Source organism: Danio aesculapii, chromosome 1 (genome assembly GCF_903798145.1).
Source record: "Danio aesculapii chromosome 1, fDanAes4.1, whole genome shotgun sequence".
Lineage (NCBI taxonomy): Eukaryota > Metazoa > Chordata > Actinopteri > Cypriniformes > Danionidae > Danio > Danio aesculapii.
Genome location: NC_079435.1, coordinates 25,324,079 through 25,396,167, shown reverse-complemented (window position 1 = coordinate 25,396,167; position 72,089 = coordinate 25,324,079). Strand labels below are relative to the sequence as shown.

Here is a 72,089-nt window from a genome sequence, read left to right as displayed (position 1 = left end):
ACAAGCATGTTTGTGTCCCCCAGGATGCATCGCCCTGTGTTTAGTGTAAACTATATAACTAAGTGTTATACCATTTAGGTTAGGTTACGTAAGTGCTTTGGGGAGGCTGTAAATATATTTTATTATGTAATATGATAAATAAATTATTTTTTAAATATGGTGGATGTCCAGTTTATCATATAACCACCATACTTCATTCAAATCACGACCCTTGTCTCAAAATATTTGATAATTTTAGTGATTCCTGCAGTGGAGTTTTGTGCCTAATTCAAACCTTATTTGCCTTTAGTCTTAAATGTCCATTGTACACTATATAAAAAATGTATCAGTTTAATGAATTTGTCATAGATGGCGATAGTGTCAAAAGTTACATTGTACCATTTTAATTAAAATACAATAGATTAACAGACTATGTTGAAGAATATAATATTATTGAGGAGATTTATTCTGAAAACTACATAATCTGTTCTAAATTCAACACTGAACAGGTGCGCTGCACCCTCAATCCACACAAGAGCCCAAACCCCACTGATCATCCTGACATCTTTTAACGGTACAGTGTAGAGTCTTGGTGAATCTTTGTGGTCTGCTATCTGCTCTGTGGTCTGGGAATAATGGGTGGGTTTTGGTGTGGGTGTGTGCGTGTGCGTGTGTGTGTGTGTGTGTGTGTGTGTGTGTGTGTGTGTGTGTGTGTGTGTGTGCGTGTGTGTGTGTGTGTGTGTGTGTGTGTGTGTGTGTGGTGAGGGATTTCTATTGCACAGATTGCTCTTTATGCTACTGTTTATTATGGTCAGGACAAAGTCTTGCCTTGTGCAGTGCACAAGAGCTGCCATATGTCAACATCTTGCTGGTGGTTCTCGGACTTCCAAACAACAGATAGGGTGCAATGAACCTGTCATGTAAACTTTGGACAACGCATTTAGCAGAACTGTAATTATTTACAAAGGCCTGTGCATGAGATTTTCCCCCTTTTTTCTTGGTTGCACACTGAGGGTATTCAAATTAATTATTCTGGTTCATTGAATTTGTTTTGCACCTTCTGTGGTTTAACAGCTTGATGAAGAGTTGTGATTCATCTTTCCAAAGGACATGTTGGCATGGTGTGTGCGTACGTGTGTGTTTGTTCGTGAGAGGTTGTTATTGGGGGGGATATTTGTGAGCACTCCTACAATGCCCCACCTGTGCCTCAGCCATACCCCCTCAGACCACCCACTTAGGGGAGAGACAGGGCAGTAGGGAAGGCCTATAACCTCTCTGGGTGGGCATTAAGAACTTGAACTCAAATAGAATATTTCAGTCAACTAAGAGTTGTAAAGAGAGCTGTAATCAAGAACCTGCACGTGTAAAGGTTTTGAATTGCACAATAGAACGTGCTATACATGAGAATAATGGTAACGTGTAAGTGCTTCTAAACAAAAGTTACATTGAAATTGATCCAGTTTGCAAGGGTAAAACGCCACCTAGTTGTGGACCTTCAAAACAAACTTGCTAAAATTGTACCTTCTAGACTTTCACTTGCAAACAAAAGGGCAGAGAGGGGATTAACTGTGGTAAGAAGGACGGGCTCTTTAAATGGGAGAGTTAAGCTGCTGGTCAATGGTGATTAGAGTGCTGTTTGTTTCTGGATGTTAAGAGGTCATCCAATGGAAACATTGGTCCTAGATCAGCTTCCATCTGATTTTGTTGGCTGTAATTGGAGCGATAAGGCTTGCTGTGTACTTGAGGAAGAGGAGAACAGGCAGGGTGATGAGCAGGATGGCCAAGGGGAAGAACCCCTCCACGGTGGTCTGAAGACATGATGAACTCCCACAACCACAGAGCACTGACTGCTAGTGACCCTGATCACTCTAGCACTGACATGGAACCTATGCTCTTGCACTTTGTGCCTCGAACTTTCTCTGTTTATATGCCATCTATCCTTATAATAAGAATAATTTATGCTTGCCATTGCAATGCCTTGGTTTTAAAGAAACGGTTCATCCAAAAACTAAAACTAAAAGTGATATGCAACTTAGTCCAGGGGTCCGTTCTTCATACCTCACTTAAGACATCTGAGATGATTTATCTTTTGGTTCTTCAACCTAGTTTTTGAATCATGTTGAAATATTTGGATGAATTTATCTGAGATTACTGCATGTGCTTATTTAATCTGAAGAACAGCTCTATATCGATCCTTGAAATCATCATCAGCAATGCATTGATTGGCTGGCGGTAGGACAATAGCATGATGACATCATCTATTTAAAATTCAGCAGCTATCTGGGCAAAATGAATACACAAACATTACTCGGTTGTGTCAAGAATATTTTATTTAATAGTTTGTTTTTAATTTGACCTGTAGTGCATACCTTAGAATAAACGTTCTGTCATCATTTAATTTAATTTAATGTACTTATTCTCAACTTTATTTCTGGAACCAAAATGTTAAGGGTGGGAGAGGAAAAAAAATCAATGCATCACGATTCTTTCTCTAATGATTCTGAATTGATTCTCAAACGTTCAGAATCCATTCTGTATTTAAATTAGCTTGTGATAAAAAGATAAAGATAGAAACGCATACTGACAGATTTGTTTCATTTGGAGAGATGGGTAATTACAGGCGAGATGTGGCACTTCCATTGTCGGACAACTTCCGCAAAATAAAAATCAAAAAGCAGCACTATGCTACTCATCTGCTGTGCCACCAGCTTAATAATCACTGGAAGCCGAACTGGGTTGGTTGGAAATGAAAGTGAACTAGGCCTACTGACGATGATGATGATGATGAAAAGCCTTTAAATGTCTCATACACTTTTACATGCAGTAAAACTGCATTGTTGTTATATATTTTTACTACTTTAAAATTATGTTTTAAAGCTTGTTTTATGCTTAATATACTAAATTAGTATTATTTACGGTCATCCTGGCAGAGACAAAATAGGGTTATTAGAAATGAGTTATTAAAAACTAATGTGTTTAAAATGTGTTAATCTTCCCTCTTGTGTGGTCCTGTACTGAATCAGAAGGTGAACTTCTATTTATTAATTTATTTTCTTTTTGGCTTAGTCCCTTTATTAATCAGGGGTCACCACAGCGGGATGAACCGCCAACTTATGCAGCATATGTTTTACACAGCGGATGCCCTTCCAGCTGCAACCCAACACTGGGAAATACCCATACACTCTTTCATTCATACACATACACTGGGGCCAATTTAGCTTATTCAATTCAGCTGTAGCACATGTGTTTGGTCTGTGGGGGAAGCTGGAGCACCCGGAGGAAACCCACGCCAACACGGGGAGAACATGCAAACTCCACACAGAAATACCAACTGACCCAGCCGAGGCTCGAACCAGTGACCTTCTTGCTGTAAGTCGATCGTGCTATCCACTGAGCCACTGGGACGTTGTAACTTTTATTTAGAGTATTGTATTAAAATCTTTGTTTGAGAAACAGACACGTTTAACTTTTTTAGTTAGGATTCATAATATCTATGATTTAGTGTATATACAGCATTGGAAACATGATCAAAATGACTCAACTACAGAGAAAAATGTATGAACAATAATATAAAATATAGTCTTAAGTGTATAAATAATTCAAAATAATCATTCAAAATGTGAAGAAATATTAGTACTGTATGTCTATTTTCACCCTTTCATTTGAAGCACACATCAATAGCAGAACCTGGTCTTGCTTCTTTCATCTTGATAATACTGTAAGCCTCTCTTAATCTCTGTTCGTCCCCACACAGTACTGCAATTCTTGTTCACTCGCTTGTCACTTCACAAATTGGTTATTCTATTTCTCTAATGTTTAGTTAACCACATAATTTCAGTTGATTCCGAATTCTGCTGCCCATATTATAAGATGGACTCTGTCCCAACAACTCCAACAGCTTCATTGGCTTCCCACCAAAATTCACACTGAATTTAAGATTCTTCTGCTCACATTAAACTCTCCATAACCTCCTCCTCATTACCTCTCAATTTTCATTCAACCCTTTAATCGTCTGTAACCCTTGATTCTTCTTAACTGAGTGTCCTCCATACACCCATTGCTCCTTTTCCCACCATGGGTCATAGAGCTGCACCTCAACTTTTGAACTTCCTCCCAGGTAACCTACATGATTTAGATTCATTTTCTCAATTTTATATATTAAATATTATATATTAATATTATCTTACAAGAATACTGCCTTATAATTTTGTTGTCATTTTGTAATTTTACTTTTTTTATGTTTTATTGATAGTTATTTATGGTTATTTTTCTATTGCTCCTTATGTACACTGTGAGCTTTTAAAGGTGCCTCAAATAAATGTATTGTTGTTGTTGTTGTTGTTATTATACCATGCTAGTAGAACAGTTTTTGGACTTTGACCAATTTATCTTGCTGTGGCTATAAAGTAGGTCGCACACCAGAAGCGCTAAGCGCCACACAGCGCCATACATTTCAGAATTCTAAACATAGGTTTCTATCAGGGTACACACACCAGCGCCGAAGGTCGACGGCTGTCCGCGGTGCCCAGCCACAACTCAGGACACTGTTCATTTCTCTGCTGCGTCATCTGATTAGTTTCATGTTAGATATCATGCGAATGTCTGCGTCTGGTGTATGACAGGGTTTGTCAGATAATTATAAACTTTACCACCAGGGGATAGATTAATGCCAATAACTGGAAGGAGTATAAAAGGATAATGTCTTCTATATTAGATTTTTTTTGTGTTGCTGCATTGCATTTTAAAAAAAAGGTAATTTATTCTGGTTAGGATAACATTAAATAGTGCTAACAAGTGACCTCAAGATGTTGAAAATAGTAACAGTTTGCATATGTGCCTCCCACTTGTTAAGGGTCCAAAAGTAATTGGACAATTGGCTTCTATGCTGTTCCATGGCCAGGTGTGTGTCATTCCCTCATTGCAATGAGCAGATAAAAGGTCCAGATTTCCTTTGAAGTATACTATTTGCATTTGGAATCTGTTGCTGTCAACTCTCAAGATGAAATCCAAAGAGCTGTCACTATCAGTCAAGCAAGCTATCATTAGGCTAAAAAACAAAACAAACTCATCAGAGAGATAGCAAAAACAGGCATGGCTAGGGCCAGACAGAATCTGCGGACATTTTTTGCTATTTTTGTGGAGAATATTGTGAAAAATCTGTGGATTTATGCAGAATGACTGGGAGTATCGTAACTAAAAACTTAATATATGGGAAAAAAACATTTTTAACTTTTATTGAGCGTTTACAGAGCAAATCCAACTAGATCCACTTATTTGTTAAACAAAGCAAGTCTCTTGTATAATAAATATATATACACTTTTACACAAGTAAATAAATAGACTCAATGATGGGCTAAAAATCAGTGGAATCAGTGGATTTCTGTGCGCGCAGATTCTGTGTGGGCCAAAACAACTGTTTGGAACATTCTTAAAAAGAAAGAACACACCAGTGATCTCAGCAACACCAAAAAGACCCGGAAGACGACTGAAACAACTGTAGTGGACAACAAAAGAATTCTTTCCCTGATGTCGAAAACACCCTTCACAACAGTTGAACAGATCAAGAACACCCTCCGGGATGTAGGTGTATGTGTATCAAAGGCAACAATCAAGAGAAGACTACACCAGAGTGAATACAGAGGGTTCACCACAAGATGTAAACCATTGGTGAGCCTCAAAAACAAGAAGGCCAGATTAGAGTTCTAAAAAAGCCTTCACAGTGCTGGAACAACATCCTATGGACAGATGAGATCAAGATCAACTTGAACCAGAGTGATGGGAAGAGAAGAGTATTGAGAAGAAAAAAACTGCTCATGATTAGAAGCAGTGAAGCATGGTGGTATTAGTGACATGGCGTGGGCATGTATGGCTGTCAATGGAACTGGTTCTCTTGTATTTATTGATGATTTGACTGCTGACAAAAGCAGCAGGAGCAATCTGAAGTGTTATATTAAACCAAATGCTTCAGAACTCATTGGACGGCACTTCACAGTGCAGATAGAGAATGATACTGCAAAAGCAACCAAAGAGGTTTTGAAGGGAAAGAAGTGGAATGTTGGGCAATGGCCAAGTCAATCACCTGACCTGAATTCGATTAAGCATATATTTAACTTGCTGAAGACAAAACTGAAGGGAAAATGCTCCAAGAACAAGCAGGAATTGAATACAATTGCAGTAGAAGCCTGGCAGAGCATCACCAGGAATGAAACCCAGCGTCTGGTGATGTCTATGCATTCCTTCAGACTTCAGGCTGTAATTGACTGCAAAGGATTTGCAACAAAGTATTAAAAAGTGAAAGTTTGTTTTATGAATATTATTCTGTCCAATTACTTTTGGACCCTTAACAAGTGGGAGGCACAAATGCAAACTGTTCTAATTCCTACTGCGTTCACCTGATTTGGATGTAAATACCCTCAAATTAAAGCTGACAGTCTGCAGTTAAAGCACATTTGTTTCATTTCAGATCCATTGTGTTGGTGTATAGAGCCAAAAATGCTAGAATTGTGTCGATGTCCAAATATTTATGAACCTAACTGTATATGAATTAAAACCTTCACTAATTAGTCCCTTAGTCCAGCATAAACTAATATGTTGTAAAGGTTCTAAGATGAATACACTGTAAAATAACAATGTTTTTATTATTAACATTAACAAAGATCAATACATGATACATATTTATGGCTTCCTGTTAGTTTTTGTTCCTGTTTAGTTTGTTTCATTTTTTTTTCAGGATTCTTTGTTAAATTGAAAGTATTAGAGACCAGCAGATATTTATTTTGTAACAATGTAAGAAATAATCATATTTAATCAAATCTTAGCTTGTTTACAAGATTCTTTAAAAAAATCTTTGAAATCCTACTGATTTCAAGTAGCTATGGATAGTCTTTTCCAACACTTTTATCATCCTTTTTAGTCATTTATGAGCCTGACAGCCTCAGAGAAACTATATAGCACACAATTTTTGTTGTGGCACAAATATGAATTGGAAAATTAAACAAATTACTATTCGTGTTTAAATAAACAAGTGCATATGCGTGTGGACACACAGGACTGAGAGGAACAAAACGCCCATTCACCAAATGTATATAGCAAAATGAACCCCCACCTAATAAGACAATCAAACACTGCTACTGACCCTTGGCATGCTCAGGTTGGTTGGTTTGCACCCAGGCCACCAGCTTCCCCCTCACTCTTTACCCACAGTCGGTCTGTGCCTTGACTGATGGATTGTATTGTTTGGCCTTCCCTAACTATAATTGGTTGTGTTGTATAGATTAACGCTCGAGATATACTCAGCAGATCCCAAACATGCCACGAATGGCCCCTGGGTCAATAACACTTCTATCAGTCTAGGGGCCTCTAAATGGTAAACAGGGTCAACTTCAGCTCCAACAGAGGTCCGTTCTTCAACTCCAGTCCTCCAGGACCAAACATACAGAGCCGATGGAACAAATGACGCTTTTTCCCCCTTCTCTTTTCACTGAACTGATAAATATTTAGTAAGCCCTAAGATGATGTGACAGACTGGTAGTCCAAACAGTTTGCTAAACAATTGTCGAGACATGAACTGTATACTGTTCAGCTTCGTTGTGGCAAGTGTTGAAAATAATATGCCTAAACAGAGGGGCATTTGTATTCTCTTATCGCTAAAAGACCAGCGGATTTACTCGAAATTATACATATAAAGTCATACAAATGCAATCTGAATTATAACAATGCTTCAGGTTGAACATGCAACCTAGGCGGCCAGGACATTCCAGTGCAATGTGAGGTCTTTGAGCAGAAATCCATATATGGAATGTGCGGGAAGACCTCACCTGCCAGGGTGTGACTTTGAAGTCCACTGCAATTAGCATCGTCTTTTTTAGAGCTGCAATGCGACGATAATTCAGGTCTGTGCAGACCTTCCAATACATTCCATTCATAAAAAAAGAGAAAAAGAAAGATTAAAAGAAGCTAAATCAGCTAGGTGTGATGTAACCACTTATGAGCTCACAAAAACAGTTCACTCAGAGTTCGACTGGCCTGTCTGCAACCTAACATAAAAGAAAAAAACAACATCATTTCATGTGACAGTCGCACAGTCTCATGTTAACAAAGATTACAAGCTACACTGCTACAAATAACCCTTGCTGGCTTTACTGTTCCTAAACATTAAAAACCAGCGTGTTAAACTATTTTCCGCAATGAAACTCAAGTCAAATGATCTATATCTACATCTTATCTCCGCCTGTATCCTTCATCAGAGTTCTATGGCACGTAATTTAAAGAGTTAATACTCGGAAAGCTCAAGAGTGTTTGGACATGACTCGTGGGCTGCAACCGCAACAGTACACTCTCCAATTGACCATACAAATATTTGGAGTCTGCAAAGTGCTCATATTTGGCAGGCGAGTCTTCCTCAAAGCGGTGTGGAAACCGCAGGTTGAGAGCGATAGAAAAAGGGCCCTCCCAAAGGAAAGACAAGTGTTGAAAGGTCTTTGAGAGTTCCTCTGTGCACAGCAGTGATTGATGATCGATCGACTGCTTTGTTGCTGTCTCAAAACAGGCCGTGCGAACTGGCAGATTTGCTGAGAGAACTCTACGAACTTGGTGGGCCAAATGCATCCGATTGTAATGTCTCAGCTCATTAAACGTTTAATAAAAAACACCTTGTGGGCTTGTTGCTTGGCACATGGAACGATGGAGCTGGCCATGGTTTGCGAAAATTAAAGGGGCAAATGCAAATGCTACGTTGATTCGACGATTGATTACAACCACTGGAAGGATGTGTGATATGATGCACACACACAAACCCAAATTGTAAGATGAATACCTTCTGGATTTGATATTTATGCCTCATTAGCTGATTTTCAGTATTTCCTATTCAGTCCACGCACTACAGTGAAAAATTCCCATATGTGGCACATAACACTCAATAAGTGACGACAGCTCTGAATAATGCAGTATGTTTCTTTTCTCGTTCCCATTTCACATACTGTTCTCCCGATGTATTAGGACTGGAACCATGCACTGATGTAATCAATTACATTGACTACATATTTTGCGATTTGCAAGGAATGCGATATTTACATTCATTACAAATAATGGTAGCCTCAGCTCCTGGCCATGCTTATAATCAAAGGTTTGCTCATTTTTTTAAACAGACTAAATAAAATTGTGCTACACTATAAAATGTATATTGCATACCACAGCCAACAACGTAAACATTTTTAAGGGAAACATCTGAGATGAATGTCCAGACAAAAGCGTAACAGTGTATTCACACAGCACAAGAAAACAGGCCATATTTTGAGCTTAATTTGGTTGGTTGTATTCATAAATCATTCTGTTTTTTGATGAGTTGCCATGCATTCAAGTTGTCAGATTTGTGGTTGAAACAAACTCAAACAATAGAAAAATAATAGTACATAATGTATTTATAAAATAATTGCATAGGCTAATTCTGAAAACGTAGCCCTATATATATATTTTTTTTTCTGGAGATCAGGAATTATGTAGCCAGAAGTACGTATGGCTGCATATCGTCTTTAAAATGAACACTACGTGGTGGTGTGACACCATTCCTTTTCACGCTTACCAGCTGACCACTTACCTCCGTATGGACGGTTTTCCCGCTGTTACCAGTTTGTCCTGTAGCTCACCATGTACGTCCGTGGAAGACGGAGTTTGAGTCCGGTGAAGAACAGAAACAGAAGCCAAAAAAGTAAAATAAACAAGTAAATAACAGGGTAAGAAAATCCTCGTGGTAAAAACGCAGTAAAAATCAGACGAGGGCTTTTCTTTTTCTAGATTGCTTTTTAAAACTGTCGATGGGGTTTAGGGAATTGGGTGGGCGGGTCAATCTGTGCTTTTTAAAACACTTTTAATTGAGTTTAGGGAAGGAGGAGGGTGGGTCAGTTGATCAGTCAGTCAATCAGTCAGACAAACAATCAGTCGACCGTGGCCTCTGGTGGATTTAAGCAAGAAGAGCAGGCGCAAATGGCACTCGCAATAGAAATGTGATATCTCAAAAAGCGCGTACACAGCGGGCTCTGGTGGATTCGCGAAAACAAAAACTGCAAAAAAAAAAAGCGTAGCTCCTGGGATGTATTTGGCGCTCTCCAGAAATGTATATAGAAGTACGTTTTCAGAATGAGCCTGGGTTGAAAATATCTGATGGATGTGCTTTAGAGAGTGGGTGATTCATTTTTTACAATAATATTTTAAGTAATTGTTCTTTTATTGATGTGGGAGCGGACATTATTATGTCTCACACTTTCCAAGGAAAAAAAAATGGAGAGTCCAACAGGAGTCATTGCATGTTAAAGCCTATTAGAATGCATTTAGACTGAAACAATTCAACTCCTGAAAGCGAAAAGATATTTGCATATGACTTTTAAAAAATTATATATGATAAAGATAGGTATCACACAAGCAAGAGCGGATATTTCTGAACTCAGCATGTAAACGTTATTGAACATGTGAGCAACAATTCAACAAGACGTTAATAATGAGTTGAATTTTAGACTCTTTTTCAGAAAATGGTTTAAAAACAAGCTGAAGCAAAACCTTTGTGCATCCCAGAGCAACGTTGCATTGTTTTGTTCTCGAATTAGTCTGTTTTTGATTTAGACTTTGAGATAATAATTCAGTGATCCTATTATAAAGACAGTCTTTGTTTTTTAAGTGAAACAGGCTCACTGACAAGGAATCACTGAGTGAATGACTCAAAGAATCAATTAATGACAGGAACTTACTGCCACATAATGCTGGTTTCAGTGACATTTATCTATCCATGAAAGAATAAAGGAATCAAACCAAGAAATGTCTGGGTTGAAGCAAAAATTTGATGAAAAGAATCTGTATTTATAGATTTGTTAAGCTGAGTTAAATTTATCCATGTTTAATTTCTGCTTCAAGAGACCAGCGGCAAACCAGCGGCAATGACAGAACACTGCTCTGTTTGAGAAGCACAGACCTACTGTCAAGTCACAAAATGGACAACCAATGCAGCAAAGCTCTTTATCTGAGTCTATATACATCTTAAGTCAATAAAGGGTACTTTGTGTCTTTGGTGGTCCACTGGTGCTATCAGCATCTGGAATGCAGCAAACGCAGTGCGGACCACAACCAGCTCAAGCCTCGGCCCTGTGTCTTTGCAATTAGCTTAAGATAAACCTGGGGTTTTGCACTGATTTATACTTTGTTCTTTTGGGGTATTTAGAGAATAGGCTTTCCAGCACAAAAGCAGCAGGACCTACAGTCTGTTTATGGTTATTGGCACTGGGTAATTTATTGCCAACCTGAAGTGGTCCCAAGACAGTCGAAGGGAGTGATGTTTGTTCAGAGACTGGGTGTATTTGGGCTTTTAATCATTTTATTTATTTATTTTTGTTGTCATTATTAGAGAGAGAGATTCTGTGTTTAAGACATTTAATTTATGTACATATTTATTCATACGAGGGGCTTTAAATCATTTTAATGCACACATTGCAAGATACTCTCTGCCTGATATTTAAAGGAAGCTAAATATCTCAGTGTTTGAAGACCCATTTGACAATGCATTGTTTGTAAGACAATTATTTTAAAATTTTTGAGAATCTTAAACATTTTCAAAAAATAATTATTTAAAATCATCACAATGTATAATGTTTAAATATTTTAATTCTATTGCGTTCTATTCATTTATCATATGCAGCGGTTTTAAAGTTTGGATACCCTAAAATCTTTCCTCGGTCACCCAGAACTTAATATAAATGACAATTTATTTAAAATATATATTAATTATAAACCATATAATAATAATTCATTCATAATGTAAAATAAAATAATTTTAAAAGGAGATTGTGTCTACAGCAAACTAAATAAATAGTAAAATAAATTAAAATAAATAAAGTAGTATTTAAATACATCAGGAAATTGAGAAAAATGTGTTGTTAAATTATGAAGAAAAGTTATAAAATCTCATTAAAGGGCTGACAAAAAGGCTTGTAATTATTAAGGCATGTGTATTACGCTGTAATAAGTTGTAGTAAGTAAGAAGGACAGAAGTCATCATTTGCCTGCTGAGGCTCAGCAGAACAGACTGTCCCATGGCTATCTCTGGCTCCATGACACAGCTGAGGAATGAGAGAAGACGTGTGGTTGTTAGACAGGGTGATGACCCCACTGTTTGCGAGGGTGAAGGCCCTGCTGGGAAAAGTCTGAGGCCCTGGTCCCACTAGCGCAATCACATTGGCTCAAGCCACCACTCGCTGGGTGGACCTGGAGAAACACCCTGACACCCGCGTCACCCGGGAGCTAATGAGAACCTTCAGGCGGACCTCACTAACACCCATATGCATAATAGAAATAACAGACACATAAACGGCAAGCACTATAAGTGTCAGCAACTTTTCAGAAGACTCAAGAAAACACTCCAGACCAAATGAAGGAAGGCAACATGGGAGGGCACAAAAGAAATTCAGTGTGAATGCTGTGGCCTGCACTGTCTATACAACCAAATCTCCACTATGAACTGTATCAGCACATACAAACCGGCCGCAGTTTGTTTCATTCAGGGTGGCAGTATAAATAAAAAATACTGTGCTGCTGTTGTTGTATGGTTTCTGTTGGACTTACCTTCTGCTTTAGGGAGAAAAAAAGATATAAGAAAAACATATGGACATAGAAAGCTGAGCTTACTAGTGGAATGAGTCATTCCTTGTAATAAGATGCAAGTCAAAGGGAAGTTTTCACTTTGGTTTTCGATATAAAAGAATAGCTGGAGGGCTAAGCTGGGAAATATTATTCTGCGAATGAGACCTCACAGTCTTCCCTGAGACAATAAAACATGGTGCAGTTGCAAACGTATGACCTTTTGAACTGAGATGAAAGTGAGAGCTCAGCACGGAGCACACTGGACCAATCTACCGCCTGCCTACTGAGTATCTGAGCCTCTCCACACTATCTGATCTGGGCACCCGCTCTTACTGGAAAAAAACACAGACTGAGTCAACATTGTTTCCATGTCACATTTCAGATTCCCACACACATTGTATATCAGAACTCTACAATACTTAAAGGGTTAGTTCACCCAAAATGTATTGTTCCATCATTTTCTCATTATATTGATATAAACCTGTAAGATCTTCTGTATGCAAATAAGGATATATTTAATTCCACCCATAGAGAGTCTAGGTAATCAGCAATTGGATGATGAAACTTTCATTAGGTCCTACTTCAGAATAGAGTTTAACTTAAAATAGGAAACTACCAGGCAATAGGAACTACCAATGAAGTGTGTTAATTGGACAAAATACATGTCATATGATACAGCAGTGCCTGCCATTTTAAAATGTTTTAATTCACTGCACAAACTCACTCAATTAATATGGAAAACTGCAATAAATAGATTTTCATGTCAAATGAGCACTACTGTATGTCCTTAATCTTCAATTGGTGAAGCTGTAACACTTAAAGGTTAAGGTACACTCATTAGACTTACATGAGGAAGAGGAAACAATGTTTGTGGCTTGTTTATTCAACTATGTCAAGTTTGTGTATCCAGATTTTCATTCTAAGGCACCTTTATATGACATCGATGTGAGCCAGTTTGAATTACATCCCACATAGCAAAATATCTCTGGCCCAGCTCTGGCCCACACAATCAGCTTTTGCTTGGCCCACATGCCGCAGTGAATTACGGCACATGACTTGACCATATCTGGCTTCCAGACAAGGGCCAAACACGGACCATATCTGGGCCAAGTCTCAGCCGAGTTAGTAACCCATAACTGAGCCTAAAATGGGCCAGATATGTTGGTGTGTCACGACTGCAATGAAATTGATAAACCCATAAATCATTGCACTTTAGGCTTGCTATGAGTGAGCTTTTTTCTCAAAGTGACCTGATTGGTAGAATTTTTTTCTTTATCTTAAAATAATAAAAATGTATTTTAAATGTGGGTGAGGACAGGCCAAACTTACATGGCCCACATATCAAGTATTAACATCTGGGCCAAATACTACATTTTACTTTTGGCCCGAGTATTGTTTGCCACCTTAAAGACGGTGCCACCTCTGCCAAATCAGGGCCAAGTTTGGCCCACATGCTGTATGCCAGTGCCGGATAAATGCCTACTGTGCCAGATTTATGCCAAATCTGGGCCAGAATTCTTTGCTACCTGGGATTGATATTGGCGGTGCAAATTCATCCAGGAAACAATTTAGTTTACTCAATTCACCTATAGCGCATGGCATGTCTTTGGACTTGTGGGGGAAAGCGGAGCACCTGGAGGAAACCCACGTGAACACAGGGAGAACATGCAAACTCACACACAGAAATGCTAACTGACCCAGCCAGGACTCAAACCAGCGACCTTCTTGCTGTGAGGCGACAGCGCAACCCACTGCACCATCGTGCTGTCACCATCCTGATGACTACTTACGTTAATTGAATCCCTAAATCTACCTGATACAAAAGCCCCTAATACCTGTAGTAACTTTCACTCTGTGTAGTTACAGGAACTCAGTTATAGAAAGTAGCCACCATGGCAGTCCCTTGGGAACTAAACTTTTTCTTTGATCCATTTTCCTGGTTGCATTTGCACCATGAATTATTAAGGGCCACCACCAATTCTCAATTCACCAAGAACTAATTTCCCCCTGGACTGTTGCCGCGGTTACATTTTACACTGTCACTAGGAAATCTGATGTAATGCAAGCTGGGTAAGGCACTGTCCATGATGGACAGATCATTGAAGGCTGGTCTATGTGGTAATACTACATTTAGTAGGAAATGCAAATTCACAAATCCATGCCTGTCATTCATTGACCTCAAATAGCAACTTTATATGGCTGCTTAGCCTATTGTTAACCTGGAAAAATGTGCACTGTTTAAGTGTCTGTGTGAAGTGTGAACAGTAGAGCGTTCACTGCATGACAGATGGAGGCGCCAGTGCAATCACTTGCTCTTGAAGTGGTCCTTCTCTGTAATTTTTGGCCCTACATATTATAGTAATGTCTTTACATCACAAACATTGACAAAAGACAAAACATTGTGATTTTATAAAATGATGAAAGCAAACAGCACAGCACTGAAATCTTTGTGAAATTGAAAAATACAGAGAGGGGGAAAAAATTAAATTACAGACAAAATAAAGCCATGCAGAGCAAAAAAAAAGTTTCAAATTAACCAATTGTAATGGAAAACAAATATTGTCAGATTATGTTATCTGTAAGTAATGTGCAAGTGCATCCAGTACAATAGTGATTCCAAGGCATCTCTTTAGGCTAAACAAAGAGACCATGTGTTCATCATACATCATTAAAATGTTAATACAGGTTCTCCTTAACGCATAGGTTCTCCCTAACGCATTCTGAATCTTTACTTCTACTGAGACATGCTTGATATTTTATTTGGCTTTATTAATCAAAATTGGATTAGTGAACTAATGGCTTAAAATGAACAACTACTAAATAAATGATTAACAGGAAAAGTCAAGGGCAGTCCTATGGCTGACAGTGACATCTAGCACTGCATTCATGTATTCACCCCATCAGGGGACATAGGGATGCAACGAATATAGATTTTGCTTGTGCGATTGTAGTCTGAGGAATAATCACGGTTTTGCGGTTATCATGATTATTATGCATTCATTAGTTTCAACTAGTTTAGAAAATCACATGAAAACTCCTTATATTTTAGAGTGTTATTTATTGCTGCTCAATAACCAAATAATACAGCACAAAATAATAATAAAAAACAAGCAATAGTTCATTTCTCTTTGTTTTTGGCATTAAAATGTAAGTAATTTTAAACTAAAAATAAATGACAAAACAATGTCATTTTTATACGTCAAATTTTATACGTCTAATTTTCATCTAAGTATCATATTAGCTAAGTACTTCCCTTTTAAAGAGAACAAATGTAGTCAAGGGATTTTTCCTCTCTTTGGAGTAGAAATGTGTATATTCCATACAAAGAATTAAGCAGATCTGTCAGTTCTTGTCACGTGATACGTGGTGCGCTCGCAGCATTCTTTCAATGTCTTTTGTGCTGCTCGCAGACTGCGTGCACGTCTCTGCCAATATGCATGCACCTCCATTGGAAATACTGAACTTGCGCCTCAGCCATAGTTAAAATCAGCCTTTAATCTTGTGTGCAAAGGCATTCGCCTCAGTGTACAAGCTCAAAATTTTTAACTTGCACACAGCTGGCAAAACTTTGTTTAGATGCAGCAGTTTTGTTCCATGGAGAACCGCGGTGTTTAGAAGCTTTTACGATTAATAAACCGTGACGAATTAAAGTGTGGTTAATAGTGAAATCGGTTTTCTGATCCCTAGTGGACATTAGTGTCAGTGTTACATTGTCTGTTGTACTAGATTAGGCCCTGCTCTGAAGCTGATTAAAGTTGAGAAGCTGAAAATGAAGAAGCTGATTAAGTTCCCCTAAATGGCGTTCCAATAACTAAAATTATTCCCACTTGTTTTGGTGTGAAAAAGATTTGATAGCCATTAAACTATCGAAAAGAAGTAAATTCAAAGCCACACTGGTTAATTCTTGCCTAGAAGTTTTCTTTCCAAGAATTACTGGATTTGCAGAACACAAAACTCCACTGAATTACAGAACAAAATATTTTTTTTGAGAAGTGTTTCAACAAATATGGAAAAATTTGTGGTCATTGTGGTCTTAACATAGACAACAGATATTTTACAGAATTTCTTGTTCCGTAAAAGAAAGAGAGAATAAAAAAGACCGTTTGACTTTTCTCAGATCTAAAGAGCTGTGGTGTGGACTCCCACATTGATTGTGTGCCACTTGCTCATTTGTCACAAGCACACAGTGGTAGATTATGGTCAGCACTGGTGGAGTGTCCTGCCAATCTGGGTTTCATAAAACAGTAGAAGTCTGATAGAGATTTGAGTAGGCCGAGTCTGAACAGATGGGCCAAGCGTGGGGCACTGGTGGGATCATGTTGAAGGACCACCATCAATGCTGCTGCACACAGCACAACATGCACATGGCCCATTCCTCCCTTTCAACTTATTTACTGTAAAGCCCGAGATGCAAAATCAGAACGAAGCCCCTACTGCAATTTGGACTGACATATGGGAGGCAAATCTACGGGTCTACTTTGGGTAGTGCCGTTGGCCCCTACTGGAACCGTTTACAAATAATTAGCCTTGGGACAGGGGGGAAAAAGAAAGAGAAAAAGAAAATCCATCTGTGTGCTAACCCTATGCTAACCTTTCAGGATGGGAAGCTTTGTGTGATCAGAATGAAATTTGGGAAGCCGAGCATAAAATGGACATAAATGATGTGGTTTATTTGACATCATCCAATCCGCTAGACCTCATAGTAAGCAGTGCAGGTTCCTTTCGGTCTGCGGACGAATCAGAAAGAGATGGTCATGGATGATGAAAGGCATGTGTGAGTTTGCGTGTGATGGGGTGGTAGTGGTGTCTGGAGTGTGTGTGTGGTAAATGAATGCCTCTATGATGAAAAACCAGGACTGCGCACAGGTCAGGGAACAGCTTTTGGGTCAAGCTTTGGTGGAGTCTCTAGAGAGGCCTGGTTTTGCCATAACGATGGCTAATCTGTGTTCATGATAGAACTGTGTTCTCTGTAAGGAACCGAATCCAACACCACCACACTGATCTGTTTCCTTCCCTAGAGCAACGTCTACCGTTTTGCTCCTAAAAGCAGTATCACTCTTTGGCTTTAACATGAAAGAGGGGTACACTGAGGAATCAAGTGTCATGTTAACAGTTATTGAGCTAATCCCGCATCCTAACTTTCTTTTTAACGGACAGTCTGTCGGTAGCTATTACGGCTTAGACAGCGTTCTCGTGGACTTTAGTTACTCAATGATGAGGCTTTCTGTAGATGGTCTCTCAGAAAGAAATAAAGATTAAAGGAGTATTTGGGGTTCAATACATCTGAAGCTTAATCCACAGCATTCATGTTATTGCAGACCATTTAAAACAATTTCAACCCATTGTGAAGTTACACTGAGAAACACTTTGGCCACTTTATTTAGGCTCATTTGTAAAGTTTTTAGAGCAGTAATCGCATTTAAATATGGGAATGAATTACCACCGCAGTACTTTGGAGTCTTACAAGTTTGGTCTCCACTTTTTTTGACCAAAGATATATTACAGCAACTCATCATGATCAGCTATTTTAGCTAAAGGACTGTGGACAGATGTCTTGTTTTGTTTATGCAGAGCACGCTTTGTCCACTTTTTATTAGCAGCGATTATTAACTTCATAAACTGGATCGTTTAAGTTCAACGATGCTTAATAAAAAGTAGACAGATGCGGGTTGTAATATTTTGGTATGTGGTGTATTTTTAAAAATTATGTGTTTGGGTCTAGATTTAATATAAGCTGTGTTATGTGTTTGTTTGTTAGTTTTTATTTTCAAGCAAGATCTGGTAATACTTTTCTTGCACTGCACAAACAGAACATGATACACATTTGTCATTAACAATCAGATGTTTAGTTTCATCCATTATCATTCATTCATTCATTTTCTTTTCAGCTTAGTCCCTTTATTAATCCGGGGTCGCCACAGCGGAATGAACCGCCAACTTATCCAGCACATGTTTTATGCAGCGGATGCCCTTCCAGCTGCAACCCATCTTTGGGAAACATCCACACACACACTCACTCACACTCATTCACTACGGACAATTTAGCCTTCCAAATTCACCTGTACCGCATGTCTTTGGACTGTGGGGGAAACCGAAGCACCCGGAGGAAACCCACGCGAATGCAGGGAGAACATGCAAACTCCACACAGAAATACCAACTGACTTAGCCGAGGCTCAAACCAGCGACCTTCTTGCTGTGGAGCGACAGCATTACCTACTGCGCCACTTCATCGCCCTACATTATCATTATTATTATTATTATTATTATTATTATTATTATTATTGTAAATGTGTTTGTTACTACTTGCATTCAGATTCTTTGTTAAATGTCATTGTTATTCTCATGACTTACTGGACTGAGTGTGCACAAATCAAGAATAATAACTAAAAGCTGAATGGATAACAAATATAGCTGCAGTGTGTAAAACAGACCTTTTGGTAGATAAAAGTTTGAAGCTTATTTTCTAAAAACACTGACAGTAATTCTTCTCTTAAAATTTGTATTATTTGAGCTGTAAAGTTGCTTAAGCCATTTTTTTCACCATTTTGGGGTTTACATTATCATGATGACATTCCCTAGATGTTTTCCTTTGCTTGGGTACTCGTGCTGTTGTTTTTACATCCCTGATTGACTTTATTTCAACTGCAGAACACAAAGGAATATATTTTAAAGAATATTTCACCTGTATTTGTAGAAAGTCAATTTTGTCAACAACACTGGGTTAATGCTGACCCTAATTATACCGTATGGGATAATTTTAGCAAGCATTTGGGGGTTTATATTGTACAAAACTGGATATTGTTTGGAATGTTACACAGAAATATAAAGTGGTTTCTTTTTTCTTTTTTTTTTTTGGACAATGCAGAATCAGAACTTATTTGTTGCAATAAACAAAATTACGCCATTACGCTTTCATTGTAACTGATCTTAACTTTAATTGCACCTTGAATACAGAAACAGAAAAAAGCAAACAAATTAAAGAGAAACAAAGAACACACCTGACGCATAAAGCCTCAGAAAAAAGGAGATGCATAGATGCTAAGGTGAAAGATAAAAAGGTAGGGTAGGGGGTTGTGACTAAGCTCAGGAAAAAGCTGAGCAATACGAACAGAGGCAGGTAGTCACACTGAAGCAGAGTAAAAGACGGGAATGAAGGAAACTTCGTGTGGTCCAATGGCAAAGGCCAATGATTTAGAGGTTGTTGATCCCGGGCAGGCGGCCCAGTGGCTCGGCGCAACCAATGACTCACTCACTCACTCTCTCTCTCACACTCACTGGGAGCTGGCGCTCTGTCTAAGTCACCGCACTTAAAACATCCTTATGTGTTTAGAGTCATTGAAGTGGAAACCAGGGCCTGCACCCATTGCTGGAAAGAGCTACTGAATCCCTCTCTCTCCCGTTCTTTCTCTCCAGAATGTTCATAAACAGATGGCCGGACCTCATTAGCCATGTCACAACTACTGAGAACATCATGAACACATTCCATTCTCTCTGAATATGAAAGCCTGTACATGAAATCTTAGACAATTAGCAAAAAAAAACTAGGTTAATGTTAGTGTTTTCAAATGGTTTACCAACTATGATGATCCCCTTGTGAGAGACTGTAAAATAAAAAGGCAGCTATATTTTTTTATGCACAAAGACTCATTCATACCCTGTGAGAACAAGGTACCGTATTATATGAAAACAACATTTTGAAAAAAAATATCATATATATATAATATATAATCTATCTATCTATCTATCTATCTATCTATCTATCTATCTATCTATCTATCTATCTATCTATCTATCTATCTATCTATCTATCTATCTATCTATCTATCTATCTATCTATCTATCTATCTATCTATCTATCCATGTTTGTACAGTATGTTATACACACATCATGTGTTAACAAAAATTGGCATGATGGGACAGCATTAATGGACAAACCAGCAGACTGACCACATTGTAAAACATGTGAAATGTTAAAGCTTAAGCTCCATTCAAATTACATAATTTATATTGTCACTTACTACATTCACTGTGTCAGATTATGCAGTTTTGTCTAGATAAAAACTTATGTTGAGGGCAAATAAGCCTCACTACACGTTGCTTCTAGGGGTGGGTATCACAGGTTAACTCATGATACGATATTACCACAATATTTTGTCCTCTATTCAGTGTTGTGCAAGCTACTTGGAATATGTAGTGAGCTAAGCTATTAATTACTCTATTTAAAATGTAGCTTAACTACAATAAAAGCTACCCCCTGGGAAATGTAGTAAGCTAAGCTAAGCTAAAAGCTAATTGGCAAAAGCCATTTTTAAAAGTATTGCTTTTAAATCGAAGCAACTATAATCCAAGTCAGTTCTGTCTTAGTAATCAATAAAATTGCCAGTAAAACATTCATTCATTTTATTTTCAGCTTAGTCCCTTTATTTATCTGGGGTCGCCACAGCAGAATGAACTGCCTACTTATACAGCATATGTTTTACACAGAGAATGCCCTTCCAGCTGCAACCTGTCACTGGGAAACACCCATTCACTCTCATTCACACACATGCACTACTGCCAATTTAGTTTATTCAATTCACCTATAGCGCATGTCTTTGGACTTGTGGGGGAAACCACAGCCGGACGAAACCCACGCAAACACGAGGTGAACATGCAAACTCCACACAGAAATGCCAACTGACCCAGCCGAGACTCGAAGCAGCGAGCTTCTTGCTGTTAAGCAACAGCGGAACCCACTGCACCACCGCGCCACCCTGCCAGTAAAACATGAGACATAATTAAGTTCAGTTATTTGCTGCAATTAATATGCTCTTCCAAACAGAATCTAATTTTACTATACAGCAAAAACTAAAAATTTAAGAAGTTCTGTGTTGCCTATATGATGCCTATAGCTTGCATTCTGTCATAAGAATGGCAGTGTTCCAATATATGTGTGTATTTGTCTGTGTGTGTTTTCTAATTGAAAACTGTAGATAAGAAGATTCATTGCGTGCCAGAAGTGGTGGTAGGAATGGTTTCCTGACCACAGCTGTAAATTCATATAAAATTACCTGCACTCCATTTTAAATGAGAACATAATGAGTGATTTGTTAGTTTACGTGGTAGTTCTAGTACTCACTTGCCAAGACAAGAGGTGTCTCGGCTATTGATCACAAACATTTATCTTTAAATTCTGTCACAGTAGACCAGTGCTGACATATGATACAGGCAAGGGTTCTGTTGCCATAACTCCACAAACTTTCTTCCATGTCCTTTCTCTTGTTTCGCTATGTTAAAAACTGTGTATGCTGTGTAGAAATTATGTGCTCTTATTGGTCAACGACACCTATGTGACTGAAGGGAAAATTGAACATGCTAGATTTTTGCAATGACATCATGAAGCATAGCAGACATGGAATCAGTTGTTGTGCACTGTGACACCACACAATTATTAACAATTAAAGGTGCCATATACTGCATTGATTCAATAAGTTAACTTCTCTGATATCGACATAGTAGGTATATGGCTTGGGGAAGTAAAAAAAATCTCCAGAAAAATCTCCAGTTTTTTATGCCTATTTATTACTCTGTAAAATACCTATTCAATCAGAAGGTCTATAATTGACCATATTTGGATCAGTCATGAATATTAAAGAGCTCCACTCTGATGTGCCACTCACGCTGACACACACACATACACACACAGCATGATGTACGCTGAACACGCAAAGGGAGTAGATGCCTAGTTTTAATCTTTTTAACTTAATGGGTGAAGGTTTATTTTAACAACATGGAGAAAGTGAGCTCTCTAATATAAACCCATCAGAGTAGCATTAACCTATTTTGCTTACAAGATCTGTTGTGGATAAAGGCTAAATTATCATTAAACTTGGCAAAAGAGACTGGTAGAGATATATTGTTTTGTAATTTTAAGCTATAATTTCAAAGAAAACACAGCCAGGAATTAATATCAACCTCTGCATGAACAGATGATAGTTGAGCTGAGTGATTTGACTCGATTCAGCAGTCTACATGTGTCTTATGAAACTTACACATCAAATATTGCAATAAACATGATAAATTAACAAAAGATTCAATTTAACATACCTTATGCATCTTCGGAGTGGAGCTGAATAAATATATAATCTGTAAATCTAGCAACACAGGCTCATTCTGAAAACGTAGCCCTACAGACGTTTCTGGAGACTGCGAATTATGTAGCCAGAGGTACGTATGGCTGCATTTCATTTTTTTTTAAACGAATGCTACGGGGTGGTGTGACGCCGTTAAAGCTAACTGCTTACCTCTGTATGGGCGGCATTCCGGCTGCAACCAGTTTGTCCCATTAGCGCACCATGTATGCCGGCAGACTTGCGATGCAGAGAGGAGTTTACCACAACGACGGGGTTCGAGTCCGGTGAGAGCGGTTCCGGAAAACAGGTAAGACAAAAACAGAATCCAAAAAATAAAATAAACAAGTAAATAGCAGGGTCAGAATGTCGTAAAATCTGAAAACGTGGTAAAAAAAATCAGATGAGGGATTATCTTTTTTTGGATTGCTTTTGAAACGTGTTGGTTGGGTTTAGGGAAATGGGTGGGCGGGTCAATCGATAAAATTGGTTGGGTTTAGGGAAGAGGGAGGGTGGGTCAGTCGATTGTTTGCTCAGTCAGTCAAAACGTCTGTCAAAAAGTCAGTTAACAGCAGCCTCTGGTGGGTTTACGTGAGAACAGCAGGCGCGAATGGCACTCGTGAGGGAAATTTGAGATTTCAAAAAGCTTACACAGCGGCCTCTTGTGGATTCGCAAAAACAAAAACTGCAGAAAAACGTGCCGCCAGGACATATTTACGTGTCGCGGCCTCCAGAAACATCTGTAGAGGTATGTTCGTTTTCAGAATGAGCCTGGGTTGAAATCTTTCATTTCATGTCCTGACGTGAGTTTGAACAAACTTAAAAATAACTAGTTATCAAACGCATGCATATCAATGATCCCAGATCTACATATAAGTCTGTGTTCTCCTGATGACACGGCTGCTCATCAGGTCCGGATGAACAACCTGAAGTACATGCAGATGATGAGGGTATGGCCTGTGAGCCACGCAACAGTCTGCTTTGTCTTCTGATTGACCTTTTGTCCACCGAGGTTTTACACTTGTGGAATTTACATGATCATATATATACTGATCTCTTATTATTTGACTATGCCTAGGAACCCAGATGTTTATAGGACACCTTTAAAACTTGCATCCCTATGACCATTTGTCATTTACGAATCCCCATGACACGTGAAGAACATCGTCCAGGAATAAGGACAGAATTGTGCAATCTTTAGACAAAGTGCATAATCAAAGTGGTTCGGTATTATTACCACCCTAAACCTTCTTCAGCATTTGCAATCCCAAAAACAGGTCTCGCTCCTGAGGTGGCCTGAGGTGCAAATCATTTATTATTTTAAAAAAAAGGCCCACAATGGTTTAAGCTACCAAAGCATTTTTTTCTTTTTGATATTGCACCAGTTTATGAGGAAGTGATGATTTTGTTCTTTTTGATTCTTTATTTGCAAATGTTTTATGTGATTTCCAGTTTTGCGCATAAATCTAATTGTAATCTTTGGATGGAAAGAATTAGTATAAAAAAACATTTATTTGATGTTGTTTTGAATATACTTGGCTAGGATTCAAATTCATTTGCATTTAAAATACAAAAGTTAGTTCAGAAATGTAGAAATTGAAATTGTGCTAAAAGGTAATAGTGAGGTCTGGAGTGGTATTTCTTGTATTTACAGCAGATGTAATTTTGGGGGAAGGGTTTGCAAGTTATTTTATCAGTCTACATTAATTATGATGAGTGAATTCAGATTAAACATTTACTGGTGTAGATTAGATTTGACTACACATTTGGCCTGTATTTCCTATTGTACTTGCACTTCTTGAACAGATTTACCATGATGATGGCAAATGGTTTGCAGTTTTTCTCCCCACTATTAAACTGTACTGAGCAAAAAGACTTTTGAGGGTAGTGTAATACACAGACAGGCACAACATTAACAAATGGGTGCCGACAGGACATTGTCACCTTGTCTTGTACCTCTTAAGATATTTACTCAAGTGTGGTTTGCCACCTCTGATATGTGATTTCAAGGGTGTTACGGTACTCTGTGGTCAGGGACTATCCACCCCTTGGTGGGGAGTATTTTTCGTCAAGGGCTATTGGGCCAAAGCTGAGCCTTGTTATTGCTGAATGAGACGACAGATCTAACCCAGGGACTTTCCCAAATGACAAAGCAAGAAATATCCTGCCATCTTCAACCTCAATTGACGACTCTATATTAGGTTCTGGTTAAGGCATAACTTCTCGTAGAAAACCAAAAGGATAGTGCATATTGTTGTTAATGTCCTTGGTACTAAATCAGAGCATATGTGAATTTGCGGTTTCGCTTGAAATTGAGACTTTAAGAGTTTTCTCATAACAAAAACTCATTTTGCCATCTGTTGTTTGTTGAAATGGAAACATGGAAAGGGTTACAATTTTCTCAGAATGTCTAATAGAAAGCTTGAATATTACTGATGGTGTTGTAATAGCATGTTTGTCAAAATAGCAGTGCAGAAAATGAGAGCTTAATGCATCATTTTCAAGCTCATAAATTGTAATTGAGTCACCAAAAAAAATTTGGAATCAGTTTATTACTCTCGGATGTGTGTGAATATACATTTCCTCCTAACATGGAATTGGTTAGAAGCCATAATATCAGTGCTTTAAGAGGACGAGAGAATGCCAGTGGAATAATATTAGAGCTTCTGCAGAAAGGAAAGGGTTATATCTCCCCGAGCAGATGTTTTCCCCAACCACAGCTGTATCGCACATGTTTTCATGTCATTCGCCAATGTGGCAAAGCTGGACCGAGATTAATCTCAAGGACCTCTGCTTCGCCGCTGCACCCTACTGTATGTGAATGATTGTCATTTTTACAGTGCGACAGAACAGACCAAATAGGCTGAACGCAAAACAGACCTGGCTGGATATGGTGGCAGGCTGTTCATCGCTCAGGGCCATTTCCATAATTACCCAACAATCCAATCACTGTGGATTCCTGCAACTCCTGATCTCTGCTGATAATCAGTCAGTGTTCTGGTCAGTGCTGGACCCCCAAGGATGAACAGGTGCGGTACTGCGACTGATTGCAACTAATGCAACTGAGGTCTGTTCAGAGAGGACATTCCCCTCTGGACCTGCAATCTGACGATCTCTCTATAGATGAGAAGAAAAGAGGACTTGTCCTGCGTTTGGCTCAGTCTTATCAGAAACCCTCTGAAGAGCAAGAATGCCAGACATGCTCACAACTCTGTTAACGTAAGAGTGTCAACAAACTGTCCTGCTATAGCCCCTGATCACCAACAGAGTAGCTGCATGTTAGCATCTAACAGAAATAATTATGCAAGCGCATAAATAAACAACACAGGAGAGATCATGTATTGAGAGATACTGATTTACATGATCTCATTTTTTTTATTTATTTATTTTTTTTAGGGTGTTCGGTATCAAATGCTGTCTCTAAATCCACAAAGAGCACAGCTGCGTGTTTTATGAAGTTGGGCGAAGGAACATTATTTGTGCTGTAAATTACAAACACAATTGCAGAATGGAAGAAATGAACACCCTCACAGTGTCTCCTTTCTTCCCCTCTGTAGACTGGACGTCAATGGTAACTCTTCAAATATGATTTTTTTTTATTTCCCAGAGAAAAAAATGTCATACAGATTTGAGATGACCATAGTAATTTTCATTTTGGGGTATAATATTAATTTTAAAAACATGTATCTGTGGTTACAGAAGGAAAAAATCCTACAAGCTGCATGGAATTGTGCACGTGGTGACTGTATATTTTGCATCATTTACATTAGTTTTATATTTTTTATTATTTTATATGCTCTGTATTTATATTATAATCATTTTTTATTTATATTTTTGTTTTATATACTAGTTATAATGAAACGGTGTACTCTGAGATTAAAGTGTAAAACAGCAGAATGTTTTGGCAGAATGCTATAATGTAATTATTAATATTCCACTTATCTGATATAATGCTTTAATGTTTAAATATCATGTTTTAACATATTTAGGCATAACTATTTATTGTTTAAGTCTCTGCATTTCCTTAAAATGCGTTCGAGATAGTACAGGTGGCTATGTGGAAAGCTTCGTAATGACTTGTCCGTCCCGCAACTCTGGTCAGAAATAATAACAACGTAGAACACAGTCCAACACAAAGACAAATCACTATCATAAACAAAATAATGCAATAAACATCAATAATAATAGAATTAATGAAATAAATAAAAAAATCGGTGAATATAATGGTAACAGACTTGTACTGTAGCAAATTAGCAGCATTTCCCGTAAAATTACTTTACATGTTTATATTGTATACATTTCTTTACCTTCACTGTGATGCGCGTACCCTGACTGAACAGACGTCATCGTGCGCGTTCCCCTTCTCGCGCGCTGGTTAAAAAGAAGGTGGAAAGAGCAAAGAGAAACATGTGAGTGCACTGAGGAGCATGCAACACAACTTAGTGAACTTTTGATCACAACTGTCAACTTTTGTGCACATCGGGATTTAACTTTTGGTCAAGGAGACGTGCTGCGATTTCTACATATAATCTGATCACTTTAATTTTTTCTATATATGTTTTTTCTTTTTAAAAAATCGCATTGATATGCAATATCATGTTTTTCCATTTTAATAACGTCCTAACCAGACCTTGTTTTCATTTATTATCGTAATTTCTTTCTTCTTTTTTTGTAAGCACCTATTTAGCGAGTAGTTGCTTAATCTAAATTGGTTATTCTGTAAGAACTTTCAGGACGCGTGGGGCTGTCATTCAGCAGTCCTGTTTATTTCTGAGCAGCCGCGTGTTTCGCGTTTGCTTTAATCCCTGCAAATATGAAGCATTTGAAATTTGTGCTCTTGTTAGCCATCGCGGCCAATTTTTGGGAATGTGGTGATGCGAAATTTGGCGAGAAAGGAGAATTAAGTCCAAGGAGGAGGAGATGTTACGATGGAAGTCTGCCGAGACGCCTGAAGAAGAAGGAGAGAAAACTGTCACTGGAGGGAAGCGGTGGAGGGGAGGTTTGTCACAGACTCTATCCTCGCGTGTCCTGCTGTCCGTCCAGGAGGGCTCCGTATCAGATACTGCATCGGAGAGATGCTCGGGTATGTTCGGGCTTCCTGCAGCTTCTAATGATTCTCGTGTTTGTGTGTGTTTTATGGTAAAGGAGTAATGCATTGGCGTTTAAGCTGTGTAACAAATGGGAAATCATGTAAAGAACATGTGGATGCACACAAGTGCAGTAGAGATGATTCTTGCACTCAAAACAGCGAGGCGCAGAGAACGCGCGAGTCTGGAGACGCGTTTTCGAAAAGTTAAACTTGTTTAACTTAACACGGCGTCCTAAAAACGTGGCACGAGACGCGTATAAACACAGACCGTCCGCAATGTCCGCCGCGCTAATGTTTACACAGGATAGCGATTGAAAACAGCTCGGACTTGAGGTAAGAACGAGTGGAGTGTTTCTCCATTCTCATAAGCTCCTCATTCGCGAACACGAGGCGTATGAATTAATTCGGTTTATTTCCATAGTCTGCTGCAACAATGTCGTGTTTCCGACATCTGAACGGCTTCCAATAGCTACGTATATGCAGTTAAATGTCTGCGTGTGCATACAGATTTGATATTTTGCACAACTTTTCACGCACGCTGGTGTTTCGCTGACAGCATGTGCTTCTCGCAGTGATGGATAGGATTTACATAAAACAGATGGGAAACAAATGTCCCTAGATCGGTAATGAATCGCACCTTTCTGAGGCTTTCTACAGACGTGAGAAGATTCATCTCAATAGTTTTATCAATGAACACATTCTATGCCGAGAAATCTCTCTTTTCTCATGTAAACAACCTCCGTAAATCGACATACGCGGCTGGGTGGCATCGCTCGTCGGTTTGTGACAAAAAGCCATATTGCATCATTTAATTTGCTCAAGTCATGCAAATAAGAGTGAGGCTGAATGGAACACACAAAAAAAGAGTCGACATCTCCTCCTCCCCACTACACTGCCCACACACGGAGTCTTTTTGCTTTTGGCAAAAGAATAACAACAACACCATTGTGTTTGTTGGTTTCACTAATGGGTGAAGCTGAAGAACATCATTCTCCCCCAGTCCTAGGCTCTGTCCAAGTGTTAGTTAATGCCTTTGAGGGAGTATTTGTCCTGCTCCCACCCCAAACTTACTTAAACCAATTCCCAGAGGACTCAAATGGTTTCACTTAAGCTGTTTAAGATAAGCTTACAGGTTTTGTGAGGAAGTTAGCTTAGTTGTGGTTTTATTTGATTGTGTGGGTATTTGAACTATGAATCACGTCAGGTGATTCATTTGTTAAATCATCTGTTTATTGAATCGTATGGTTGTAGTAAGTCCTCGATCATCAATCACCTCTGTGAGAATTAGTAAGGATGTAGCTGCCCTCATTGTTTGTCGCTTAATGACAAGCAATTGTTTTCAAATGAGTCTTTGTGTTTACGTTTGTTCTGTCACTTTCAGTGACAAAGGATATTGTGTGCCGTGATGCATAATCCTAACATCTGCTCAGCTTTACACATATTACAATTTTCATGCTGAACAACTCTATTTATTACACCTTTTCACTCCACAAATAATAACCGGATAAATGGATGATAATGCTCCGTTTATTAAGCTTAGATGGACTCTGAGTGGTTGTTGCCTGCATTTTTATCGATCATTAGTTGCAAGTGAAAGATTCCAGTAATATCCTTGCTATTCGTTGTTATCGATATAGTTCAGACTTAACTATTCTCATGATTAGAATACTTGTCATTATATAAATCTTCTATTAACTAGCCTTCCAAAAATCAGGCATAATGGACAGTTGGATCTACAGTATGCTCATACAGTTTATGTCTCTTGTTTGCACTGGCATGTTTTAACAGAACTTACGTATAGCCTGAGATGTAGACCATGGTGTGATTTTAAGCAGCTTTGAACAACTTTTGAGAAAACACTTGGAAAACAAAAAAAACAAAGGTCCTCTTGTTGCTGGTAAGGGTGATGGCAACATTGGAGCCTATCCCAGCAACATATGGGAAGAGTGCATGGTTGAGAGCACACAAATGCTTCTTTCCGTGGACCATGTGCCAGTCCATGGCTCACTAAATCAATGGGCAATTTAAAGCAGGAGAGTTGCCACTCACAAACCAGGGTAACACACTGATCACCCCAAGACTGAAAGTGAAGAGAGCTTGAAAATTCACTTGCTGGTTCATATGGAGGTGTCGGTGCTTCTTTTTTCTCTCTCTGTTTTTTTCTTTTTCTTTTGGAGACACAGTTTTATCTCCCAGGCACAAAGGTGGTTTTGATTCACTCAAAAGAATCTGGAGAATCAAAATAAAAAGAATCTGTCCAAAAGGTTTACTATGCAGAGTAGTGGGCTGTAGAAGTATATGCTGTCTGCTGGGCGTGCTGGTCTAATTGACTTGGACAGACTGCTAATTTGTTGATACCAGCACGGGAATGATGTGCCCGTCTATCTGTAAATTGGTGTTTACACATGGACCTCACACAGAGAGAGGGAGGTTTACCAGACTGCTGCAGCACAGGCGTATGTCTGGGGAAGGCAGCAGATTACATTGTTGTTTTATTACAGCTAATTTGTTACATAAATAAGCCTGCTCATTTTCTCGGCCCTAATCTACTGTTTACTTTTGTTTGGTGACTTAAGAAACATTTCGAGTATCCTCATTTCGGTCCGTTCGATCCAGCTTGGGTTCAGCTGCCATGTGAGGTGCAATTTTGGCTTAGCTGTTTGTGAGCTCAAATAAACAAATCAGGAGAAATCAAGTCCACATGGATGTGTGGTGTTTGTTAAGAAAGATGTTTAGAATGTGAATTGCATCCAATTAAGGAGAAAACTTTCCAAAAATGTGTGTCAAACCACCTAGTTTGTCATCATATAGGAACAACTTTGTAGCATGAGTAAATTTGGGATCAGCCGTTGAATTAGAACCGCAGTTCTAACCTCTTTTCTCTTTCACTCTACAGACTTTCTCGACTAATAACACGGAGTGTTCTAGACTGCTGGAGGAGATTAAGTGTGCCCATTGCTCACCAAATGCCCAGATGCTCTTCCATTCACCTAAACTTGAAAAAGCACCACATAGAGAACAAGATCTACCCCGCTTATGCCACGACTACTGCCAAGAGTTCTACTACACCTGCCGTGGACACGTACCAGGTAACCCATAAACCCAATAACCTAACATCAGGGTTACTGACACGTTTCTAGTTGAACAAATTTACCTCAGATTGATTATCCCTTACAATTAAAATTTAAAATGGCAGGGCACAACATTTTGCAAGTGTTTTAAACTCAGAGTAAATATTTGTTACATATTTTGATAGCACTTTATTTTGATGGTCCCTTTAACGTATTTTTGTTGAATTTAAGATATATTGCATCTACATGCCAAATTATTTCCAATAGATTATAAGTAGACTGTTAGGTTGGGGTTAGGGTTAGTGTAAGTTGAAATGTACTTGCAAAGTTTCAGTTAAGTGTCTGTTTAAGGAGAAGTATAAGCACATATTAAGCAGACAATCTACTAATTTTCAAATGAGAAGTAATTGGCATGTAGTTGCAATGCAACTTTTAGTCAACAAAATGTGCAATAGGACCATCAAAACAAAGTGTTACCAATATTTTATGTTTGTTATTTTGAACCAGGTATGTTTGGAGCACCTTTGGCCATCAAATATACTTGTGTTAAACTATCTATGAAGTTATTTAAGCGTCAATAAACTTTTCCAACATATATTTAACATTTTTTCACACTCTTTTGGGACATTGACAAGATTGAAAAGAATTGATCTTTGTTAACCAAAACTGTTTAAATTAAGTAATAACATGATAATATTCAAAACATTTTTTCCACATATATTCTTTATTCAGATACAATATGGTTTTAGTTGAAAAATACTTAAGTTATGACTGTTAAAATTTGGAATGTGACAATTATATACTGATCAATGTGTCAGTCTCAAATAACAAAATATTTGTTATCTTGCACGGCATTCTTATTTAGAAACACATTGGTTTATTTATTCATCTTGGGTCCACCAAATGCCATTCAGAAACCAGTTTCTTTCTTTATGTCCTAAAGATTTTACTATCATAAAAGGCTTAAAATATTGGATAAAAATCACACTTAAAATGTAATATATAAATTCTAAAAACAAGATAATATATTTATATATGTTTTATATTATGTAAATTATACATTTTATTGATTTGCAGCTAAAACAAACTTGCCTTAATGCAAGCACGTATTCCACCTTGATGCAGTTTGTTTCATTAGGTAGTCACTGACATGGACATATGTCCATTGATCATTCTTCTTCTTGATCTCTGCTAAAATTTGGAAAAAACCCTTTACCTATCAAATTTGTTAAGCTCAAATGTAAACGCACCAGTGGACGCACGCCCCAAACGAAGCCTAAAAATCTGTAGCTGTAAATTAATGATTTTATGACCTGTTTCTTCCCCTCGGTCCTTTGGCAAGCACCTTATTTTACGTCAACACAGCTTGCCAAGATGTGTTTGGTGTTTATGTGTGTCTGTCTGTCTTTTGGGGGAGGGTGGAGGGGTGTCCACGGTCTGAGCACGGTCTAGACATGACTGACACTCACACCTCACCTCACCAGCAGAACACACACTTTACAGGATGCAATGGAAAACAAGGCCTGTTCAAGGCAATGCTCACATAATCAGTTTGTTTTTCTTGGTGGCAGCCTACATTCAATGAAAAGACAAACATTAAGGCCTCTAAAATGTAAGGGGGAAAAACAGATGGCAGCAGGGAGGAGTCCCTGAAAGACCTGAACAGCTCTAAGCCATCATAAGGTTTGTATTTTCTCGCAAACATGAATGACATCAGGAGCAAACATCCATTAGCTGCTCTATAGTGTTGCAACATTCGCTGCATGATGCATTCCATCAGATGGAATGGTATGCAAAAGCTGGCCGCCAGACCAAACCTTCTTCCTATCAGCACAGCCATAACAGATTAGATGAGGGCAGATATGCAAACAGAGAGCAAACGCAAGCCACACGCACATACATACACACACACACGGAAATGTGAATAGACCAACAAATCAGATACTGTATACATACAGTTTACCTCTCTGTCTTCCTCCATTAAACAGATAAATAAGGGTGTGCAGTCTGTTTCAACTCTTTGTAGAAGGAGGAAGTGTATGGGAAAAGAGAGAGAGAAAACACTGCTAAAGACTCTGAGAACAGGAGCCAGGGCCAAAAGCCTCCCCTCTCCCCCTCCCAAATCAGCATATGTGGTGACGAATGACACATTTATTTTTCTACAAAGGTTGTGTATATGTAAAACTGCTGAAGTGCATCAAGATGTCAAGTACTTTGGGTGGCCACCCAGGTTGCTTTGGAAGATAACCAGATGGAAGTATAACCATAGTGCTGAGGATGTGGAGTCTCTTTCTCTCTGTCCTGTTTTTCGTAGGCCAGTACCATAAAACTAGAATGTATTGTAGAGGGGCTGACACTGGAGTTGAGGCCACACAGTGTTTTTGCCATATTTAGGGAAGTTATAAATTGTTCAAATTAGACAGTCCTTTAAGTTCATGCGATTCATTTATGTCCATGTTTTAAGACCATGATTACATATTGGTTTTTCAACCGTAAAACATGCCTTCATGTTTTCATGAGGTCTACTTTCAGTCCTGTAAGATTAAGGAACAACGGTCTGTTCGAACACAGTCATTTAACAGCTGTTTTAAGAGTTCACCCTTAGCTGATGATTGTGCAATAGATCCTTGAGCCCGGGGATCCCTCTCGATAGAAGGGTGAGAGGGGAGTTTGAGATCAGGTAGATCTCGAGAACTGAGAACTTATAAATGGCAAATTATGAACTGCTATTGGAAATGTACTGCTGACTCATCTATAGTGCCAATTTGGTTTGGCCAATTCACCTATGTCTTTGGACTGTGGAAGGAAACCGGGGAACCTGGGGGAAACTCATGCAAGCATAGGTAGAACATGTAAACTCCGCACAGAATTGTTGGCTGGCCTGGTAAGGACTTAAACCAGTGACGTTCTTACTGTGAGGCAACAGTGCTAACCACTGGGCCGCCATGCCGCCCTGTCTAGAAATTAAGGAGGAGGAGTAGGGGTGGAAGGGGGGATTCATCAAAACAAAGATACTGAGGTAAGAAACCTGGTTTTTGGTTTTTATAATAAATTAGAAATTGACTGATTGTTGGATCGTGTATTAGCTATTGCTAGACCAGCTGTATTTAATCATAAGAACGTGCTCCTCTCGAAATTAGTTTATAAATACACCACACTTACTGTATTGATTTGGATTTGATTTAGTGATCTATCAGTAAAGTCTCAGACATACTCAGTCAACTGCATATGGACAAGTTTAAAGCATGTGCAATAGACACATCATCTTTGTAGAGAGAGAAAGTGGGTTTTATGAAACCAGGTTTACAATGATTGATTGTTTTTGTCGTTTTCCCAAAATGTCCCTCTGCACATATTCACGCCTTAAATCAAAACAGGCACTTTTTTGATCCTTATGATACACCTTTTGATATATGATACACACACACAGACACACGCACACACACACACACACATATACATACATACCTATTTTTTACAGCAATACCATAGAACAAGGATTTTGGGTTTCTACAAAAAACCTTTCATTGAACAGTTTTTATATAACGCATTTTCACACTCCTAAAATTAATATTATTGATTGGTATGTTCTTAAAAGTAAAGGTACACAGGCTGTCACTGGAATGATACATATATGTGCCAAAATTGAAAAGATATCACTCCACTGACAGCTCACTACCTTTATTTCTGAGAGTGTATCATGCATAACATTCAGCATACACAAAACCTTTATTAATTAGGAATATTTTAAACAGTCAGGGTCAGTGAGTTTTAAAATTGTGTTTTCTTGGATCACCATCATAATCTACCACTTGCACGGTCTCCATATGTGTCATTTTATATTTCTAGAATATTTTACCATCTAAATCAGGGGTGTTAATCTCAGTTCCTGGAGGGCTGCTGCCCTGCACAGTTTAGTTTCAACCCTGCTTCAACAAACGTAGGATTCAACCAGGAACGTAGGAACCTGTATGATTCAAACAAGCCTAAAGCTGCGGCACTTTTCTCCCCATAGACTTCCATTCATACGCACGCAAATGCGTCAGACCGGAAACGCAAGGTCGTGCGGCAAGTTTCGCAGTTCGCTGCTTTGCAAAGTTCAAGCTTGGTGAACTCTGACCTGTGAAATCAAATCACACGATTGCATGAGACCAATCGAGGATCAAAACATGACCTTTATGGACAGAAATTTAAAACATGGACCAATCATCTTGTTTAATCCCACCCGTTTTCGCAGCGCCGTACTACAGAATTTCACATGCACAAACTCTAGTGTGACTGCAGCATCAAGGACTCAATTAGTTTGGTCAGGTGTGTTTAATTAGGGTGTGAACTAAACTGTGCAGAGCTGCGAGTTTGACACCTGTGATCTAAATCATTTAAATGTATTCTTTTGACCATGATTTGTTTGAAATGGTTCACACACCAGTCTGAATGATTCATATGAAATAAACACGGGAAAATTGTGAATATTAGAAAGTGTGGGACATGCATAGAGTCTGACCTTTCAGCTACTATTGACAAGAACTCAGAGACCCTTAACCCTCACACCAGCAAGCCCAAGATAACCACTGCGGTTAGTGTGTGGGTGGCATGCCAGTGTGAGTGGAGGTGGTGGTGGGTGGGTGTGTGTGTTTGATCTCACTGTTATGTTTAGATGCTTAGGGATATCCTATCACCTCTGTTGTTGGTGCTGCTGCCTCCCTCCCACACGCAGCCCCCTTCCTCAGACAGCATGGGGGACTCGCTAGAGATGAAAGCAAGAAGAGGAGTGTGTTTGTGTTCCTATCACTGCTGTATTTGCTCTACTCCTCCCCATGAGAGGGTTTAGCTAAGGTGGTAACCATATCAGTGTGGTTTTTAGGTCACGGTGGGGCTGCCAAACCAAGCTCTGTTCTCGCCTCTTGTCACTGAACCACTCGTTCAGCCAAACAGAAGACAGTTCCTACAAACTAACCGCGATTTACACTTGATTTTCAGGTTTTTCATCGCACATTTCTCGACTGTAGATGTCTGAATTATGGTGAATTTATTTTGGCTACTACTGGATAAATAAAGTGGGTGTTTTCCCTGAAAGCAAGCTAGCAAACCTAATCTCTCAAATATAATCAATCAGTTTGGGCGTGCACTCATCATTTATTTGGACTTGAATAGCATATTTCTACTGAAAAATATAACAGCGATGGCGATTGAGTGTTTGGAATTTTAGGTTTAATTAAACTCTCAACATACAGACCACACGTCTAAATTATTTATAATACCTCACAAATATACAACCATCACATAGTTGCGCCCAGATGTGTGCGTCAACGTGGCTCTGATATGCATGACAAATATGAGTTCATATCAAATTGTTAAAAGTCTGGATCAGTATGTGTGACCATGATTTGCATTTCTCAGATATGTGAGGCAAAAACAAATTGAGTCTCAGTACTTTATAAATGCACCATAGATGAGATCGGAATTAAGCTTGGCACCAGAATCACCACCAAACGCCCACACAATAAGCCGTCTGATGGCTGAGGACATACTTGACTCGAGTACAGCTTTGACTGTAGGGGATTTGGTTGGTTTTGGAGGTGATTACATCACCCATGGACCCTGTGTGGTGTCTATCTCAGGCTGAGACCAGTTGTCTGTCTGTCTGTGTTTTTTAGAACTGTTCCAAGCCGACGTGGATGAGTTCTGCCAGTACTATGGAAGGATGGATGGAGGCCTGTGCTTTCCAGATTTTCACCGAAAGCAATTGCGCAGAGATTCCAACTACCTGTTAGATGAAAAAACCGAAGCGATTAACAGGTAAACAGCTTGCAGACATGTTTACAGACATACTGATGATGATTTGATTTCAGCTTGGATTGTTTTTGTTTGCTTGATAGAGTTATAGTTTGCCACTGCAATATTTAGTTTATTTTAATGTCAGTCATACCTTTATACATTTTTTATTTCTATAGTTCTGGTCACACCATTGTTTTTTTTTCTTCGATTTTTGTACATTACCCAGCCTGTCTAGGTACCTGCATTGCAAATCTAACACGAGAACTTATTCACAATTTTTCAGTTCTACCTACATTAACAATTGGTAAATCTACTGTATGATTTGAAGACTATAATGGTACATACATTTTGACACTTGAAATCTTTGGTTCCCATTCACTGTACAGTACCTTCACGGAAAAGAGGTCAAGTTTGACATGAATGTACGTTAAATTTGACTTTTCTAACTAAGAATTACGACTTCTGCCTGTAACAACATTCATCAGCAGGCAAGAGGGAAGCTTCCTTAGAGTCATGTCCCATGGCACATTATGACTTGCCTGTTTTGATTACTAGGTCATCAGGGCAGTCTGAACAAGGTCACTAGAGACAAGACACGCCTGACTAGCCTTCCATGTCACAACATTCCTGCATGTACTCATTGACTGGTCCACTGCTCTCCTTTCCATGCCGGAGCTTTGTGTCCAGACTGAGTTTAGCCAGCTTTAAGAGCACAAAGAAAGTGCTTATACTGCAGGAGCTCTGATCTGCTGCTGACAGGGCTTTGACCATTTGTGACAGGACATGGTGAGGGTTGTCATTTGGCTCTCACACAATTTAGCACATACCTGATTGTGTTGCAGTTTTTAAATTCAGAATAGTTGGCACAATTTAATGGATTCAAATGTCCACTTCACAATACTGACCTGTAGGACTCTAGATTTGGTGTGCATTTGTCAAAATCATTATTAAAGAACTTCCTTGATTGGCCGTTTCTCGAGTTCAAAGTTTTAAACATTTGTGAGCAGCAAGTGAAAAAAATGTAAAGGTGAATTGTAGTTTTGTAGAAATGAGCTAAAATAACCTAACATCATTAGTTTACTTTCATTCATTCATTCATTTTCCGTCGGTTTAATCCCTGTATTCATCAAGGATTGCCACAGCAAAATGAACCACCAACTTATCCAGCATATGTTTTACGCAGCGCATGCCCTTCCAGCTGCCACCCAGCATTGGGAAACATTCATACACGATCATTCACTCATACACTACAGCCAATTTAGCTTATTCAATTCACCTATAGCGCATGTCTTTGGACTGTGGAGGAAACTGGAGCACCCGGAGGAAACCCACGCCAACACCGGGAGAACATGCAAACACACAGAAATGCCAACTGGCACAGCCGGAACTCAAACCAGCGACCTTTTTGCTGTGAGGTGACACTGCTAACCACTGAGACACTGTGTCACCCCTAATAGTTAACTTGAGTTGGTTAATTAGCAGAAGTTATTACTCCTCCACTTGCTCCTGACCTCATTAATGAAAATGTTGAACCGGCGTGGCTCAAATTCGACCAAGTTGCTACATTTTCCAGATACATTTACGATTAGCCATGAGCATTGTGCTATGCTTACATTTGTTGTACGGGAAATGCACACCCAATCTTTTAATGGGACGTGTGTCGTTGTCACCCTTGGCATACGATCACTTCGCTTTAGTTGTTAAAGCAATCTGATTTAATGGCACCTTCTAGTGAAGTGTGCCCTTCATCTGTTTGCTGACCTCAGTTTAGTGTTAACAGTGATAAATGCCTCACTTTTGTATGACCTTCTGAAGCAAATAATGACAAGCTGTGAATCCACTGTATGTTTTAAGAAGCCCCTGAGCTCACAGTGGTTGTAAATGAATGTCATAATTCTTCATCAGACCTCCCAGTGTGAAGGGCAGTAAAGTAGCATATCTGATCAGGAGGTTTCATTGCTAGCACGTCAGACTGACGTTATTCTATATCTTAGGTATGAGATGTCAGGCATACATTCGCTGCCAGTCCACCCTTATTACATCCATGGAAAATCCCTCCAAGTCTCCTTGTTAACAGGAAAACCCACACCACTGAAGTCTTTGTTTAAGTTAAGGCTTAATGTGAGCTGGCATGTCCCCACATCAAATGTGACTTGTGGTTCATGGAAGATTTGTTTCACAGCTTGACGACCCCCAACGTCTGACTATGTTAAATGAACTTCCACTGTGTTGTTTTATTCAGTCTACTCCCAAACCTGTCTGCCTAGCAAAAAGATTGGGATTCATGATAAAACAGTTTAAACAGTTTCACGTTGTGTAGTTTTTGCAAACCTACAGTTTTATACAAACTTTTTTTTTTTCAATCCTCCCATTCCCTTCAAACAGAAAACACAAACACAACTGCTACTGCGCTCAGGAGATCCATAGTGGTCTTCAACAACCTGTTGGTGTGGTGCATTGTGGGGATGGATCGCAGCGGCTTTTTATATTGGAGAGGGAAGGCTTTGTGTGGATCCTCACACATGACATGGAACTCCTAAAAGAGCCTTTTCTGGACATTCATAAGCTGGTACAAAGTGGTTTAAAGGTGAGTGGCTCTTAGCTTGTTTCTAGAGATTATGATGTTAGCAGCTAGCCGGACTGAAGATACAGTGCTCAGCATAATTGAGTACACCTCATTTTGAAAATGAGTATTTTGATCCATTTCTCAGTGAATACAGGCAATTTATTTTGGTGAATTTAAACAAAACAGATTTATTAAACAGATATATTAATTAAAATAATATTTTAGTCACCAAACCTATTTAGAAATCAAAAGATAATACAATTAAATTCAAGCTAAATATTGCAACATTTTTAAAGACAAGACAACCTACAAAATTTCAACTAAATTTTTACATTTTTCTTGATTTTTTTTTACACTTTCTATTAAAAATATGAATTTAAAAGATAGATTTGTGAGAGGTGTACCTATATATCCTGAGCACTGTAAATATTTATTTTATGTTTAGTCATTCTTATTTAATTATTTATTTATCACAAATTATTATACTTATTATATTGAAGTAATTTGCCCTTACAGTAGATGAATATTTCGATCTCATCAGTGAGCTTTATTATGAAGCAGTATTACAGAAAGAAATTAAGGTTATTTATGTAATATTCTGCAATTATTTGGGCCATAATTCACTGAAAGCTCACATTCTATTTTGAGTGCAATGACAACAGTAAAACCTAATCAACAACTGATGGATAACAATAATCCATTTCATCTTATGTCACAATAAACAAACGGATGCAAGCCTCAGATAGCATAAACCAAACAAAAAAATTTAAACCTTTTAGAAATGATCTAATACAGTCAATTCATATTGAGATGGTTTGATGCATCTAATACATTCTTTCATTATTTTAAACTATGCTAATAATGATGAGTTTTGGCTAAACTTAGACAGGCTTTAACTCCGCTGACACATCTGCCTCTGAAGAGAAGCTAGCCCCTATTTGATATTGACGCAGTCTGACCTCCCACCATAGAGAAGTCTGTGCCGCATAAATCGAGAAGCCTTGCTGAAACCTGAAAGATCTGTTGTTCATCATTTTGGTTTGGCACCTTCTCAGACGAAGCTGAGGTGGGAGAAATGAAGCCCCCTAAAAGAACAGAATCTTAAAGGAGCACAATAACAAGTTCTATGGATTTATTTCCATTTTTCCTCTCCTCCCACCACAAATCAAAACCTGAATGGAGGGTGATCTTGAAGGCAAAAATAGTGTTGGCACAACAATTATATTATTATACAAATGTATTCTGTATGTGGGCTTCTATGTGTGTGGTTTGCTTGCTGTCAACCTGACTGCCAGCGGAGGAAACCTTGTGTTTGGTTGTTGAGGATCAGTGAGAAAGCCTGAAATGTTGCCAGCTGTTGCACTGGCTTACATGCATGTCTGTCAGTAGTAGTTATGGCGTGTGTCACAACAGATGTTTATCTGCCCCCACTAGAACTGAGGCATTCTGTAATTTGAGAGCATTTTGTTTAGAAAGTGTCCGGAGATGTAGGAAGAGACCTGCTTTTTGACAGGAAGCTTGTGTATATTGCATACCTCCTGTTGCTTTACTTATAAAGACAGAAAGAGCAATTACGGAGTCAACATGCAAATGCCCCACAGGAAAACCCCCCAATGTGCCTTATCATCATTAAACATAATTGGTTGTGGATAAAGCAATCATTATGACAATTAGAGTAAGCTCAAGCCCTGGCGGTCCCCAGGAGTGCTATTCTGTCAAGTTTGGCCGTTATCATTCAGAGTCTGCCGTGTTTATTCGAAACATCAACAGGACATGTGCCCTTTGTGTCCGTGGAAGGCCTCGGCAACCCTTTGGGACACATTTTGGGTATGAAGGGGAATGATAGTGTTTTATCATGACTTTGATTCTAATGTTCTGTATTTCCTTCAAGCTCAATCCCCTCACTGCCAATTAAGCCAAACTGCTTGGAAACAATGCTCTGTCTACTCGAGGGAGTCTCCCAGAGCACTGTGGGTGTTCTCTGATGAAACTACTGATGTATCTCTTCACTCACTCATTCACACATGCACACACACTGTGACTTTATCAAATATTCTGTGCGCCTTGCACTTCTCAGATCACCGCCAGAAGTTTGTACCAAATTATATGCTTTCCTTTAGCCACCAATTATCATTATTATTGTCGCCATCTCATGATTCTCATTTTGTTTTATGGTCCAGATCTATTTATGTACTGCAGTACCAAATACCATAAAAATGCTAATCATGGAGGGCAGCTAGCTCTTTGCAACTCTCACATGGTCGCCAGCAGGGCTGTGCCTTATTAGTACCTGCATGGGAGACCTCATGAGAAAACTAGGTTGCTGCTGATGTTAGTGAGGTCAGCTGGGGGTATTCAACCTGCAGTCCTATGTGGGCACTAATGCCCCAGTATATTGAATGGGACTCTGTACTGCTCAGAGACACCATTTTTCGGATGAAACATTGAACCGAGGTCCTGTTCTGTGGTTGTTAAGAACCCCAGTATGTGCTTCGAAAAGAGTAGGGGTTTAACCCCAGTATCCAACTGGCCTGTGTCCATTATGGCCTCCTAACTATCCCCATATCATAATTAGCTTCATCACTCTGTCTCCTCCACCAATAAGCTGATGAGTGGTGTACGGTCTGCCACAATATGGCAGCCATCACGTCATCCAGGTGGACTCTGCAGACTGGTGGTGGATGCCCCCACCACCAGTGTAAAGCGTGTAAATGTAATGAACTATTTTTATTATTTTTTTAGGGCTCGAAATTGCATCCGTTTTGGCCGCATATGCTCCCGAAATTTTATCTATGCGACCTCAAAATATATTTGGGAGCATTTGTGCAAGTGCATAAAATTGTTGATGTTTTCACTGCAAAATGTTTTAGGACACATTCACACAGAATGCATCTTTGCACCTGAAACGCTAAACGCAGCGCTCACGGATAGTTTTAAACAGTTGTCATGTCAGCTTGCTGCAGTAAACAAAGCCCGCAGTGCTTGCCCTGCTTTCAAGTTTCTCTGATTGGCCCACTGCCCTAGAACTGAATGCGAATGGATTGGTTAATATCAGCCGTCAATAACTCAGTCAACACCTTCTGCCTTCGGATGTCGGGAGCTACAACTGTGAAAATGTAAAGCGCGGAAGATGAATAGAAATAACATTGACAGATTTTGATTTAGAAACCACCTAATGTTACAAATAATAGCACATCTGATTAGTGATCATGTGGTGAATGTAAATCCACCAGTTACACTTTTCGAAAAGTGGATTATAGACTTCTCGAAAGAATTTGACATATTTATAACTTCAGTTGTAATATTAATATATTGAAAGGTAAAAATGTAGGGTACCATATGGGTTTTTATTTGATTGTTAAGCCATTCCATGAACTTTTTCAAAACCATCTGAAATTAACATACAAAAAGACAACTATCCCAAGAAATTGGCACATTAACTTTTAATCTATATCTTGAAAGATGTATATCTCTATTGTAGGCACGCTGTCACTAACTCGGATAATAATTCTTAATTCTGATCTTCCAATGAAGAATCAAGATCAATTGTCAAATTATTTTATTGGTTTTGGCAGAGCAAAGGAGACTTTGTCTTTTTGACCTCTGCTGCATAGATCTCACAAGGTGGATTGCACTGGCTGCTGAGGAAACATGTTGTAGTATTGCGGTCCTGTTTGATTTATTTCAAACTGCTTTATTACACACACACATCTGTGGCTGGTCTTCAAGTCCCACACTGCACCAGTTTGACTACCATGCATCAGTTTTAACAAAATAACAATGGAGGTTAAATAGTTATCTACTAGTTAACCCTTTTGAGATGTCTTGCAAACTGGTTACAGTGTTCCAGATGCTGACCAAAAAAATAAATAAATAAATTATAGTGTCGAGCAAAATGCTTAAGCACAGTATTTCAGCACCCTAAAGTGTTTATCTTCTAAACTATTTGTGTAAAAGAGCCCTGATTTAGTCCATGTTGACGTGATGGGTACACAAATATGGTACTGCTTTGTTGTTGTTCTTGCTAGACATAGTGAAGAAGACATCTGCACGCAATGTGAGCGCAGTTCCATTGTGGTGTATCAGCTAACTGAAGGGGTCCAGCTGCAAAAAAGTATTTCTTGCTGAAGCAAATATATCACAGCATGTTGTGCACTCTGTCACTTGACACGCACAGCTGTTGAGCTCTTTCAGCTAAATGAGCAGGAGGGCTCTCGAATCTGTCAAAAAATAAGTATCGTAGCTTTGACAAATGGATCTTTTCCTCACTCGTCCTTTGACTCTTTTAACAGTTCTTCTTGAGAAACGGCCACTACTTTGTCGTCATCTTGCATAGCTCTCTCTGAGTTCCTGGACAAGGTTTTGACTTTGCGAGGACCCCCGAGACAGGATGAGCACCTGTGATGAAGCCATTAAGAAGATTTGTGGACTGCTCTAGAGAGCTGCTACTGTAATGAGTGAATGTTATCCTACGATTCGATCTGCTCTTTTCACTGCTTGAAAGTGAGCGATCCTCACCCAGAACTCCAGTGCTGTCACAGGATTAATGTGTGTTAACAGGTGGAGGAGGGGGATTTGACTTGGGTCTTGGGATTCATTGTGTTGAACTAAATGGAGCTCTGAATTAGTGTGAACATTTCAGATTGCCTTTGAGGTAGGCACGCATTGTTTTTCTCCAATCAGCTCGGGTGGAATGCCTATTTATGTAGGATAGCCTGCGCCAATAAGGATCAAAAGGTGCTCAGAAACAATGTGCAAGCCAGGCCATGCATCAAGCACAGAAAGCCAAGCAGCTGCCAATGGGATGGGTGGGGGTCCAGAAGGGGGGTGGTCTTACTTGGTGTTCCTGTCTGCGAATACATGTGACCCCTATGTATTCTTACTAGCATTCTTGCATAGAAGCTGTTACAACCTAATCTTCAGACTGTCAAAGCAGCCGGCAATGCACAGTAAGCAAACAATAATGTAGCACTGATCCTCTTTTGAAGGCACATTTCAAAGCTGAATGCTTTCTTTGGACATCAGCACGCGGCAAGGTTTTCCTGATCAAATGTCCAAAAACGTTCTTGTGGCTGCTACAGTGGAACTTGAACACGTACTGAGGCCTGTCCATGTAGCCCTATGTCTGCTATGATGGATGGAAGGAGGCTATCATGAAGTTTGTCTTTTCGTAATTAAGTTTTTGGTAGCACCCAGAGGAATAGGCCTGGAAAAATGAAGGGTTTTTTTTGTCCCAACTTGTTGATGGAATGATCATTAGCAAAAGCTAATATTTCAGCTAATTTACAGTTGTTCTTTGGTGGTCCCTGGCCTGGGATCATACGACTCTCTGGAATTCTTAACTTGACCTGCTCCTTCCGTGTTTGTTTTGGGATTCAGGTCAGTGCATCAGAAGTCCAACATGTTGGGAGGGAGTTTCGGGGAAAGGAAGAACTTTTCATCCGAAAACACTAAGCAAGAATAAATTATATCAACCTGCTGTTAACTCAGCCCAACCTCATTTTGTGTTTGACTAATGTAGAACAGACATTTAATGGGCACCACAAAGTTTTGCTTGTGTTTTCACTCTTTGTGGTCAACTAAACAGGCCTCCTGAGTGTTATTATTCATGTCCCTACAGATCCAATTCGAACTCCTCTGGAGCATTCCACAGATGGAGCACTAGAACTTGAAGCCTATCCGAATTGGATTACTTCAGCACAGCCCAACAGAGCTGCTCTGACCAATTTATGATCTGTATGTTTTGGCGTGCACCATGAGCTGAACCACACCGTTAACTTGAGCAATCCACAGAAGACCCCTCTTTTCTAAATTCCTGTGAGAAATGAGAAAGGAATGCCGCAGAGATGGCACAGCCAGCTAATTAGATGAAAAACATATTTGTTTACTTTGACAGCCAATATCACTGTAATTAAACTGGTGTTATGTGTTATCACAAAGCATTAAATCATTCGTTTTCAGAAACTTTCCCCAAACCCATTTGTTCATTCACTGATTTGTTCATTCATTCAAGAGGCATGCAATTAGCAATATGTTCATTCATTTCATTTGTGTTACCAGAAAGAAAACACAGTTGGAAAGATGAAAGAGAGAAAAGCCCAACATTATTACTTTCCCCAGGAACTAAAGTGACATAGCTGCTTATTACAACGGTCTATGATGAGTGGACCACCAGAGTAGTGACAACTCATGCACTTGCCTCCGGGATGAGAGGTTTTACCTATTACACAAGCAATTTCAATGTTTTTCAACTTGCTGCCAAGACAGTGGGTGTTGTTGTTTCCTTTTTTTCCTGTCCATTCTTTTTCTTGCCTCTCTCATTTTGCATGGGTTTAAAAATAAAAAGAGAGAGAGAGAGGGTGGATGGGGGGGACCTAAAGGAATCCTGGACTTTTGTGCTCTCTATGAACTGCGAGCGAGCTAATGAATTGTTTCAGCCACTCGGCACTGCATTCACGGATATCCCCCAAAGATTACACACACAAATCACTTGCACAAAGGAGGCCGCAAGGAGGGCCTGGGCATCCCAGAGGAGCCTGGCCCCAAATACAAGTGCCTATAACCAAGACAGAGTTGGTGAAAAGGTGGGAGGTGGAAGGGGGGTTGCTTGAAGTCAAATGTTTTATAATCGTTTGTAATGCAGTAGTCAAGGAGAGGGGAGGTAAGAAAAAAGCAAGAGGGCAATAGGGCATGGGGTAACTGGCCCCCATATTGAGAGAGACCGAGATAGAGAAAGAGAGAGAGAAAAAAGGAGAGAGAGAGGGACATGGGGAGGCCTGGCTTTAGCTCTTTGCAGCCTGCCTCGATCAAAAAAGGGACATAATTAACTTCTGGATTCTTTGTGTACCCCATCTGACTTGCAGGGGGGAGATGAAAGGGGCTTGCTAAGCCTTGCATTCCACCCCAATTATAAGAAAAATGGCAAGCTCTACGTCTCCTATACGACCAACCAGGATCGATGGACTATTGGACCACACGACCACATTCTTCGTGTAGTGGAGTACACAGTGTCCAGGTAATGAGGAATCGATCATAACTTGACCAAACCCAAAGGCTATTAACTTTGGTCATAACCATACAAAGTATTCCAAAACCGCAATTAATTCTTTAAAACAATAATAATAATAAAACACTATGGACAAAACCCTGCCTTCCCAACACATTTGGTCCCCCTGAATGTCAATATTTGGTTTTGGCCTTGGATCAAACACTTTACACATGGACGTGTATGCTTAATGTTTGTTTTCCATGTGGTTTTGGATCAGCCTTGAGAAGCTGAGTTCCTCATGAAATGCTTTCGCTGACAGTGATGAATGTTTTATAGAGATATGTAATCACAACATATAATTATCGCAAAAGCATCCATTGCTGACATCCATTCTGATTGTGTTTAGCTCTCCAGCTGCAGTGCAAAACACCCAGCATTACCAAAACAAGCTGAAGTCTACAAGTCTAAATAATTGACCGGGTTTAATTTAAGTTTCAGATGTTTACTGTATGCTCATGCACAAAAAAATCTAACACTCCGATTAGAAAACTTGCTACATCTTTTTTTCTTTCACTTTTGATTATTGCCACAGGCATCCCTGAAATAACTTAAAACAGTCTAATTATAAGCAAAGCAAACCATTGCAAACAAACAGAAAGATCAAGAAATGTACACATAAATTAAATATATAAACATATGTATATCTTTTATTTATTCGAGCATTGTATAAATTTATGTTCTTTTAAATGATGGCTCTTGCAGGCATGTCTACTGCGAAATTATTAAGACAACAACAAATGTTAGGTCAACCCAAGATATACATTTTAATAATCTTACATTGTGCAAACGTATCCAATTAAATTGTTGAATACAGAGTAGCACACATCATGTCTGTGCAATGAACGCTTGCAAGTCAAAATGAAGCCTGTTAATGCAAAACTAATCACATTTCTCCACTGGTCATTAAAAATAAAACAAATCATCTTGGAGAGAGTTTTGTCATGTTGACTGTCATAACCGAACACGGCATGCAGTTTGAACTGTAAATGAATGGGGAATATTTGACAGGCGGAGGGAAGCTTTGACATAATACTTCACCTAATTTAATTTGCTGACTTGAATAGTCATCTGTAGTTCACATTTAACTATTAAAGGGCTTCAGAACATATGGGATATAGTGCATTAAAACTTTCTAGTGCCTTAAAATGTCTTCATGGCTTTTGTTTGGCTCATAAATTCCACAGAATAGACCCATCTGGCTAATACTGGATCCAGCAAAAAAGGCTGTATTGAAGCCTTGAATTGGTCCATCCCTACTTAGAATGTTTTCAATTGTCTTATTTTGGCTGTATGTATATATATGTGTGTGTGATTTAAAAAGATGCTGGGATAGGTTTCAGCGCTCTGCAATCCTTTAATGATAAACAGGCTGGAAAATGGATGAATGGATGGATTTAGTTTTTTTGTATTTAAATGTATACAAACATTTGTTTTCAGAAAAAATCCAAACCAGGCGGACACAAGGACTCCTCGGGTTTTAATGGAAGTTGCAGAACTTCACCGAAAGCATCTGGGAGGCCAGCTTCTCTTTGGGCCTGATGGGCTTCTGCACATCTTTTTAGGAGATGGCATGATCACTTTGGACAATATGGAGGAGATGGATGGTCTGAGGTACATTAATGAATGCTTTAGCTGTGATAATTCAGCCACTATTAATAAGTCAAGCACTATTAGTGCTAAATAAAGTGATCAGTATTTTTAAATGTGTTCAGTTGAGTATTTTTCTGCCATAGTGATTTCACGGGTTCTGTTCTTCGGGTGGATGTGGACACAGAATGTTGTAGTACTCCCTACGCTATACCCAGAAACAATCCCTATTTCAACAGCACAAATCAACCCCCCGAAATCTTTGCCCATGGTCTGCATGACCCAGGGAGGTAAGACCTTCACTTTTAAAAATACACTTTATAGCCAAAATAAACTGAAGTTTTGAATTGTACAATGTAGTGCTGGTCGATATTGCAAAAGATGGGGAGCTAGTGGCTGGGATGCACAAGAAATGAAACCAAAAAGCCACTATGGCGATATCCTTACATCCTTTTTTTATTTACAATCTTTCACTGCTGCTATACAGCACTTATTTTCACGTGTGTTGTTGTTCTGACCTGAAGTGACAAGTGCAAGCGCGTGCTCTGTGTTTGTTTGAGGTAGTTAGTCTGCCATTATTACTGAAATGTGTATATTCCATACAAAGCGTGAAGCAGATTTGTTGTAGCGCTCGGGGGATTCAAAATTTCTGAAGCATTAATAATTAGGGAGTTTGTCCGTATGAAGTATTTTCATTATATGATATAGATATTCGCACACAGTAAGACTTGAAAATTAGTGAGGTTAGCATCCTATTCCAGTTCTTTCAGCTTCAAATCTTTGCTTTTTTGTAGGCTAATCAGGTTTTTCTACACCAGAAACAATAAATCATTTATTTATGGACCATGCTTTGGAAAAAGGGCCCAACCAAAGTGTTACCACAAAGGTGGAAGCACACAATTCTCAGGAATGTAGTAGTGTGCTAACAGTATAAAGAATGATCTGGAATTCCTTGTTAGAATTAGTATTTGGCGCCACCACATACTGTATAATTAAACAAATAGCCGTTTAACAAACATTATTGTTACTTATATTTCTGTGGTTTTGCAAAATGCTTTACAAATGGAGCTTTGTGTTCTAGGTGTGCAGTAGATAAGCTCCGCATGGACACCAATGGGAGTCTGCTGATCCTGTGCACAGATACTGTTGGCAAAAATACGACAACAGGCAGGATCCTACAGGTCATCAAAGGGAAAGACTACGGTATGTCTGTTATAAGTGGCTGGGTTTCTAATAACGTGACGAATTAGTGTACAAGCAGAAAGGCTTTTCAACAAGCCAAGCAACCATTTAAAGTTCTTGTATTGTATTTCACAAAGCATTCAAGTATCAGTGCATGTACTGTATTAGTTATGAAAAAACGTTAAGCTTTAATGCGGGAACAGAATGTCTTCAATGGAACGAGGGTGGGTTCCAAAAAATGATCTAATACATTCAGTAGAAACCGATCAACACTTCATTTAGGAATACCATTACAACATGACTATTTCAAAACATCTATTAATGCAAGCACATACTGTACAACAATTTCATTCATGCCTGTCAAAGAGCATAAATATGGTCATTTAGTGCAAAGTTGAAAGACTAAACAACCAAGACAGCAGTCCATCTCCCAGTTGTGCTGACTAAGACGCTAAATCAATACCAGAAGCGAATATATGTCATTTTCTATGGCAAAAGTAATAGATTGGCTTCCTTGTACTCCTCTTTACAAGTTGGCAGCAAACGCATATGGCTGTCATCCAACCGATGCATTTAAAGCCCCAAAAGATTGTCCTAAAAGTGTGCAAAATTATCCCAAACACCAGGCCATTTACGATGTTAAACCATCTCCATGGTGAATGACTTACTTCATTAAATCACATTTTGTTGTTTGCAGGCTCTGACTGTAACATTATTGTACTGGCCATTCCCTAGGCTGCTGTAATCTTTGTAGCCATACAAACTTATACAAATATACACAAACACTGGATGGTAATTGCAGGATTACTTCACAGTGATCCTCATGCTCATTACCTAATCTATTTGAGCTATAATGTCAACCTAAACAATGCTCAAACTGAACGTTAATAAGGACATTTAGTGAAATGAACACATCCCTCCATATCAGGTTTACATAGTGTTTTTATAACCGCCTGGGGAATAGCTAATTAAAACCACCCTGTGTGAAGTGCTAATGGTCTCTTGACAGATTGCGGTAAACATGGATATCCCTTACACAAACAAAGAAAACTGTTAATAAGGGGATAAATTAACTCCACAGCACATGTAAGATGGTGACTGAAGACATTTACTTTGTTAAATGTGTAAAATTGAGATAAACAATGCAGATGGTCAGCATTGACTCTTCTAAAGCCCAAATAAATCAAACTTTTACCCGTTTTTTATTGTATCGACGCTGAGTTATTGGTGTGTGTCCCCACAGAAAACGAGCCATCTATGTTTGACTTGGGGTCAAGTGGAGGTACCACCCCTGTTGGTGGATTTATCTACAGAGGATGTCAGTCAAGAAGACTTTACGGAAGTTATGTATTTGGAGACAAAAATGGGTAAGTTCTCTCATTATATGATTAGTAATTATGTCAAACTACTTTTACCCATTTCTTGTGGTTCTTGGTGTCATATCTTATATTTAAATTCAGAGAAATCAAGTTGTTATGTTTCCAAAGAACAGATATTGAGCATTCATTTTCCTATATCTCCTTATTGTTGGATTTTTGTGGCAGTCATTAACTGCAGATGGAAACTGCCATCTTTTCTGTGTTATTAACTGTGCCAACACACACACACTCTCTTTAATGAGGATAAAAAAAAGAGTAAATTGAGAGCAAGTTTCCTGCCAGGGCAATTGGCAGCCATTATATGTTTTTCACACTATACGTAGGTTTGTAATTCATCCCTCTTCACAATCAGCCTGCCTTTGTGTCAGTAAGACTCCTGGAAATCCAGAGTAGTAAATTATCTCTCCTGTTTTGTCATGTAATTTAATGGTGTTTTTTTGCTGGGGAACAATAAATGATAGGCAGGAATACGCAGTGGAGTATTTATGATTTTAATCCCTGACTGTATGATTGTTTCAGGAACTTCAGAATTCTCCAGAGGCCTTTAGAAGACCGATTGTGGCAAGAGAAGCCTCTTTGTCTTGGTACTAGCAGTTCCTGTGGTTCCTCGCTGGTAGGCCACATCCTGGGGTTTGGCGAAGATGAATTAGGTCAGTGAGTTTTCAATAAGCTTTATGTGTGGCCATCGTACCGCAAATCTTGTGTGCTTCTGTCATAATTTTACTCATGTTTTTTTCAAGGTATCAAAGGCATATTCACTGCCATTCAGAATTCTAGGCTTAGTAATTTAAAAACCAAATCATTAATAGGAGAAATGAATAGAACATGCTTTAAAGTGTTCATAACATTAAATAACTGGACACAGTTAAAGTAAATCTATTAAAGAAATTCTGTTCTTTTGAACTTTCTATTTGTCCTGAAAAATCACAGCTGTTCTCAAAATTGCAAATAATAATTATGAGCATAAAACCAGCATATTAGAATAATTTCTGAAGGATCATGTGGCCCTGGAGACCAGAGTAATGGCTGCTGAAAATTCAAGGAATTAATTAAATTAATAAAAGTTATTTCATACTGTTTTACCGTATTTCTGACCCTGAACTTTTGAACTGTAGTGCAAGTACAGACATTTCTCAAAAGACCTAACATACACACAAAAAAGCTTAGACAAGGTCTAATGAAGCGATCGTTTTACATTAGTGTGTACACCATACTTACAGGAAGAAGAAAAAAAATCTCTCTCAAATGCAAAAGTCATCTAAATGATACAGAACAGAAAGAAAACCAATCCCTGGTCATGCTTCCCACTTTCAGATATCTTTCCTCCAAGGAATATTCTGGTATGACACAGTACTCTTTTAGTTTCCTGACAGATTACTTCCTCTCTTTTTGCTGCTAACAGACAGTACGATTGGAAATCAAAGGTCAGCGCAGTCTTTCAGAATATAAGGTTTATATTCTCAGTCACCTCCGTTTCTTTACTTGCACATTTAACGTGAGTAACAACCATTTTTTTGGCTCACTGAAATAGTAATGGGGTTCATTTATGTGAACATGCTGCCAATCCCTCTGACAGTGCATCACCAAAGCAAAGTTATACCCACTCACTGCTGCAAGGCTGTACACTCTGCCACCATGTAATATCCTCACCGCTCAGTGCATCAGAGGGAACATAAACTCTCCAATCCAAACACCAGGTCAAGTGTGACAGAGAATAAATCTCCAGCTTTGCCAAGAGTGGGCCTCTGTGAGGGAGAGATAGCATTTGTTGCTGATTTGTAAGAGGGAATCAGTGGAAGGCTGTATTGGAGACCCACATGGCAGTCTCCTGACACATGTTTACAATCTGTGCACAGTGCTGCAAGCTTGCTGTTCCTTAAATTACTTGCATGAGGATTTAATGAGCCTCTCTCGAAACCCTCTCATGCACCAGTGTCAAGTGCAACGAGAAGGAAGGAAGGTGTGAGAAGACAAATGTGATCTCTGAAAGAGCTATGTGCTTTTTTTGTCGTCTGCAGGTGAGGTCTACATCCTTGCCTCCAGCAAGAGCACGGCCAAACAGTCACATGGAAAGATCTACAAGTTGGTGGACCCCAAAAGGTGCGTTGAGCTTTGAATACACAAAGAAACATTGTATACAATAGAGCTCATGCAAGGGTCTCTCGGTTTTTTCCATTTTCATAGCTCGCATGTGAAATATGTGATGTTACTGCTGAGCAATGCTAATATTGAAACTTGCATAATTAATTCCATTTTATTCCACTTTACAAAACTTTCCACAGTATTCGTTTTACGTGCTATGGTTTGAACATCTGCTTGGTTAGTTCATAGCAAGAAAGCGAAGGTTATTTACAAGAATATTACAACTGGTCATGCAACAAAAGTCAGTCAACTTTCAAAGTCTAAGATGTTATGCAAAATCTAGGGAAGAGAGAAATGGACACAGGACAGATTGAAAACATTTGGGTGAGTTCATGATGACAGAATGTTGATTTTTGGGTTAACCATTATGTGAATTTTTTTAATCAGGGTATCAGCGGGGTCTTAAATCTTCTAAAATGTTGTGTTGTAGGTCTTAAATCTTTTTTAAAAGGTTATAATTTTTTTGTTAATTAGTTTTTTTTTTTTTTTATTATTATTGTCGACTGAAATAAGTGACAGACATGTTTTGTTCTATTCTTGGTAAGGGCTATGGGGTTAGTGACTGCATATATTAAAAAATTATTCTAAAAAATTCTAAAAAATTTTGATAGTAAAAAAAATCTTTTCTAACTGGGATATTCGAAAAATTTTTTTAGCTCTGTATAAGTCAAACGTTTAATTCATAATGGCCTTAAAAATGTCTTTAAATTTAACTTGTGAAACCAGCAGAAACCCTGTTAATGCTTTTACCCCAAAATTAAAACGTATTGCTCTAACCCATACTTTTTTGTTTTTTAATTTTTGGAAAACTGACAAACTATATAATATTTTTCAATGAGGAAAAAAAATATTTCTCAGCTTTTATTTACCTTTAAACAAAAAAGAGTGGCATGTCCAAAATTATTCATACCATATGCAAACTGTCACAGTCCATGGGAAAATCCTAAAGCTGTGTTCACACCTGACGAAGGAGATGCATCAAGCGCGAGTGATTTACATGTTAAGTCAATGCAAACGCGCGAATAGACATCCTGCGGCGCGATCCGTGTGAATGGCGCAGCACGAATGATGTGAATTGCGTGGCGCGATATGCACGAATGTCGCAGCGCGGATTGAGCGTTTTGCACGTTTGACGCGCGTTTCGTGCGAATCGCTTGAGTTCAAAAATCTGAACTTTAGCGGACATTCGCGCCGTGTTAACTAATCAGGAGCTTGCTCAGTTTCATCAAACTGGGTTCGGCTCAGTCAAAAGCACTGCTTAAAGCCTCCGTCATCCAGGTTAAGTTTCTGGAGGAGTTTATAAACTCACAGAGCTGGATGCAGCTCTGAAAGGATCTAGTGGACTCAGACACGGCCCTAAATGTTTCAACGCTGTTTTTCAGACTTCATAAAGCACAGAAACACTGTTATTTTCTTAATAAAATCCATGTTAGTCATTTAGCAACGAGGCTAGAGTCACCGGGTAGACAGAAGCCCTGCCCATCACGCGAATCCGCGTCTGTTCTGAAGTGAATTTGACGTACGAATAAAGCGGATTTGACGAATGCGCGAATGAAACGGGGTTTGACACGCGAATGAAGCGAGTAAACTCAAATGTATAGCGCGATTTTTATCCTCGCGTTCCGCGTCTGGTGTGAAGAGCATAAGTCCTATACCATTCCAAATAGTCCAAGCTGTTCTAAAGCATTCTAATTACCCTGATTCATTGGGAACAGCTGTGTTAATCAGCTCAACAGGTGAAAAACAGAAGCTCTCCTCTGCAGGTTTGTGGAGAAAAAAAAGCTCAGTGAGGACCTGCGGCTGTGCATTGTGGCTGTTCACATGTCAGGAAAGGGCTTCAAGACCATATCTAAATGTTTTAAATTTCCAGTGGCTACAGTGTAAATTATTATTTAAAAATACAAGACGTTCTGCACTGTGAAAAACCTTTGTGGATGTGGACAGAAGCCACAAGGGACACCTGTGCTGGCCAGGAGAATAGTGAGAGAGGTAAAAAAAGCTCTGCTGGTGGCAATTTCTCAAGCCAGACAATCCCACAGATGCTCCTGGGCTCCATGGATGCAGACCAAGGAGGGTACCACTTCTCCAGAGAATGAAAACACACATGCCCTCTTTGCCTTTGTAAATGCTCATCTGCAAAACAGTCCAGAAGTCTTTCTTTGTGTGGTCAGATGAAATAAAAAATGTTATTGTTTGGCCACAATGATGTATCCTTCATTTGGCATAAAGGAGAAGCCTTCAACCCTAACAGCATCTCCACTTTCAAACATGGTAGTGGGAACCTAGTGTTTTCAGTCGATGGACCAGGGAACCTACACAGTACTCGAAAAAGGAACAATTCATCCATTTTATCATCAAAAACAACATCAGGCAATTTGGAGAGAAGCATGTCCTTGGGCACCAGCAGACATTTCAGCACAACAATGACCCAAAACATGCAGAAAAATGTTGTGAAGAAATGTTAAGCAAACAAAAAGTGGCCCAGCCACTGGATGAGTCCTTGAATGCGTGAATGGGCAAAAATCCCAATGGAGACATGCAAAAAGCTGGTCAGCAATTATAAAAAGCATTAATTAGTCTTTAATAATTAATAAAGCCTTTTCTATTGATTATTGAGAAGAGTATGAATAATTTTGGACATGCTATGTTTTGTTCAAATGTAAACAAAAGCTGAGAGTTTTTTTTCAATGTTGCCTGTTTAAAAACTTGCTGGTTAAATAGGAGTGACATTAAGTCGTTAAGTTTAAAAGATTTTCTGTAACCAAACTTGAATTCTGTCAATTGTTAGCTAAAATTTGACTTTTTAACCCCTTGATTCATAAGGATTTTTTTTCATTAGCTCATTTTGATTCATCAGAGTTTTGGGTGAATATAATTTTAATGCAGGGACAGTTTAAACAGGACAGGTATCTCTCAGATTTCTTACAAAAACTTCATTGCTGACCAACAGTCTAATGGGTGTGGAATAAAATCATGACAGAACTTTAATTTTGGGATGAAGTAACCCTTTACTTCATCTATCTATCTATCTATCTATCTATCTATCTATCTATCTATCTATCTATCTATCTATCTATCTATCTATCTATCTATCTATCTATCTATCTATCTATCTATATATATATATATATATATATATATATATATATATATATATATATATATATATATATATATACACACATGTTTTTTTTGCTCAGAGAGACACATACACAGACTTCAGCTTCCCTTAAACAAGTCATCACACAACTGTCGTTCTTAGCCAACCATTTCCAAATGTTAGTGTAACGTGTTTCTAACACCAACACAGTCAAGGTGGCTCAGACATCGCTGGTTAACTAGCAATCCTGTGTGGTCGGTTGGGTGTTTTCCTTGCTTTGACAGGACTTACACACCTGTCTTCAACAGAGGGAATCTTTCCCTAAGAAACTTGAGTACATTCATATGTTAACGAATCTGCACCCTAACTATTGGCGGACATGTGTGCGAGTTCACAACAATATTTAACACATGTGAATGGAGTGAGTTAAAGGATTTAATCATTTGTGCATGCTTGTGGGCTTTTTTCAATGTGGCATAATTTAACCCGTGTGTTTTACACCACTAAAAGCCAATTTTACGATAGATCTTGAAAATATGTCGTTTTCACCAAGCCAAGTACATATGAAAAGCATATCATCGATTAAAAATGAGCATATGAATTCCCACATAACAGCTGCCAAAAGTGTTTGCATTTTTAATAGATCAGATATATCATTTCTAGAAAAAAGGGACGTAACAATAGGCACAGGCAGATCTGTCGAATCTCTAATTCAAACCAATTCCTCATGAAACTTGTTTTTGTGCTTTCCTTTTACTAGACCCTTTTACACTATGCGAACTATATAAATAACCCTCAATTATTAGGTGAATAAGTTTAAAACTAGGCATATATTTTAAGTAGAACACAATATTAGCATCAATCTTGTTTTATTTAATTTCAATTGTTTTTTTATTTTATTTATTTATTTATTTATCAAGTGCTTTACCAACCTTGCTCCAATCCAGTCCATAATTGCATTCAATGAAACAAAAAATTATATTTAAAAATGTAATATAATCTGTATAACTGACTGCTGGTGGCTGTGAAAAATAAATAAAAAATAAAATCCATTCAATAGTCAAGACAAAATAATATTTAAGAGGTTAAATTACAGGTGAAATTCCTTCAGACACTGGCTAGGCTGTTCCTCAAAAGCCTCTTTATACAAAAAAGAAGGGAGCATGGCTGATTATCACTTTGAAGAAGCTACAAAGTTCTGTATCTAAGAAACCTGTAGAGGTGCATCAGTCAACTTTAAGATAAGAGTTGTTTATAACACTGACAGGTATAGGGGACCATGAGACGGCCTCTGAAGTTTGCCTTGGTAATCGCCTTGTTGCAGTTGTGGTCCGGATAAGACCTAGATTCAAAGCAATATGTGTGGTCACATCAAATCTATACTCTAGTGAAGAATGCTGGTGAATGCATCATGGTGCTGATGAATGCTTTCTTGAGCAAGAAACAAGCTTCTCATTAAAAGAAAAAGAAATGAAGAAGTCTTCAAAAACAGTTTTTGACTCTTATAAAACATAAAACTGCCATAATATGTTTGCAGATATTTAAGAAATTAGCTAAGTGAACATATTTTTATCTATAAAAAAACAATACTAAATTAAGTTATTCTCCTTTGAAAATGTGCATTCCGCATAAGGATGTCATTCTTGTTTTGGTCTTTAGAACTCGGCCACTGCCAGTTTAAACAATTTTGTTTCAGCATCCCAGGTTCCCTTGGTGGAGTACAGTGTCTTTCATTTGAGTCTTAAAGGCTCTCAATGTATGTAGCCGTGGCCAAAAATTTGATCTCCGGAGAGAAACAACCTCTAAAATGAGACACTGATTCAGAGTTATAAAAATCCACAAGGTGGTTTTATACATTAAATAAAGCACATAATCATTGCATGAGTAGATCATTGTGATAGAAGTTTTTTAAACTATTAATGAGAAATTATCCATTCATTCATTCATTTTCTTTTCGGCTTAGTCCCTTTATTAATCTGGGGTTACCACAGCGAAATGAACCACCCAACTTATCTACCATATGTTTTACGCAGCGGAAAAACCATCCAGCCGCAACCCAACACCGGGAAACACCCATGCACTCTTATATTTACACACATACACTACGGCCATTTTAGTTTATTCAGTTCACCTATACCGCATATCTTTGGACTGTGGGAGAAACCGGAGCACCTGGAGGAAACACACGCGAGCACGGGGAGAACATGCAAACTCCACACAGAAATGCCAACTAACCCAGTCTGGGCTCAACCAGCGACCTTTTTGCTGTGAGGCGATTGTGCTACCCACTGTGCCACCGTGCTGCCCTAGTGAGAAATTATTAATATGAAAATAAAATGTAATTAATAATTAACCAAAGTGTCGCCAAAACAAAGAAATAAACAAAACAAAACAGTCTAACTAAACCCCAACCCACTAACTAACTAAAGGAAAATGTAGAAACCAAACCAAAAAATTCAGTATACTTGATGCCTTAAATAAACTACACCAACTAAAACAAAAACTACAAAGACTATGCAACCGTGCGAAGGCTGCGCCGGACCATATGCGTGCATTTGACGCAGAAGTATAAATAAGCCAGGGTCAATCAGATGTTAGTAACTAGGTACACAAAGATATATATATTTATATATCTATATCTAGTATATATCTATATGTGTGTGTGTTTGTGTGTATGTATGTATATATATATATATAACGGAGGGGCTAATAATTCAGGGGAGCTAAATTCGGATTTCAAGTGTGTGTGTGTGTGTGTGTGTGTGTGTTCAGTGTATACAGAATTATTAGCCCCCTGATATATTAGCCCACGGTTTATTTTTTTTCCCCAATTTCTGTTTAACGGAGGGAAGATGTTGTAAACACATTTCTAAACATAATAGTTTTAATAACTCATTTCTAATAACTGATTTATTTTATCTTTGCCATGATAGATATATATATATATAAATAACATAAGCTAACTCTCATAAAAATAAATCAGATTCTAGACACTAAATAACGTACACAAAAATGGCAGTCAGCAAAATGAAAACTAGAAACCATTTCTAAAATAGAAATTTCTGACGTTAGGACAACACATTCTAATATAGAAAATATTCTTTCTATCGTGTGTAATTGTGTGTAGTAGGACGCACGTAGGTTCGATAGTCATGCATGCTCGCTTATGTTGGTGTTGTCAGTCTGGCAACCTGTGCTTATGGTCAGTCGGTGAAGGAGGGGCAAAGTAAAAAAAGTGTCTTAAATTTGGAGTGCAACACTTAAACTATGTGTTGCACTCCTAATTAAAGACCCTTTTTTAACTCTGCCCCTCCTGGGTGTCAATCCTCACTGGGTGTCAATCTTACATACTGCACCTTTAAAAAACGTCTTACAATGACCCAGTCAAAGTTTTATCTCAGTCCAACCATTTGTCCAGTCTAAATTGAAACCATTAGCATATATGCCTGAAGGAATGAGCCAATATAACTTTAAATGAATCAAATATTGTAATGATCGCAAAAAAGTACAAAGTTTCACATGAATAATTTTTAATTATCAGCAAACTATGAAATATATTTACATGTAAGAATTCAGCAAAGGTTGAGAGACAATTGTTTTAAGGTCTGATTTTTAATTTATTTTATTTTTTTTTTTTTGCGAGGCACTGCATACCCAGGTGATGACAGTGCCACCCAAGTATAATGCTATTAATTACCACAGATGTTTCCATGGGGCTCCTAAACAAGGCCCCTCAAGCTTACTTTATTTATGTTTTCTGGCATTGCTGCATTTTTCCAAAGAACAATTCTTTCCACCATTGATTAGAGTTGTTTAGTCTGTTGGACCTGTTGTGTTGGGTTCACAGTTTTATACACATTGTCACTTTTAGTCATCTAATTACCAAATAAAGGAGGTGACATAATACAGAGTGACTAGCACTTTCAAGTAGGGTGGTCCAGCATTTACGATTTGAATATCAGCATTTACATATTTCCTGCACCTTCTAACCTTTGCTTTTTGGCTAGGATTGAGAGCTTCAAAAATAGCCACACTATGTTTTGAGTTTTATCTGAAGCGTTTTGTTTTTGAGCAGAACTGCGCAGTATGGGAGAAAGCATTACATTTCATATCATATGAAAGTCAAATGTTTGAGATGTTGACGTAAACCTCACTGGTATGACTGCACCCATCAGAGTTTGTTTAGAGGTCTGTTAACGTAGAATAATAAATCCGCCACCACACACTGAAATGTGTACAAGTCAATGTCCAATGTAGACAAGAGAAAGACTGTAGAATTGTTTATTGGTTGGTGGCATTAACTGACTAACTATTTATAATTTGTTTTTTCTGTAATCTTAAACACAAACTGACGCACATCCTCGATGTAGTTTATGTATTTATTTCAGGATATTCAGTATGGAAAGGTCAGCTCAACCATCAGCTGTTTTAGTGTTGGTGTAAAATTCTTTTTGGCAGATGCATTCTGTTCTGACAACATTCAGAATATAAGTAGAAACTCCACCATGTATAAACAAGCATCGTCAGTCATTAAACCAGCCATAGTTTAGCAATATTAAAGGGATAGTTCATCCAAAATGAAATGATGGTCATCATTTGTTCATCATTCACTTGTTTGACTTTGTTTTTTCTATTAAATACAAACAACAACTTTTGTGTTCAACAGAAAAAATAAACTCATCCAAATAAACTCATAAACCACTTGAATAAATAGTGAATGAATTTATTTTTCGTGAACTATCCCTTTCAATTGCATTGAGATGAGTCTTCTGAGATGGTTTGAGTTTGTATTTCAATTATACACTTCCCGTTTAATCACTTTCTACATTTCTTTTGCTGGAGTGATAAACAGTGAGTTCTGCTCTCCAAAATGTTCAAGTTTCAGTGGCCAACAGTAGGTCTGAGCGATACTGAAAAAAAAATCATTCAGTATCGGTAATTATTGAATTTTTTTTAACAATACAATTAGGAATATTAGGATTTTTTTTTCATTCAACTTTATTTTAATTTTACCAACATTACTAAGGCAAATAGCTTTAATAGTCAAAAACCAAAAATATTTCAACAAACATCAACATCTGTGTCAGTAATAATGATACAGTAAACCTCAAACTCTGTAAACAAAACAAATTATGATAATTAAATCTAAACTTTCAAGTAAATGAACCAACCATCATAATGAAAATACAAATTGCAACATTATAAATTGTGAAGTTGAATGATATATTGTATATAATCCCCTATGCTAAAAAATCTTCCAGATGGGGAGCTAGTGGCTGGGATGCACAAAAAAAGAAACCCAAAAGCCACTCTGGCGACATCCTTACATCCTTTTTTTTATTTATTTCTCCTTACTGCTGCTATACGGCACTCATTTTCGCGTGTGTTGTTATTCTGACTTGAAGTGACAAGTGTAAGTGCGTGGTTTACTGGTCTTGCGTTCCCCGGGCATCTCTCGTTACTAGGTGACCAACAACTGTTTTCTTAGAGGATGACAATTGGACAAACCAGTGCTGCAACTCCGATGCAAGTTGTATGGAGAAAAGTAAAAAGCACTGCAGTGTTTGCATGCGCTGTGTTTATTTGAGGTAATCAGTCTGCCGTTATAACTGAAATATGTATATTCCATACAAAGTGTGAAGCGGATTGGCTTGTTCTACTTGAATGAATCGCAGTGCGCTTGCAGCGAGCTCGTGGCATTTGGAAAAGTTGAAAAATGCACGCATTACGTGTGCGTCGCACCCATGTGAGCATCATGCAAGTCGCGCGCTTCCATTGTAAATGACAAACTTACACTCTAAGGTTATTGGCATTGCTTACAAGGCGTGCGCTCAGCAGCCACATTTTAATAAAACTACAGCCTTCATATCGAAACATCACACCAAACTTTTTTTTTTAATCAATATTGACAATGCTGGTCTGTCAATAAATACAAATACCAATTTTATCGAACAGCCCCAGCCTACTGTTCATCACTTCTTTGTGCAAAATGATGATTTTTGATTGTGGCCAATTAATGTCTCTACAATTTGCATTTGAAGAGGTATCGTGCTGCAGCAAACATTGTATCAGTTGCAACTGTGGCGCCTCTGTCTCAGTACAGGCCTACTATACAACATGACACATTCAAAAATTAAGTCAATGGTAAAGTTACACTTACAAGACACTGTACTTATTCATTGCTGGTTAAAGTGTGTACACCTGAAGTGTGCTATGCGTGTGTACACCACAGAGACAGTCAAGCAGTGCCTTATCACAGTTATCTTTCTCATCTGCTCTCGCTAAAATTGTCAAAACCAGACAAGATTTTCTTGTGTGCTTGCTCAATTAGTTCTTGATTGCATTTGTCGGCTGCACTGACGGAAAACTTACAATGTGGGCCACAAATGAATAAAAACTAAAGTGCAGCCTACAGGTATACTTAAATGATAGGTAAATATGATCATCATGGTGTCTACATAAGGTAAATCTAATACCTTTTCTTATGTGAAAGTAAAGGCCACCAAATCTGCAATGAAAGCACAAATAAATGTTATTTGTAAAAAAATTTAAATGAAGACCAATCAAATCTGAAATAATGGCTTTATTTAGAAAAGACTTTATTTAGAAAATCCTGACTTATTCTAGAAGACCTGAAGATAGATATGTCAGAAAGCAAATATAACAGTGAATCTTGAATTTATTTCAGATTTTGAAAGCTCAGTGTGGTGAATGGGTTCTAAATCTCTCCAGCTCACACCACGTTCCTTCCCTTGACAAAGACCCTTTAGGGGTGGTACTGAATGGCCAACAGCTACAATACACAGTAAATTTTTTGATACAATGTAACCACAGAGAGGTACTAACAAAAGAGAGAGATGACAAAAAGAACAGAGGAGTCACACAGAGTCCCTGATGAAGCTCATTGAAACACCCCTCATCTCTTCACCCCTCTATCAGTGTGCTCAAATAACTCGACTTTTTTTTACTAGTATAAATGCCCACAAGTTATGCCAAGGAACTGTCTCGTGAAGGTGAAGTTCAGTGAAACTCAGTGCCCATGAATGTTCACACACAGAATCCAAAATCTTTAGAAAACTCTGTAGATCTGCACCAATTTGGATCACCCATTATTCACCAAGTTCTCAAAGTCTCCTGTTTTTCACAAGTTTGTACTTTTTTGCCTACCAAACGCTTCCTTATAATTCCATGTTACTGTTTCAACAATCAGCATAGAAGTGCACCAAATAATGGTCCAGCTTTATCAGTTACAGTGTAGATGTTTTCTGAGCTGGATAATGCAGTGCGGGGAGGAACGGTGGGGATTGTGGCTGACAGACTATGCCAAGCCATCCTTGGATAGAAAAAAAGAGAGGTTGGGCAGCTGATGTTTTCAACCTCCCATTCAAGCTACAGGACAGCCTTAAACTAATAAGCTGGGGCGTTCTTTTAATTTATCAGTCTGTGTTTTATGCAAGTGGCCTCACAGAGTTGATACATTCCCACAGTGCCTGTTGACCCAGCTGTCTTTGTCAAGTGCCACGGCAGCAGGTGTTGTTTTCACGGCCACCCTGCCAGTAATACAAACTGTTTAGTAGTGCCGCTGACCCCGACGTCATTAACAGTGTTAGCCCAATCCTCTGGGGATCGGCTCTTTCTCTCATTTCCCTCCCTCCCTCTCTTTCTTTTTCACTATCCATCTCTATTTCTTTCTCTCCCTCATCTTTTCTGTTTCTTTTGGGGTTTTTTAACAACGTAACAGCCTGTCACAACAACACAAAAAACTCAAAGTGTGGATGAGAGACAAGGGAGACCTGATATGGGTGCTGAAAGCAGTAGATGGGAGCATGGGAACTGCTCCCCCACTAGACCCCCCAGTGCATCTTGCCAGAATTCCCTTGTTACCACCCTATTCCTGCAATCAGTCACTGAGGCTGTCAGGGAAACTCAGAGAACCAACATGCCATTCTCTTACATGCACACTTTCCAGACAAGCACCCACATCTAATGCTTGTTGGGTTTCATTGATCAGTTCGTTAATCCTGATGGCATCCGCTTTCACCAAATGAACATCTGCTGGCATTATTATCCTACAAACCAAGACTGACTGTGATGCTAAAAAAATGAGCAAAAAGTGTCTAGAACTTTTCAGCCTGTCAACTCTCAACTACTTTCAGAGATGGTAGTCTAAACTTCATTTGGCTGAATACTTCCAGACAGCCACAAACTCCCACATATCCTCTGCCTACTCATACTGGGATGTGTTGTGAGAATGATACAACACGTACAAAAAGTATTCATGATGCGTCAAGACGTATGGGTTATGAATAGGGCTGAACGATAATTCTAGTTATTTTGAAAAGTCGGCTCTAATCAGCTGTGAATCTCCAGCATGTGTGTTCAGCTGGAGCAGCGTTTACTACACAGCCATAGTTCTCTGCCAAACTACGCAAAATATCGAAAGCGATAGTCAAATTGGTGAACTACGGCCTTTATTTTAGTAAATGTTGCTAACGTTAAACTTGAAAGCACGTGTAAATACCACATTTAATGACGTTTTTAATCAAACCATGGGCTGTTTTTTAATTCCAAGAATGCTGAGAATGGATTTGCGTTCTTGTGGAGACCGGTTTTGCCAAGTTACCTTTGAAGAACGAACTCGGGAAACCACGAGAACAGAAAGTGCGTCCTGTGAGAAATAAGATGCTACGTTTTTCCCTGGGTCTTCCTGATGGTCACATGACCTTCATGCATTTTTAATGGAAAATTATTTAAGCATTACAGAATTCCTAAACAATAAATAGTTTTTTCCTTTTTCACAATATATACTATGCATAAAGACCTTACAAATATACGTTGCACTATACAAATAAAACTCATTTTAATATGATTTTCAGCAAATAAACACCCTTAATGTGTTTATGCCTTTATAAAGATTTTCATGGTAATGTTTACGTTCACCATTTCAGACTCCTGAGATACTTTATTATCAGGAAAATTATAATAAGATATGTTGTCATTGTTATGTTTATTAATCCTATTGAATCAAATCAAAGCAGTTCTATCTAATGTTTATGATACGCTATAAGATTTACCATAGAATGGTATTTCCTGGGTTTCTTCGGAGTATATTTGGTTGATAGGGATCATTCATTTGAATATGTTAATACCAGCTGGAAAATGTAATGCACAACAATCTCCTTGATCATAAACACAACTGTGATTAAGAGAATATTCATTCAAAAAAGAAAATTCTATCAATATTTACTCAGTTTATTTCTTCTGTTAAACACAAAAGAAGCAAATTAAGACAGTTGATGGTAACTCTCAACTACAACAGTTTGCAATAGTTACATTTTGTCTTTAGACCAGATAGATATTTATAAATGGTGTTTGTTTTTAGTCAGCTGGGGGTAAAGTGTTTACAGGCCTGGGTTTTCAATAAAGGTGAAGGAGCTGTTTTTTCACCAATAGAAATAGAATGATTTCATGCCGGTGGTGTTATGTGTGCTCTTTTCAAATCTCACTTCAGTCTGTGCGTTAAACTGTGTTAAGTATTTTAACATAGGAAAAATGACACACTTCACCTTTACTGTGATTCCACCTCCATTCTTTCCACAGCCCTCGTCGTTAAGCGCAGAATCTTTGGCCACCTAACTTTCCCATACGCCACCTCTAGTGAGATACACAGGATGTGAACTCACCAAGAGCTCTCCAGCCTGTTTCCCATACAGTTACTGCTTCACTGGAGTCCAATTACAGTGTGTTTGTGTGTGTGCAGGCCTGTTGGGTATGTCAACAGCCCTGCTGCTCACTAATAGACAGCCTTGAAGAGATTTGCCTGGCTCATTAAGCAGTGTGTTTAGCTGAGTGAGGCATAAGAATGTTTGGAGAGCTGAATTTCAGACAGGTTCAGCACAAGCTACTTAGTTTGACACTAAAGTTTTGCATCTGAAATGCATTACACACAAAAGCATTACTGTTTCCACACATTGTCATGCAGAGCCTGAATTTTGATGTGGGAATGTATGTATAGTGCACAAACTGACTGCAGTGGAAGAAAAGGTGTAGTGTGTGAGTTTCATCGCCAAACCGTTTGAGTATACAGTATGCATATTGCTCAATTTTTGTGAACGTTCATACAATCTTCGCAAAGCTTAAACGTGCCTTTTTGCACCTATTTGCACTACTTACAAACAACAAACTAGCAGTTTCAGACTAAAGGTTAAGCAGGAGATTATAGCTTCAAGGTTGGGTTTAGTGGTGGGGTGGGGGTTAGGCATTTATTATGGCTTGTAGTTACGGTGAAATTAGGGTTAGGCAATCATAGCGCCACCCTACCTTCAAGTCTGAGGCTTTTATCCTGAAAATGTGGTTACGTAGGCTGCATTTATACTGCATGGTTCAAGTGACTCAATTGCGTTTTTTTTTTCTCTCTCATGTGACACAGATCGGATATGACCCATGTATGTGTAAGCAGGAGAAAAATCACATGGATTCTGATTTACTCAAATCATATTTAGGCCTTGTTCATATGTGGAAATTTATCCGAAATGAATTCGACCTGTGTCCTCATGTCTGCAGTGTAAGCAGGTAGATCTGTTATTATAAACCATGGCGAATGACGTCAACTCTGATGCTTTCATTTCAAAACTGAGTTCAGCAGAGTCCCAAACCCTAAATCTCCTACACAAGGAATAAAAAACATATATATTGTCATGTAGCACAAGTATTTAAGCATGTTAATGAGAGAGAGAGAGAGAGAAGAGAGAGAGAGAGAGCTAGAGCGCAACATCCGGCACATAATCATTAGAAACTAATATAAAACTGTTGCATACATCACATGCAAAAGTCATTCCATGGACATGACATTAAGATGCCTACTGGTTTAAAAAGACCTGGATTGAAAGAAGATAACCAAATGAGAACGTTTCTGTCATAAACTATAGTAAAACAACTTGTCAAAAAGAATTTTAAAAATGAAACCCACCGAACAGATTGAAAAGGGCGCTCTGTTATTATCAGCTGTCAGTCATTGCGCCATTGCCATGTGCAGTGTAAATGCAGACAGTCGGATACGAGTCACTTTTGAAAGATGGTGTAAGCAGGTCATCAAAAAAATCAGATACAGACACAAAATCGGAATTGACTATCAAGATCTGGTGTAAATGCAGCCAAGTGCTGCAGTTCTGTATTTAAAGCTCTCACTGGTGGATTTTTACAATTATTTTAAAATCCAATCACTGTTATATGATAGGGTGATATTACAAATCTTCAGATCCAAAAACAAACAATAAAAGTATTGCATGAGTGTAAGCAAATGTGACAAAATATTCAACTTCAAATGAATCAATGAAATGTCTAACCAGTGAAGCTGAATATGCTGAAGCTTTGAGGGTCCTGATCGACTTGATTTTCTGTCTGTATTTTAATCAGTGTTCTGAATAAAATCTAGAGTTTGCCTTTGGGCAAATGTGATTTTTCTGAGCTTTGTGATTTACCTACATGTGTACACTTAAGGCTGATTTATACTTCTGGGTCAATTGCATGCATATGGTCCGGCGGAGCCTTTGCATGGTCGCATAGCCCTCTACACGCACCTCCCAAAAAATGTAACTACATGACGCAGCAATGCATAGTGCAATCTGTGATTGGTCGGCTTGGTAGATGTGTGGCCGGCACTGATAGCTGCGACCCCTATGAAGTCAGTGTTTACAAGTGTGGAGTCCCATGAAGGAGCTCGAGATGGAAACTGTTGTTTTGGGTTTATTTTATGATTAAGGTTCCCACCTCTGAATGAGCAAGTTTTAGCTACTTGTAGCATTCAGAAAAAAAAAACACCCGCGAAAATCTCAACACAGAGAAACATAACCTACTGCCAGCTAGCATTTCAGAAGTGTTATTGCAGAGCAACACAAACAGCATGCAGAAGTATAAATGCACGAGTACGCGCAAAGCAGGTGCAGTGGGTCACGCCGATCACTCGATACAGAAATATAAACCAGCCTTTAGAACACATAAAGCTAAACAAGGCGGGCAACATGTTTCTGAATGACTTCCTTCACTAGATTTGCACATTCGGTATTGGTTTAATTTGTAAATTGAAAAGAAAACATGCCTGCAAGTAGAACAAGCAAATCAGACCATTAGTTGACCACCTATGCCTTGTGCCTCTTGCAGACCACAGGTTCCTAAGGAGTGCAGACGGCCAGTAGAAGATCCAGAGATGCTAAGCACCGCTTGTTCACGTGAATGCAAGAACGGCCACTGTACACCAACTGGCAAGTGCTGCTGCAATGCAGGCTGGGAGGGCCCCTTCTGCTTACGAGGTACAAGAGCCTATCCCAGCACTTCTTTTCTGTCATTGATTTCAAAGTTTCCTTCAAAGGCTGTTGAGCTAATTTTATGTTTTTCAATTTCTGTCTTTAGCCAAGTGTGAACTGGCTTGTCGCAATGGCGGAGTCTGTGTGGAGCCCAACAAGTGTCTCTGCAAGGAAGGTTTTTCTGGCAACCAGTGCAGTAAAGGAGAGCGAGGGACAAAAGGAGACGGCGAGAAAGACAGCATCCTGGAGCACATCATTGACATGACGACTTACCTGCTGGACCTCACTAGTTATATTGTATAAAAAGCAAGGCAGGAAGCTGACCCGCTCTTCACCATTTGGCAATGTTACGGAGGCCTTTCAGAGTTTGCCTTCAGTACACCATCCCCAAATCTCCAACTGCCCCTCACCTGATCCTCCTCTCCCACCACTGTTCTGTTTCATGAGCCACAGGCTTTGATATCTCCATGCTCCCCTACACCATCTGCACTCCTACAAACACACACATAAAATAATAACATGGTGGCCAAAGGAACCTCAACACGCATAGCTGAAGGGGTCACATGTTGGAGATGAACACAGTGCTCCCCTGTTTGGTGTGTAAGGTCAAGTGTCCCCGCAAGAGGACTCAAAGCACTGGAAGCCCCACCTCAGATGTTCAGACCAACCCCAACAATTGGGATATTAGGGTGTCAACAAAGCTTCAAGTGGACAGTCTATCAAACTGAACTGCACCATAAAGAAACTCACTGCCACAGATTGTTCTAAGAACGGAGAGGAAGGAGCTGTCAGTACAGCTGCAAAACCGTACAGCAGACTTGCTCTGTGTAGAACTGGAGAATCATATTGATGGGACTTGATGCCAGTTTACTTGCAGTTTAGAAACCGGATCTGCTAAAAAATGGTCATCCATTTCTTGATACAATTGTTAAAAGGATCAATGAGGATCCTGGAAAACTGAATATTGGTTGATTACTGTTGGTTTCATTTATAGAGGAAAAAGTCAAGTGAAATCAATCTTTTAAGAATGTTTGGACAGTCACTTTGATTAACTTAATACACGAGTTGAAGACGACTGGTTTGCAGGGTGAAACTACCCTCGAGAGGAAGAATTGCAGTATCAGTTAAACGATTTTCCTGTAGTTGTTCATGGCCATGCACGCTGCTTTCATTGCAAATTGTATCCTTTATCATATTTTAAAAAGTTCATCTATCATCTTCTGTGTGATATAAAGCACAGAAGCTTGTTTTTAGAAGTGCAAAACCCTCGTAAGACAATTTTAGCTACTACTATCGTTTTTGTCTTACATTGACTTCACTGATTAGTTGACTGTTGGTTTCAAGTTCTCCATTTAACACCGAACCCTATTGAGTTTTGTCATATACAAAAGGGAACATGACTGGTGACTGGTGTACATTTCATATAGTACTGTACAAAGTACTGCTTAGATTCGCCATTGTTTTAATAGAGGGTTTATTTTTTTTAAGGAATAATATATGGGAGAGGAGCAGTTTTGCATTAAGCCTGTACATTCATTTATGTATTTTACTTATAGATACTTACAGTTTTGTTGACAACATCTATAAAAATCGTAATTTAAAGCTATAACATTGGTCTCTCACTTTCAAGAGTGCTTTGACAGAAAGAAACGAAACCATAGATCTTTCCTTCCAACAATGTGACGTTTCGATAAAACAAGGTTCAAGCTATAATTTGAGACTATCATTTTAGTCAGTCTGCTCTTAAATTAATAAGCGATGTTAAATAAGCTTTACTTCATTAAGACTCCATAGTATTCCCTTTAAAACTCATGGTTTTACATTCAGATGTCATTGGTTAAGCTCTCTTAAATGAGCTCTCTTCTACAAAATGCACTATAACTCAAGCAGAAATCATCCCATACTTCAGAAAATTACCTCATCAACAGCGGTTCTATCGCTGAATAACTGATACGACTACATCTAGACAAAAATTGGACCGCCACTGGATCCTGTTCAACTTTATAGTCATTTGGTCTTTATTTGCGTGTTTCATTGAGCCCTTTTTGGTGTGATTCTTGTCATTGAAGGTTTACAGCCCCCTCTAAAATCAGGCGTATTCAGTATGATCAATAACAATCCCCGTGCGTTTATCATGTCCTATTCAGTGCATGTACGGAATCCATGCTGTAAATCTACTCTATTATTTTAGCACTTAATGTGAAACCTGCATTGGAGCTGCTGGGAAGGTGTGATGTGAATAGAGTAACCCTGTTTCTTTTATTATTTAAGTAGTTATGCCTTAAAGTTATTTAAGTTGTCTACAATGTTTTTACTGTTTATGTGAAGAAATATGGTCATTTATTGTAAATAACTAGGTTTATCTTGGGTTCTTCTCAGAAATATCAATATGTTTATTAAAGTGTATAGCATGTTTGAGAACTTGAGTGACTCGTTTTCTTTTTTTAAATGTGATCTAATATTAATGTGACACAACTGAGCTGTTTTTCAGAAGTCTTAAGAGGCAAAATCCTCAAGGACTAGTCATTTCAGTCGGCGGCCATCTTTGAAACACCTCTCGGGCAGTATGCTCAGGCATTCTGTCTAAATGGGGAAACATCAAATTCTTCAAAACTGTTTGCAAAGCTTATGATTACATTACATATTTGCAATCATCAACAAACCTAAACAATTGTCTCATAAATTTCAGTGCTAAACGTCCAAATCAAACAAAATCTGCATATTTTCAGGTTGCCCAAGCTAATGCACGTGCACACTCAAAAGGAAGGAAATCATGACACCAACCTCATTTATGGCTGTGTCACACATTATCATACTCTGGATAATTGTAGTCTGATTGCGCTGCTCTTCAGAAGTAATCCACAAATAGGTCTTGATGGAGAATCTCCTCCAGAAATGACAGCGACTCTTTGTTTACAAGTTTGTGGGCGTTTTGAGTTGCTGCCGTCATGTATGTGCATTTGACAGGACTGACTGTATATCAAGTTCATTTCATACAGATTACAAAACCAAAAAGCTTTTGTTTTCAAGTGTAGCTGGTTCATTTAAAAGTGCAGATTTCAAACTTGATGTGGATATATTTCTTATGTCTGTGAAGCAAGTATTCGCTGAGATTCCAGCAGGTTTGTTGTCGTAAAGGCACACGTCTGGTCTGAGTTTCTACCCCGGAAGGGGTCTACAGCGATTGATGATTGGCTCCTGTACTAGTAGGTGGGTGGGGCTTCCTTCACCATATTGACCATTAGACTTTTCCCCATTCAAAACTATACGAGTGACATGTCTTGTGTATTCTATAGTGTTTGGCGCTACACTCCAATGTGTAACAAGTCACCTTTAAGATCACACAACCTCAAAATGAGTCTGGCCATGACTCTTTTAAATGACCTAAAGGTTGTCAATATGTTTCAGGTAAACTGCTTTCAGTATGGCGGACTTAATTATAATCGTTACAACAGTTCTCTGTACTTAAGGCAGTAAATGCCAAATGTGCTTAACGATACACCAATGTGTGTACAATACACCAATAGCACACCATGTGTATTAACCTACCCTTGAATTTTGACATGTTCAAAAACAAAAAAAAAATGTCTTGATGATAGGAACGATTTCCACAAGTATCTGCTTCTTCTGAGCCATCAGTGTCCACGTAACCTCCTTTTACCAACACAACTTTTCTTTGCTCAGATTTTTGCTTCACTTTTTTCATGTGTCATTTGTAACAAAGAAACGTATATTAACTTGGTCACAAGTTAAACACTAGGGAACAGAAACATTTTGCATTCCTATCAGTTTTTTTGTTGTTGTTTTTCAAATAAATGTAGTTTTAATGCTCTCTTTTATTTATTCTATTAACAGTTTTTATTACATTAGATATAAGAAAAAAGGCTTTAAGTGAATGCTCTTGCAACAGTTTCCCCCACTAGCTACCTTTCAGAAATGATCTACCTGCATACCTAAAGCCTAGTCTTCATGTAGTTACTGGTAGGGGGGAATTTAAGCACACATGCCCAGTGGGTGAAACTGCAACTAGTTCAGACTGCCTGGTCTCACAGCTTGACTGGAAAATTCAGAAGCGGTGTCTTCTCATATGATAATAAAACTCTCTCTATCTCTCATGAAAAATAATAAGACATCA

General features: G+C 38.6%; 1 protein-coding gene across 1 annotated transcript; it reads left to right on the top strand.

Moving 5' to 3' along the window:
- Window positions 1-27,106: 27,106 nt before the first annotated feature.
- hhip (hedgehog interacting protein) lies at window positions 27,107-70,375 on the top strand. Its single transcript, XM_056457846.1, has 13 exons — window positions 27,107-27,793; window positions 30,696-30,888; window positions 36,528-36,669; window positions 39,034-39,235; window positions 46,078-46,229; window positions 47,700-47,873; window positions 47,996-48,139; window positions 48,931-49,052; window positions 50,275-50,398; window positions 50,930-51,060; window positions 52,429-52,510; window positions 67,812-67,960; window positions 68,061-70,375. Exons 1-13 carry the CDS (start codon window positions 27,524-27,526, stop codon window positions 68,255-68,257), a joined length of 2,082 nt encoding a protein of 693 aa, XP_056313821.1. The 5' UTR covers window positions 27,107-27,523; the 3' UTR covers window positions 68,258-70,375.
- The last annotated feature ends 1,714 nt before the right edge of the window (window positions 70,376-72,089 follow it).

Coding starts and splice junctions, on each gene's coding strand:
- hhip (XM_056457846.1), top strand. CDS start 27,524: ATGAAGCATTTGAAATTTGTGCTCTTGTTAGCCATCGCGGCCAATTTT. Junction 36,670..39,033: donor AAAACCGAAGCGATTAACAG/GTAAACAGCTTG, acceptor CCCTTCAAACAG/AAAACACAAACACAACTGCT. Junction 49,053..50,274: donor CATCAAAGGGAAAGACTACG/GTATGTCTGTTA, acceptor GTGTCCCCACAG/AAAACGAGCCATCTATGTTT.